The sequence below is a fragment of the Lygodium microphyllum genome, chromosome 7 (genome assembly GCF_053477565.2).
Source record: "Lygodium microphyllum isolate KBCC chromosome 7, Lygodium_microphyllum_v1.1.10, whole genome shotgun sequence".
In the NCBI taxonomy this organism is placed as follows: Eukaryota; Viridiplantae; Streptophyta; class Polypodiopsida; order Schizaeales; family Lygodiaceae; genus Lygodium; species Lygodium microphyllum.
In genome coordinates this window covers 147848211-147920299 of record NC_141141.1, presented here as the reverse complement: position 1 = coordinate 147920299, position 72089 = coordinate 147848211, and the positions used below count along the sequence as shown (strand labels likewise).

Genomic DNA, 72089 nt, shown 5'->3' with positions numbered 1-72089 from the left:
TTGATGCGACTCTTGTGCAATAAGTTGCAACGTTGCATAGACTTGTTGCTTGTTCACAAGAGAGTTTTGCCATTTCTTGAAATAAGGTTGGTAAGTTCTTGCGCAAGTTTAACTTGCAAGAGAATGAGTAGTCATCCTGTTACATCACCTATCTTGGGGAAAAATTGCCAAGTAAAGTGAAGTTAGGTAATTGCTTGAAAGCAAATGATCAATCAATAAATTAAAGCGACATGGTCGCCAGGATTTACTGTTAATAAAACCTAAGGCATTGGTTAAGTTGGGTTAACAGGGTATGGCCCTAACCCAAGGACAAAAGGGTGAAAAAATAAACCCTTGGGAATCTTGCCAAGTCGCAATTAATCCCGATCGAACGCTGGATGCATTCAGAAAGAAGGATTCACTCCTTGACAGTTGGCCAAATAAACGACCACTGGAATTGATTGTGCTTGTAACAGTTTAGAAAGCACTGTTTGCATTGTTTGCTCAAAGAACTAAAGGATGAAATGATATCTAATACTTCAGATTGAAGGCCTGAAGGGTGTGGCAGCTTTAGTTACCCCCGACTGCCTACCTAACCCTAACCAAGGGGGTTGTTGACCGCGCCGGGAACATGGACCAAACCCGCCGCGAGAGGTCTTTTCGTTGAGCTCTACTTGGAGTAGGAGGACGCTTGGGTGCCAGGGGGGGCTCTGGCTGTAAATCCCTCGCCTTTCGGGTCCTGCACAAGAGGCTAACGTGACTCGGGATTGGATCTCAAGGCCCGCATACTAGTCTACGGACAGAAGCTTGGAATAGTGATCCCTAGTGGGTTACTGGATAGCCTTCAGGCAGATTATGGACCAGCCTACGGGCGGAACTCCTTGTATTTCAAAGATAAAATGATGAAATGATAATAAAGAATTTGGCTGATATTGTTTTTCTATGTCAAGTGATAAGATTACGTGAAGGAACCAGTGCTTAACATGAGTAATTAAAGAAGCTGATTGCTATATGTAAAATTAATGTGTTAGATAATTACATAACTAAAACAAACTGAGGAAAGTGCGGAGAATGGGCCATGGGTCCGTCCTACGGTTGGGTGGTCGCGGTTAGCCGGGAACTTTTCTCAAAAGTCACAAAGAACAGCAGGATGATCATCATTATCAAAGCAAATAATGAGAGCGATAACCTAGAGTTACCCGATTTACGTTGTTTTAGGGGAACGGAATGGGACTATGCCTTATGGCAGAGAGGTTGAACCTTGCATCCCTCTCGTTTTCCATTCTCCTTGAACTAAGTGCAACGTGAATCCGCTTCGGACCGGGCGTTTCTACGTAAAGTAGTTCACTTGGGTCTGACGCTAGTTGCTGTTAGCTAATGACCAAACAGGAAAACCCAAATGCCAGTGGATTCTAAGTGGGAAACGGCCAGGATACTTCCGCTACGTGGCAGACACGGGAAGACCTAGATTGCAAAACCCGTAACATTCCATGGGAGTGCCGGGCGGAGTTTTCTAGACATCCTTTCCGATGGACTGCTAAGACGTGTCCTGGATGATTCTAGTGGACATGTTACACACACCAGCATGGCAACATATAGATAATTTGTGGTCCGTTTTGAAAGAAGAGCCAAGAAATTTGAGATTTGGTTTAGGTATGGATGGAATCAATCCATTTGGCATCAAAAGTACATCATACAGTGTATGGCCAGTGGTATTGGTGAACTATAATATTCCTCCATCCATGGCAATTAAAAAGGGACATGTAATGTTGTCCCTTCTGATTCCTGGAAAGCACAAGGTAAAAAATATGGACATTTACTTAGAGCCTTTTATTGAAGAGTTAGAAATGTTATGGGAAGGTATTGAGGTGCAAGATACAAGCGCATCTGCATCCTCTAGAGATTTCATGTTGAAGGCCATGTTGTTGTGGACCATGCATGACTTTCCAAGATACGGAGAGTGTTCATGTACATGTATATAACTCTATATTTGAAATTCAAGACTTGAATCAATTGCATTTTATTAATTCACTTGTTTGTTTAGGTTTAACCACATCAGGATATCATGCATGTCCTACTTGCGGTCCCTCTCTAGTTTCCTCTAGGCCAGCACGTTTAAAGAAGGTTATCTACGACAATCATCATCGATTTCTTCCTATTGACCATCCCAAATATGTTCTCCCTACTAATGGAATGACTGCACAATCTCTAACCATTCGAGATTGGAAGGAGAGATGGATTAATGCCGACATCCACCCTCCACTCGGCATGAGTCGGTAAGAAGTGCATTTTTCTCAATTGACTTTAAAGTATTTAGCATGATGAATTGTTTACATAATATATTGTTTGTTTGTAAGGTTCTCTATATTTTTTCGTCTTTTGTACTGGACTGAACTCAAGATCAATCACCTATTGGACCTCATGCACATATTCAAAAATGTTATATCTACATTATGGGATCACTTGATAGGGGCTCATGATTTAGTCAATGTAAGGTAGGATTTACGTAACATTGGTCGCATGAGACAAGCTTGGCCACGCATTGGACCCAGAGGAAAGATTGACTTACCCAATGCACCTTGGAAGTTGTCAAAGAATGAGGAAAAAATAGTGAAGGAACAAATATGTAGCTTTTGAACACCCACAGGATGTATGAGATGTCTCAAGGGAGCCTTCATAAAGAAAAAGAAAAGAGGTGTGGAGCAACTATCTGGTTTGAAGTCCAACGATTGACACAAAATGATTCAAGTAAGGGTTTCTCTAACCATGAATATAGTAATTAGTGGAGTAACTATGTGTAAACTTTGGGGTATGATGACTTTTTCCTCAACTAATCATTTGATCTATGAATATTGTTTACATTCATTTCGTTCTTCCTACTACTAGCATATCCCATTATGTATCCAAAGATGTACGTGATATCATTTACAAGATGGGAGAGCTTGTGAGGTGTGTATACATTGTATTTTTTCATTATATATCTTTGAATTTCTACACAAAAATAAACAATTCTCAAATACATCCTGACAGATACCTGAGCTCGAAGGAAATTGATCCAAACACATTCCAAGATACTCAAGTATTATCTGTTGAGGTGGTTTGTTTGGTGGAGAAAATTTTTCCTCGATCCATTTTGACTAGATCAATTACATTTACTCGTACATTTGATTGATGAGATCGCACTTTGTGGGGCAGTTCATGCAAGGTGGATGTTTTTTCTTGAGCGCTTCATGAAAACCTTAAAAGATTTTGTGAGGCAAAAAGCACAGCCTGAGGGAAGCATGGCTGAGGGTTGGTTAGTGCAATCATCCCTTGTTTATATCTCTGAATATCTTGCTGAAGTGGACCCCTCTCAACCACGACTATGGAAAGATGATGAAGACTTGAGGATGACCTCTATAATACCTCAAGGAAAAAGAATGAGTAAAGTACTAATAAAAGAAGAACTTCGTAAGTTAAATAGTTTTTGTGTGCTCAATAGTGATGTAATGAGCAAATGGGTGACATTATATAATGAAGCAAGGGCAAGAAGAAAAAGCAAAAGACAAGCATTTCGCACTAGATATGGACGTAATGTCTCATTTCCAGATCATCTAAATGCGCTCCCACGTCATATTGATATAGATTGGTTACATGAGGAAATGGAGAGAATGGAAAAAGAGGAGAAAATTAATATATCTCAAGAAGAGTGGGAATATGCACGAGGTTGCTTATCAAAGGTGAGATATACTATCAATTAATTTGTTTCTATAAGTTATATTTTATATAAATAATTGACATGTTTGATCTTAATCTTTTACTACTAGTGCATATTATTCAATGCTATTTGGTCTAAGGGTAAACATCTTCGAAATCAACGTATAGATGAAAAGAGAAATACCCAAGATTGTGGTGTCCTTGCTCACTTCGAGGATGCCAATGGTACCATGGAAGGTTATTGTGGCTTGATCCAAGATATTCTGAAGCTTGACTTCAGATGATTCATTATATATGTACTAGATGTAAAGTGGTTTAAAGAAGTGGTAACAAATGGTGAGCATTGCACAATCAGACGTCATCCAAGTGGTCTTGTAATCATTGACTCTACAAAATTTCACCAAAACAAGAATGACACATTAGTACTACCTCAACAATGCGAGCAAGTATATATGCAAAAGCTAATTTTTTTATATGTATACATGTGATACATATACACAATATAATAAGTATTTGAGTTTCTTACTTTTGTTTTTCAAATATAGGTTGTGTATCATCCAATGGTAAACAATAACCGATGGTGGTATGTCATCCCTATATCTAATCATTCAAAACCAATATATGGTAATATTACCAACATAGAGATAGCAGATGACAATCCAACAATTAATGATGATGTACATGATGACACCATAATGGATAATATGCGTGATATAGTACAAGATGAACCTCGCGAGGATGTTCAAGGAAACGCAGAAGAAGACAATAATGTGATTGTCGATGATATTGATGAAGTTATTGAGCAATATAGCAACACATCTGATAGTGGAATAGACTTATTTGTTTCGTTACCTCTTGGTAACATAGACCTAGAAGTAGATAGTTTAGCAAGGGCTGATCTCATTGAAGATGAGATGGATCATTCACTGTAACATACTTAATTTGCTTAATGATTCAATGTGTATTCTTAATTCTATGGTTTTTATCATGCGCACATGTGCATACTCAAGAATCAATAGTCAAGTTTAAAGTTAAATTGAATTTTCCATAATAAAAAGGAAGTATTTTTTATCATCTTCAAGTAGAGAAATTACGAGATACATATTGCAATGCTTGCTACTAATTGTATAATAAGGTTTCTGTCGCTTGCCGCTAATTACTTATATCAGGCTTGTCAACTGGAGGAACTGCCATTCATTAGAGAGCAATGCAAAAATAATTATTAACTCTGGTTTTTTTATTATATTATGTCCAATTTGAGGTGGTTAAATAATTACGCGTCTGAAGGCGTGTCTATATTAGCATCTATTTACACGGATATATAGACGCAAAATTCGCGTCTATTTACACGCTCTTTTATACGCACGTATAGACGCAATGATAGACGCGCCCAACTTTGCGCGTCTATGTCTTGTTTCTGTTGTAGTGACACTTTATCTTAAGTTTTTTAATTCTTAAATTTGTGATTGGTTTTATTGTTACTAATGGTTTTTTTAATTTACAATTTAAAATTGTGGATCAAAATCCCACTTGATATGAGATAGCCTATACAAAATATCACAATAGGATTGACACATGGATGAACTTATAAACATAGAGCATTATCACAAAATAGCAATGAGAGAAATTATAGCTAGTAGAATGTGTTAAGTTATTTCTTTTGACTTTTGAAATTGAGTGTTTTAATCATTTCTAAGTTTATATAATCAACATGTATAGAGGCAAAAGTATGATGAAGCAAAAAGAGAGAAAGGGAGCCAAGTAGGAAGTGCTGCAAAGCACGATAAGGACGATGAGTAAGAGAGCGATGCTGATGATACCTTCTTCCATGAGATATAAAGGTTGCTCCATAGTAATAGTCATGAAAGGTGGCTTTACACTTATATAGATGGTTTATTGTACTACATTGTATACTTATAGGAATATAAGCTAGACTTTGTCATTCTTGTTCCTTTTTTATATTGTTATTCAACATTTTATTGTGTCAAAGTCTATTATTGTGTGCTTTTTAAAAATAAAAAGTGACATCCATTTGTATATCAGATGCCAAATGAGTATGCAAGAAAGTACAAATGAAAAAGTCCATGGAGCCACAAGGTTACACCACCACCTCCATGACTTCTTTTCTGCACTAGATGTACTTGTTTTTTCTTGTCAAAATACACATGAAAACTGCATACATATTGTGGTTAGAAAAATATTCAAATTTTTGTGAAAATTGGAGACATAGTGCATTTACATATGTGTTACAAGACATGCTTATTTTTTGGCAAATGTACGTGAATTTGAAGGGTCTTTTGAAGCATATTAGTAGGATATTAAATGTGTATGCAAGTTTTTTTCCTGGTTCAAAAAATGCATGACTATAGTCGTCTATGTGCCTTCCCTTGTAGTCAAAAGTAAACATAATAGTTTGATTTTCATGTGCAAAGTTTATATTTCTTGAAATATATGCAAATTGACAACCCCTTATAGTTGGTAATAAGTTACGTAACAAACTTAAGCCCCTTGTATGCAATAATACATTTTCTCTTGGCATATCTTTGTGAACACACATCGATAGCCTTGATCCAAGCATCGCTAAAGTGCTTGCTTATTGTTGGGTTCTAGGTTTTATCATTTGAAAACTTAAAGCTTTCAATCAAACGTGAAGAAGAGGCTTTGTTAGATAGCCTCAATCCAAGCATCGCTAAAGTGCTTGCTTCTTGTTGGTTCTAGGCTTTATCATTCTACATCTTAAGCTCTCAATCAAATGCTTGTGAATATACAAAGAAATGTATTTTGAGTCATTGTTTAAAGTGCTATACCTATTTTTTAGATGTTGCAAATGTATGCTGGGACCACTTATTTTTGTCTTTGACTTTTGGGACTGTTGGAGAATCAAACTAGAAAGGGCCTTATATATGAACAATTTGATGCTATGTTTTTTAATTAATTAATAAGAAAAAAAAGTAAAAAAGTATAAAATAGAAGGTGGAAGAATAGTGAGAAAGGCTCATGATGTGGCAAAGCTGGTTTTATTAATGCAAGATTTGATAAACTTACAAAGGAAGAGAGAATGGCTGTTGAGTACAATTTATGAATTGTGGAAGTCTAATGTACAAAGGAAATACTAGCTTAGCTGCAGTAGAGCTGGGGTGGGTGGTGATGGTGGGATACTGGCTTAGCTGCAGTAGAGCTGGAGTAAGCGATTGGAATAATAGCTTAGTTGTGGACGAGGGAGAGAGAGAGTGTGTGTGTGTGTGTGTGTGCGTTGTTTTGTGTGTGTGTTTTGGGGGGGAAGTAGGTTGACTAGGGTGTGGCCGCCTGTGTGTACGTGGGAGGGGACAATAATACAGTTTAGTTATTATTTAGTAGTACAGATGGAGATCGAAGGAGAGGGTCCATCTGGCGGGAGCGGGGTTGGGCACCAGCTCCACCAGGCGGTTGGTGGCCACCCCGCGCGCCAGCAGGAAGTCGCCGGTGCCGCCCACCACCGCCAGGACGCGCTCGGCGTCCGACTCCACCATCTGCCCCATCACACACAGCGTGCCCTTGTGCATGCCGTCGTCGATGGTGGCCGTAAACAAGTGGAACAGCACCAGGCCCTTGAGGCTGTCGAATACGTAGATGCCCTGGGCCGTCCCCGCGCGCGCGGAGGCGTTGGAGGGCGCCAGGGTGAGGGGGGCCTCGAAGGTGGTGACCACGCCGAAGTTGGTGGGGTTGGAGACGGACGCCGGGAGTGGCGAAGGCCCATACACCCCCGTGAAGTAGGCGCTGTTCATCACGGCCGGGTTGAAGATGGTCATGTTCAGGTAGAACTGGTAGCTCGGCGGCTGGACATTCCGACTAGTATTGTGGCTGCTGCCGGTCAAGTTAGACAATAGTGCCCTCGCAGTCCTGTGCTTGTGAATATCCTGTCTCACCTCATGATCATCAGCTGCACGCAGAGGCTTAGTATATTCATCTGCACTTATCGGAGGCTTAGTATATTCGATCGGTTGTGATCGGATGCGCAGCTGACAGTTTGGGGCTGTCCTCGACCTTTCGGGTTACGCAAGTCGAACTGCCACATCAGCCCCGTCGTCACGTGGGCGATGGGGTTTGACATTTCAACACGCCTGCCAACAAGTCAACTTGCTGTGGTGACACAGGCAGGAAATATCACCTCCTACTGCGCAGCGCCAATAAGTCTTCCAATACGACTCTACTAGCTTTGCGCAGCGCCGCTCACTCAAATGCCACCATAAACCTTTCAACAGCTGACTCGTCCCTGCTGCTAACCTTTCAACAGCACTAGTCCAATTAAGCTTACCGGGTTGTTGCTAAACATTAACGGCGTATCTGTAATTTAATGAGCACGGCGGCTGCTTCGAAAATTTAAGAATCAACATAATTTCGCATCATCAAATGTCATCTTAGGATGATGATGGTGACAGTTCATTAATGAGCTTGTAAACTCCACTATATCAAGTCAATCGACAATGTCAAATGCATGTTTCGTGCAAATTGCCATTGCATGGGAAAGGTCTTATGGCATCTTCCATAATTGCATTCACTGTTCGAGAAAGTCTCGCTGGCTAGTGGAAGTGCTTTCACATTGCCACCTTTTTGACCGTATTGACTTATAGCCACGTACATAATCATACGACGCCAATCAGCCCTCGAATTTGAAAGGCACTATGCCTTTTCTTTTCGAAGGGCAAAAACAAGCTCGCCCTTCTAGAAAGATGGGCAAACGTATATAACAACCTTAATTAGATACGTATCTCTTTAAAGCACGTTTCCTAGACGAAGAATGTTTTCTTTGAGTATACTTCACCTTATGTATTAGAAATATATAAGTTTGATCTAGTTCAACACCACTTAAATAAAAGATTATGCTTACATTATGCCAACTCAACCAATCTAAATGGTAGAATATTAAATTAGAGAAAACTAGATTAGCCTTAACTAAAACAAAACTGTTACATGTGCACTCAAAAGTTCAAGCATGTAAAAAGAAAAAACAACTATCAAGTTCTTATCTTGACAATTGCATATAGCATGAATAACAAAGATCAAAATTTGTGATTACATTTGATATCACATAACAACTATGGTAAATGTTGAAGTCTAAATACAAAAAGTTGTTGCTTTTGTAATATACATGTTAAAAGTATGGTAACAAAATGTTCTTCATGCTACTTATAAGTTATCCAAAATGAGAGGACATGACAATTAGATATCATATATTTATAAGCAACTAACAATAAAAATGTTGATCTCTAAATACAAAAAGTTATTGTAGCTACTATGCACATTTCAAAAGTATGATGATAAAAAGCTATTCATGTTGCTTTGTGATGCTAATATACATGTCAAAAGTATGATCATAAAGAGTTGTTGATGCTTATAAGCAGTCCAAAGAGAGGGAGAGAGAGAGAAGATGTATGATGAATCTGATATCATACAACTGTGATAAGCAATTGCCAAAAAAAAGGATTAAAGTGTAAATACAAAATTTGTTTACTGATATACACTTATCAGAAGTATAAATGTAGAACGTTATTGTTGTTGGTGTGCTAATGATGGCTCTAAAACTCGAGAGCATCTTATTTTCATATTTTTCGAAACCTCAAAAATCAAATCCCAATCTACTTCTTCCATATTCTTTGGTGCTGAAAGGGACATAAACTTGAGCATATCTAAAGTGATGAGAGATAAACATGATCTCCCATCACTTTTAACCTGGTTTTGCTTAGAAAAACCTATTTCACAAGCAGTTGAACTTGTTTATAACACCGTTGCAATCTACCATAATTTTAATAGAGGTGGAAACATCTGTACCCACTCTAATTCAGCACTACATTGCTTCCACGCTTCAAGAAACCCCTTTGATGCATAAGACCCAAAGAGATATAAGACAAATCTTTGCAATTTACCTTCATATTGTTTAGAGTGAACCAAAGGTCTCTCTCATTTACCAAATTTGTCACAAAGCTATGTGAGATAATGTCGAACTAACAATAAAGAGCTAACAATAAAACCATCCTTAATATTATTAAAGACACAAAAAAGTACATTTTCACGAGACAACCATGTCACTCTATGAATTCTCATTATCTCATAATTCCTAGGTAAGAAAGCAAAAACGAGTTTGTTTGCTTCGGCTCTTCAAAGACATGAATCCCCTATCCATTCTCTAACTTTATTAACAACGCTATCAACATGACTAGTCTCTGCAAAGCATTTACATGTGTTTTTGACCACAAAAGCTTGCTTATATAGGCAATGCAATGCACCCCAAGAAAATGTGGTGCATCGTTTAGAAAGCTTAGCAAACAATCCTAATCTTCTTGCAACCATAGATGTGGCAACATCTGAGCCCATAGCAACCAATCTAGACACTAGAAGATCAAGCTATTGTAGCGCTTTTAAAATACCCTTGTACATAGATTGATCCTTGCTAGCTTGAACCCCAATTATTTTTACAAAGGAAGTTTCATGAGGGCTCCCCATCTTTCAAGTATGTAAGATAAAGAATTAGATGCTTCTCAAACCTCGGATCCGTGCTTTCATAAATCAAAATAGAAAAGAAAGGACTACGTCCAATCTCTTTCTTTAGTTTTTCCCAATACAACATACACATGGTTGAGAGAAATTATTTTCCTAAAGTTGGATTTATTTATGTTGAAAACTCACAAGTAAGAGACATGCTTGGAGTTTTCATATACATATGAAGCTTACATTCATCTTCAAATGCTTTTAAAGATATATCTTTCATGGCCACTCTATACATGTTTTGTTTAATACTAATAATTCTACACTTCTCATTTTCTACCATAAGTTCCACATGTTTTTTAATATGCTTCACATTTTTACCAACCATAAACTCTTTACGCTGAACCACTAGCTTGTGCGACTCAGATGCATAGATAAGGATTGCTTTTGTGTAGTGGTGCTACTTTTCCACTAAAAAGATTAGCCATGCTCAATGCAATGCATATTGAGCACTTAATCCTTTCCTTAATCTCCTCATCAATAATAGATTATGACCATGGATACAATAACTTCCATCAAGAGACATAGATTCAGACATATATTCTCTTTCTTTCATTGAGAACACAATGATCTCCACTTTCATTTTTAGCATGATGCGTATCAAATATAGTAACTCTCAATTGCTCCAATAATCATTAGTGTTTGTCTCTTCTTGGTCTCCCCATGCTAAAAGTATACATTGACAAAACTAATGTACATGCAACCAAAAACTTAAAAAAGACATTTAAAAAAATGCAATACTTCCAGTCATATGAATCCACTCATTTCATTATATGTACACCAAATTAATAACATAAAAATGTACATATCATATAAAGCAATTACATCATATTTCAAGATGGTTATTTCACAAGTTAGAGTTCTAGAGCATTGACGAAGCTTACCTATTGGCTAGAACACCCTTAAGTTTACATCGACTTCTTCTCAATATTTCACTTTGTGCTCCTTGTATATATCCAAACAATGTGCCTCATCTACATATATTTCCCTATCATACAATCAAGTGCAACACTATTAAAAGATTTTATGGTGCATATGTTGTAGATATAAATTTAACAAGCAATCCTTGGAAAGCTTTTGAAGATTTGAAGCTTTCACTAAAGTACAAGCATCAAGCATAGTAAACTTTTATGCTACCATTGCTTGAGTTTTTCAACATACTGCAAGTCAACTAGAACACTCATTGAACCTCAATCAAGTGAAGCCATTTTGAAGCTATTTCCATCAAGCATTTCCCATCAAATTAGCAAGGAGGGGAGAAATCCAAGCATCAAGGCATCAAACTCAAGTGCCTCAAAGCATAGTATCTATTGATACTTATCAAGTGTTATTTGATACAACATTCCTTGTGTCTCTTGACAGAATCAAATATTTTGGTGCTCAAAATTGAGTGTTTTGGTTGCTGATTTGTTGTTCCAACATGGGCAAAAACTCTCCAACTGTTCAATTCAAAGGGGTCGGGTTTCACACCTGGCAAATCCGCATCAAGCTCATTCTGATAATGAAGAAGGGTCTTTCGGCCATTACAAATGGCAAGAAGAAGAATCCTCGGGATGGGGACCTTGCACTTACTTGGAAAAAGAATGATGACAAAGTAGAGGCCATCATTAAGCTCGAATTGGATGACAGCTACATCCACTATGTGGATACTTGTGAAACCTCTAATGATACATGGAAGAGATTAGATACTTTGTTTTGTGCACAATGAAAGTCATCTAATTATAGATTGCTGATTGAATTTTTCAAGCTAGATATAAAATCAAACACATCTCGTGCAAATTACTTAAACTACTTGGAAAGTGTGTTAACTCGGCTTGCAGGAATTAATCTCAAGATGGATGAAGATATTTGTATTGGTGTGTTGTTAAAAAACTTACCTCCTAACAATAATAATGTGTCAACTACATTGATCAATATGCCTAGTCCTAAACTGGTTGACATTAAGGCCTCCCTACTAGAAGAAGAAAAGAAGGTAAAATCCAAAGAAGAACCAAGCACCTCTAAAGATGAACAAATGTTATATGTAGGTACTAGGTACAAGGGCAATAAAGATCAACTGGTATGTAACCTTTGCAAACGGATCGGGCACATTGAAAAATTTTGTCATGCCGCTAGGATGAGGTGCCAAAAGGCCTATCTAGTCGCTATTAAAGAAGAAAAAGGCCATTGAACAAAAGAAGAAGAAGAAGAAGAAGAAGACCACCAGGAGAAGGAAATACATCATTAGTCCTTCTATTTTGATAGACTTTTTTAGCCTTGTATTGCCTAGCCCTAATGCTTTTGACATAGGCTTGTAAAATCGTCATGTAACCTTGTACTACAACCTCTATCACTTTGTGAGGCCCCTGTTACAGCCTCTAGATGTCCAACACATCTTTGATACCCACACTTAGCCTTTTCTATGACAATCTCTAGTGTTTACTATGTTTGTGGTGTGCCCATACTTTTCAAGTGGTTGCTCACTTAAGCCTCTACACACTTTTTACTTCTCTTGTTATGATTGAGGAGGGGTATTGAGATATTGGCAATCACACTCAGGTTAGCTTCTTTGTATGGAGCAATGTGGGCTCAGGATGCAAAATCCCATATGCACAATGGTGAAAAGTGCTACCTAGTCTAGTCCTATAAAGCATTGTACTTGCTCTCTTTTTGAATACAATGTCATAGTACTTTTGTACTTCAAGCAAAGTGTCTGTATCATTATCAGTCCACTACACAAGATTGTATTTATGAATCCAAGCTTCCATCTTGGAATGTAATTCACTTGTGTCACATTTGGTCTTGATGTCTGTTACCTCATGAGCTCACTCTTCCTCTTTCAACCTCCATAGCCTTGCTCTAGATCCAACATTTTGTACGAGAGGTGAGCGATTAGTTCTGATGCCTTTTTTTCTACTTCTGTATTTCCAAAATATAGAGGATATTTCTTGAGGAGTTCATGACAAAAACATTGAGTATGGGTCTGAAAGGGGAAATTAGAGCCTCTAAATAAAAATCAATTTGAAGCAAAGCAATCATATGATCCGCAAACTCTAACTAGGTATGGATACTATAAGAACCAATTGATGGAAGGAGCCTATCTACCAAAGTTGAAATTTATGAATTGATTTATATTCTAAAATGACTACAACTTAATTTCCTTTTAACTAGGATGAGGCCTTACTTATAAAAGCTATTAATTGTGATTTTATGAAGTCTTTTCTCTATTTTATTCTATCTATCTAGGAGAAATTATGGAGAGCTTTGCGCTAACTCTTTTTAAGAAGGAGAAGATGAGTAAGAGGCTAATTTTGTATTTAATTAGTAAGCTTTAGAATAAAATTGTTAGGGTTAATTATGTGTAGGAGCAACTTTGCCTCTTGCAATTGCCTACACTACAAGGGATTGGGGGAATGCGGATGCGAATTTCCAATGTTTTTTCAAAAAAATGCAGAGCCTCGGTATATGCTACAATATAATTGTCAAAATAACCATCAATAATAGTTCAAGAAATTAGTGATGCATAATTCAACCAATATCTCAAGTCCAATTTTCATTAGTAGATATCTGCATGCATAATGACATGCATACCAATGCATATGCCCCCACACATTATTTGTAGGTGAAGATGAATCACAAAAATGTCACCCTATTCTACTAAGTTTTTAGCAATAAATCTTTGTATACCTTACTCCGTCAATAGCCTAGGCCTTCCCTCTTCCATGTATGTTCCATATATATAAGTTCTCTCCCTTTTTGTCCAACACAAGAGCCTTCTTTTTATGCCTTCTTAACTTCTTCAAAACTCTTGTTCTTTTTTCCCTCTTTCAATGATCCAAGTAGCCCTATGTCAAGCTACTAGCACCTCACTTTTTCTTGATCTATCTTCTTGGATTGCACGATAGTAAGAAGTATAAGAAGCACACCTATATCTCTTATAAAGTTACCCCTTTAAACCTTAAATTAAGTCACTCCCACATCATTTGATATCTCTTAAGGTTTAATATATATAGTTGTGCCTTTTTGGCATGCACAATATTTGTAAGAGACTCCATGTAGTGTGTTAATATTGGCTTCTCATCTCATGAGGTCAAAAATATAGTGTCCCGAATACATGTAGGTCAAATAATTGTGTAGATAGTCTTTCGCATGGTCTTCATTTGCATGACCTATAGCCACATGATACCACTTGCTAAGTAAGATTTACCTAGTTCAGATAATTCAATCAATAAACAATCTTGAGTATATGCATTTATTTGCCTTAGATAATTGAAGACATAAGAAACCTCAAACCATTTGGTATGAGCCATTTTATGTTGCATCACAAAGCTATGAAATTTGGGAAAATAACCTAAGTAATTGCCATCAAAGTAGGAGGAAGCTGAGACATTTTCTTAAAGGGCAAAGTAAGGAGAAGCAGTACAAAATCTAGGGATAAAAATGTGCAACAAGGGAGGCTAGTCGGTGTCAATGATGCAATTCCAAATTCCAAAGATTTGAAAATCATGTTAAATAATTTTTCATAAATATATTATAAATAAAAGCTAGTCATTGAGGGGTCAAATTACTTGATTTTTTGGGCGATTTTGGATGGATTTTGTATGTTGATTGATTGGTTTGGAAGTTTTTTGGATGAGGTTGATTAGGTTTTGAAAGCTCATGATGTTTTATAATGGAGATATGATGTTCTGACATGTTCTGTTGATGTCATGATAGTGTCTATTTGGATATGTTGGGCTTATGTTTTGCTCTATTCTTCTTCTCTATGAGAGATTGGAATAGTAATTGATGGAGTTTGAGAGCATTTCAAAGCTTATTGATTGATTTTTTATTATTTTGAATAATTAAAGTTGAGCTAAATACTTTATGATGACTATTTGTTAACCCTCTATTGATCGTTTGTAGAGCCTTTGTTTTTGTTATGTTTTGTTCTCTTCTATATGCCTTTGTAAGTGTTATGTGGGATGAATGTATAGCTTGGAGATTTCCAAGCTTGGTAAGAGATAAATATAAGTTCAAAATAGCTCAAAGAAGTTGAAGAACTAGATGTTGATGACTCAAGCAAAGACTAAAGTGATAGTGACACTATTAAGCTACAAAGGGACACTGTAGTGGTCCTGGTAACCTTTCATACTAGACATACCTCGTGGGAGGGGTATTCAAGACCAAAGAGGGGTGACGGATGATTATTCTTGATTATTTAAATGTATTATGGAGAGAGAGTATGTATAAGAGAGAAAGTGAGTGAAAGATAGCCAAATCTATACAAAACAATATATCTATGAGAAAGAGATTTTGGGAGAAAGATATTGAACCTTTTGAAGAAGAATGTTATGTGATGATTTCCATTCAAAGTGGTGTATTATCTTGTGTCTTTGTGGTATCTTGATGAATTCTATGAAGAATATAAAGAGCATAATCAGTTTTTTTCAAGTTAAAGCCATGGGAGAATTGTTTCTATAAAGCTGTGTGAAGATTTCTTGTTCCTAGTGTTCTTTTTCTTGTTATGGTTACATAAAATATAAACAACATGCTTGTTGATGATAGAAGATATATTTTCTTGCAGTACATTTTCCATTTTCTTAGTGTTCCTCTTGGGGCTTCATGTTTTTAGTGCGTAATTGAGGAAAACTACCATCAACAAGCATCATAAGGGACTGAAAATGAAGAAAATGGCATTGTTGAGAGGAGGAGAATTCAATGGATGCTTGAAAAGATTCCTCAACCATTGTAGAATTGAAAATTATCATTTTCAAAACAATTTCTACAAGAAGTTCATCCCACAATTTATCATCATGATGTAGGCTTTAGGTGGTGGACTATTTCCTCTCCCTTGAAGCAATAGACATGTGTATCTTGGTGGAAAATTGTATGGGAGCAAATTGAAGTGTAGAAATAGAGAGATGAGCATCCATGAAAGATTTAGCATTTATTGAGGATTCTCCAAACATCATCAAGTGGAAATTTGTGAAGAAGTTTTAGGAAAGTGGTGGAAAGTGCAGCCTAGTCTATTCCTATAAAGCATTGTACTTGCTCTCTTTTTGAATGCAATGTCATAATACTTTTGTACTTCTAGAAAAGTGTATGTGTCATTGTCAATCCACTACACAAGATTGTGTTTATGATTCCAAGCTTCCATCTTGGAACCTAATTCACGTGTGTGACATTTGGTATTGATGTATGTTACCTCATGAGCTCACTCTTCCTCTTTAATCCTCCATAGCCATGCTCTAGATCCAACCTTTTCTACATGGTATCAGAGCCCAGTTGGGCATGGCTCAGCTCTACAAATTACTCCTTCAGCTCCTCTCAATCTTTGGTTAGCTTAGCTTGACATAAACCCTTCATCTTCCACCTCCATCTTCACTCTATCTCTCTTTGCTACCATAGACAAAACCTATCTATCTATGTTGGAGCAGCCATATCTCTTCAAGCAATCCATATCTCTTCGAGATTTCTTCTCGAGAGTTGTTTCTTAGATCAAGGCACATCTTTTCAGTCCAAATTTTCCTAACATTGTGCAAGCTATAGCCGAACATCGTTGCAAAAAACAAATCTACCTGGCGCAAATTATTTCCCTACTGTCAATTGGACCTGTTGTCTTTCCCTACTCTGACCATTATTCCACCAGTTATCATAGGGAATTTTTCGGACATATAGATGACTTACTAAGAATTGAAGTTTCCAGCAAAATTCCAATATCCAACAAGCAAGACTTGGAAAGCTTTTGAAGATTTGAAGCTTTCACTAAAGTACAAGCATCAAGCATAGTGAAATTTTATGCTACCATTGCTTGAGTTTTTCAACACACTGCAAGTCAACTTGAACACTAATTGAACCTCAATCAAGTGAAGCCATTTTGAAGCTCTTTCCAGCAAGAATTTTCCATCAAATTAGCAAGGAGGGGAGAAAACCAAGCATCAAAGCATCAAACTCAGGTGTCTCAAAGCATAATATCTATTGATACTTATCAAGTGTTATTTGACACTACATTCCTTGTGTCTCTTGACACAATAAAATATTTTGGTGCTCAAATTTGAGTGTATGGGAAAAGACTCTCTAACTATTTGGTTTAAAGAGATCGAGTTTCACACTTGGCAAACCCGCATCAAGCTCGTTCTGATGATGAAGAAGGGTATTTGGGCCATTGCTAATGGCAAGGAGAAGAAGCTTGGAATGGGGACCTTGCATTTACTTGGAAAAAGAATGATAACAAAGCACAAGCCATCATTAAGCTAGAATTAGACGACAGCTACATCCACTATGTGGATACCTGTGAAACCTCTAATGATACATGGAAGAGATTAGATACTTTATTTGGTGCACAATCAAAGTCATCTAAGTATGGATTACTGATTCAATTTTTCAAGCTAGATATAAAATCAAACACATCTCTTGCAACTTACTTAAACTACTTGGAAATTCTGTTAACTCGGCTTGCACGAATTGATCTCAAGATAGATGAAGATATTTGTATTGGTGTGTTGTTAAAAGCCTACCTCTTGACTATAATAATGTGTCAACTTCATTGATCAACATGCCTAGTCTTAAACTGGTTGACATTAAGGCCTCCCTTCTTGAAGAAGAAAAGAAGGTAAAATCCAAAGAAGAACCAAGCACCTCTAAAGATGAACAAATGTTATATGTAGGTACCAGGTACAAGGCCAATAAAGATCAACTGGTTTGTAACTTTTGCAAAAGGATTGGGCACATTGAGAAATTCTGTCATGTTGCCAAGATGAGGTGCCAAAAGGCCTATCTAGTCACTATTAAAGAAGAAAAATGCCGTGGAGCAAAAGAAGAAGAAGATGAAGATGACTACCAAGAGAAGGAAAAACATCATTAGTCCTTTTATTATGATAGACTTTTTTAGCCTTGTATTGCCTAGCCCTAATGCTTTTGACTTAAGCTTGTAAACTCCTCATGTAACCTTGTACTACAACCTCTATCACTTTGTGAGGCCCCTGTTACAACCTCTAGATATCCAACACATCTTTGATACCCACACTTAGCCTTTTCTATGACAGCCTCTGGTGTTTACCATGTTTGTGGTGTGCCCATACTTTTCAAGTGGTTGCTCACTAAAGCCTCTACACACTTTTTACTTCTCTAGTTATGATTGAGGAGGGGTATTGAGATATTGGCAATCACACTCAGCTTAGCTTCTTTGTATCGAGCAGTGTGGGCTCACGATGCAAAATCCCATATGCACAGTGGTGGAAAGTGCTACCTCGTCTATTCCTATAAAGCATTGTACTTGATCTCTTTTTGAATATAATGTCATAGTACTGTTGTACTTCAAGCAAAGTGTCTGTATCATTATCAGTCCACTACACAAGATTGTGTTTATAAGTCATAGATTCCATCTTGGAACGTAATTCACTTGTGTCACATTTGGTCTTGATGTCTATTACCTCATGAGCTCACTCTTCCTCTTTCAACCTCCATAGCCTTGCTCTAGATCCAACAATTTGTACGAGAGGTGAGCGATTAGTTCTGATGCCTTTTTTTCTACTTCTATATTTCCAAAATATAGAGGGTATTTCTTGAGGAGTTCATGATGGAAACATTGAGTATGGGTCTAGAAGGGGAAAGTAGAGCCTGTAAATAAAAATAAATTTGAAGAAAAGCAATCATATGAGCCGCAAACTCTAACTAGGTATGGGTACTATAAGAACCAATTGATGGAAGGAGCCTATCTACCAAAGTTGAAATTTATCAATTGATTTATATTCTAAAATGACTACAACTTAATTTCCTTGTAACTAGGATGAGGCCTTACTTATAAAAGCTATTGATTGTGATTTTATGAAGTCTATTCTCTATTTTATTCTATCTATCTAGGGGAAATTATGGAGAACTTTGGTGCTAACTCTTTTGAAGTAGGAGAAGATGAGTAAGAGGCTAATTTTGTATTTAATTAGTAAGCTTTAGAATAAAATTTTTAGGGTTAATTATGTGTAGGAGAAACTTTGCCTCTTTCAATTGCCTACACTACAAGGGATTGGGGGAATGCGGATGCGAATTTCCAATGTTTTTTCAAAAAAATACAAAGCCTCGGTATATGCTACAATATAATTGTTGAAATAACCATCAATAATAGTTCAAGAAATTAGTGATGCATAATTCAACCAATATTTCAAGTCCAATTTTCATTAGTAGATATCTGCATGCATATTGACGTGCATACCAATGCATATACCCCCACACATTATTTGTAGGTGAAGATGAATCACAAAAATGTCACCCTATTCTACTAAGTTTTTAGCAATAAATCTTTGTATACCTTAGTCCATCAATAGCCTAGGCCTTCCCTCTTCCATGTATGTTCCATATATATAAGTTCTCTCCCTTTTTGTCCAACACAAGAGCCTTCTTTTTATGCCTTCTTAACTTCTTCAAAACTATTGTTCTTTTTTCCCTCTTTCAATGATTCAAGTAGCCCTATGTTAGGCTACTAGCACCTCACTTTTTCTTGATCTATATTCTTGGATTGCATGATAGTAAGAAGTATAAGAAGCACACCTATATCTCCTAATAAAGTTATCCCTTTAAACCTTAAATTAAGTCACTCCCACATCATTTGATATCTCTTAAGGTTTAATATATATAGTTGTGTCTTTTTGGCATGCACAATATTTGTAAGAGACTCCATGTAGTGTGTCAATATTGGCTTCTATCTCATGAGGTCAAAAATATAGTGTCCGGAATACATATAGGCCAAATACTTGTGTAGATAGTATTTCCCATGATCTTCATTTGCATGACCTATAGCCACATGATACCACTTGCTAAGTAAGATCTACCTAGCTTAGATAATTCAATCAATAAGCTATCTTGAGCATATGCATTTATTTGCCTTGGATAATTGAAGACATAAGAAACCTCAAACCATTAGGTATGAGCATTTGTATGTTGCATCACAAAGCTATGAAATTTGGGAAAATAACCCAAGTAATTGCCATCAGAGTAGGAGGAAGCGGAGACACTTTCTTAAAGGGCAAAGTAGGAAGAAACACTACCACACCTAGGGATGAAAATGTGCAACAAGGGAGACTTGTTGGTGTCGATGATGCAATTCAAAATTCCAAAGATTTAGAAATCATGCAAAATAATTTTTCATAAATATAGTATAAATATAAGTGAGTTGTTGAGGGTTGAAATGATTTGATTTTTTGGGGGATTGGGGATGGATTTTGTATGTTGATTGATTGGTTTGGAAGTGTTTTGGGTGAGGTTGATTAGATTTTGGAACCTCATTATGTTTTATAGTGGATATATGATGTTCTGAAATGTTTTGTTGATGTCCTGATAGTGTCTATTTGGATATACTCAGCTTTTGTTTTGCTATGTTTTTCTTCTGTAGTATGAGAGATTCGAATAGTAATTGATGAAGTTTGAGAGTGTTTGAAATCTTATTGATCAATTATTGATGATTTTGAATAATTTAAGTTGAGTTAAATACTTTCTGATGACTTTTTGTTAACCCTCTATTGATCATCTGTAGAGCCTCTGTTTTTGTTATGTTCTCTTCTCTTCTATATGTGTCTGTAAGTGTTATGTGGGATGAATGTATAGCTTGGAGAAGTATTCCAACCATGGGAATAGATGAATATAAGTTCAAAATAGCTCAAAGAAGTTGAAGAAGTAGCTTTTTAAGACTCAAGTAAAGACCAAAGTGATAGTGACACTATTAAGCTACAAAGGGACATTGTAGTGGTCATGGTAACCTTTCATACCAGATATACCTCTTGGGAGGGGTATCCAAGACCAAAGAGGGTGATGGATGATTATTCTTGATTATTTCAATGTATTATGGAGAGAGAGTATGTATAAGAGAGAAAGTGAGTGAAAGATAGCAAAATCTATACAAAACAATCTATTTATGAAAGAGAGATTTTGAGAGAAAGCTATTGAACCTTTTGAAGAAGAATGTTATGTGATGATTTCCATTCAAAGTGGTATATTCTCTTGTATCTTTGTGGTCTCTTGATGAATTTTATGAAGAATATAAAGAGCATAATCAATTTTGTTCAACTTAAAGCCATGGGAGAATTGTTTCTATAAAGCTGCGTGAAGATTTCTTATTCCTAGTGTTCTTTTCCTTGTTATGGTTACATAAAATATGAAGAACATGCTTACTGATGATAGAAGATAGATTTTCTTACAATCAATTTCCCATTTTCTTGGTGTTCCTCTTGGGCTCCATGTTTTTGGTGCACAATCGAGGAAAGCTACCATCAACAAGCATCATAAGGGACTGAAAATGAAGAAAATGGCATTGTTGAGAGGAGGAGAATTCAATGGATGCTTGCAAAGTTTCCTCGACCACTAAAGAATTGAAAAGTATCATTGTCAAAGACACTTTCTACAAGAAGTTCATCGCACAATGGCAAAAGCATATTACCATCATGATGTAGGCTCTAGGTAGTGGACTATTTCCTCTCCTTTGAAGCAATAGAGATGTGCATCTTGGTAGAAAATTGTATGGGAGAAAATTAAAGTGTAGAAATAGAGAAAATAACCATTCGTGAAAGATTTAGTATTTATCAAGCAGTTTCTAGACATTATCAAGTGAAAATTTGTGAAGAAGTTTTAGGAGTCTTTGATGCTAGGAGGCATATTCCACAGTAGATTCCATGAGACCACAGTGGATTCCGTGAGTTTTTATTCCACGGAGGATTCTGTAAGGTTTTTGTGGTGGATTTTGTAAAAACATATTTATTTGTCGGGGCGGCTCGTACACAAGGGGAATTGCTTGTGCAAGAAGTTTATGGGGACGCATGTCCTTTTCGGGCGTCATGCTAATTTAATGTGCATGTGGGTGACTCCATAATGGGTGATTCCGCAAAATACATATTTAAATTAATGGACGCTTATGAGTTTAGAGTGCACTCGTATTAAATTAAGGTTAGGACGGATTTTCAACCTATTTATTTATTTTGTAGTTGAAGACCGCTAGGTATTCACTTTTTCCACTTTAATTTTATTATTCTCTAATAATTGTGAATGCTTCAGTTGTTATGTAGAGCAGGTGGTGGTGGCATTGGGAAGCACTGGGCAATAGCGTGTATTCAAATTACCTAGAAAAAAGGATCATTTTTTATGGAGACACGTCTTATCATTAAAGGTGTGGCGCTAATATTTATTTAGATGTGCTTATTTTTTGAAGCACTTGACAAATATTTATTATTTTGTATGCACATGGGCGCATGGTTAAAATATTTTATTATGAGACATTGTATTTGGGAACATTCGACTTTTGGGCCGTCCAAATGCTTTATTCTTTATTTGGACAAAAGTAAACACAAAATCTAAAGCATGCTTATTATAAAATTGTGCTCTTTTTGAGCTTTGAGATGAATAAATTTATAAATGCATACCTTGTGAAGTGCTCACACAAGAGCTTGATGGTATGGCCTTACTGCAGATATCGATTGCAGGAAAGAGCATCAAACTGTTCAAGAGGAGAGATGATGCAGCCTATGCAGTTGAGGAGTTGGATGATGAGTTTTATGATGGACTTAAGGTAGAAGATGATGTAAATGAGGATGTGGATATTCCATATGCTTTTGCAGAAGATGAGGAGATCGTATTGATCGTCCAGCTTAGGCAGTGATGAGGATGGGTAGCTGTGGTCCACTTGGGAGGATGAGCATGTTGGGGGGGGGCACAGATTTCGTGATGCTGCACGTCCACCAGTGTGAATGTGAGGGCGAAGTTTTTGCCAAGAATTTGAACTCATTAGTTAACATCATTAGGAATTTATTTTTTGTTGTCTGTGTCTTTTTGTTTGTCATTCAATTTGAACTATCGGTTTGAAATTTTGATTGCTTGGTTCCATCCTAATTTTTTTTGTATTCGTTGAATAGTACTCAAGCGTATGGGTATATCTGTGTGTGTGGTAGCTCATATGAATGCTTGCTTGTGTGTCTACGTTGTTTGTATATCTAGAAACTTCTAAAATGATGACAAGGGTTTTTAGTATATGCAGTTTAATGTCAAGAGAAGTGGGAATGCTGAATTTGTACGGGATTCTTACGACCATAAAAACTATTTGCTCGTCATTAAGCACATGATCGGGGTTTGGTACATAAGGTTTCAATAGGCTTACATGAAATACATTGTCAATCTTGAGATGGGGTGGCAATTTAAGCTTGTAGGCTTGCCTTCCCATTACTATGATTAATTCATATGGTCCACAGTACCTTGGACTAAGCTTCTTGTATTTCCCTAAGGATAATGAGCTCTTGGCGGGCCTTACCCTTAGAAACACCATGTCACCTTTGTTAGAAGGCAGGCATAGGAACCCACTATAAGTAAGGGAGTATAAGGGCAGATGAGTGTGAATAGACCTAGGGGTAGGGGAAACCCTAACCCTAGCTTGGCAAAGGCTATATAAACAACCTATGGGTCACTATCAAGTGTGGGAGAGTGTATCCAAGTTGTACTCTAAGCAACTTAGTAAGCAAGATTTCATTCTTGTACTTTGAGCTCTCTTCTCCCTCTTGTGCACACATTCCAATGCTACAACTCTGGTTTTCAACATGGTATCAGAGCCATCTGTGATCTCCTCAGCTTCCCTCAGCCTCAGCTATCACTAAGTGCACATGAGCCTTTACCTCCTTCATCTTATTCTTCTTTCCTCCATAGCTGCCTGCAACCTACCTCCATTGGAGAACTTGGGGAGGACAAAGGAGGCCATATCAGCCCATGCTTTCTTCTAGAGATCTCTTCCCCACATCAGGGTGCAGCTACTCGTCAGGTCTACCCCCGATGTTGTCCACATGTGAGGCTGGCATTGCGTGATTCCCAGAAACAGGCGTAGTTTCTGACAGTGCAAAATTCGTGCTGTTGTACATGCAGCAAGCGACGTGATCCTAGCAGCTATCTTAGGGCTTTGATAGCCCCCCTAGTGGGCTATCCTCATCTACAAGGGTTCCTGGAAATTCCTCTCACAAAGAGAGATCTCTGCCAAACCCTAAATGTGTTTTTTGAGGCAACCATAGCCAATAAGCTCCAATATTGACATTTTGTCATTTTTTCACTCTGAGCTTCATTAACAGTGATTCTAATCACTGAAGCAGAGTCTCTGAAGCCTATTCTAGGTTCTAAAGCTCTTGGGTATGCTTAATGGACATCACTAAGCATTGGGAAACTGACTTCCAATCGGGTTCCATTCAAGCACTTCATTAAGCTTGACAATAGTGTTTTCTAAACACTAATAATGAATCATCAGGTTATTTGCTTGCTGGGCATTCACTAAAATCCAGTGAGTTTTTTATTCCTCTTCATATATTGTTGTAAGGTTATGTGTACAATTAACACATAGACCATCATACACTAAGAAGTGTATTGCATACCGTGAGTGACTTTGTTTCAAGTACACTGGTCAAAGAAATCAAAAGCATGAGTGTCATTGTACTCTCCTCGGAATCATCAGCAACAAGCATTGAGATCATAGACCAACCTTGTCCAACACAAGCTTCATCCACTAAGCCATACCACAAGGAGGAGCCTGAAGTCCAGTCTAGGTTTACTTCATTAAAACCTAAAAAGACTATTAAACCTCGGAAGAAGTTTGCACATAAGAAAGGACCACCACAGTCATACTTTGAAATATTACATTTATTTGATTTTCAGCCTTTCTCTTCATTGCAACTTTGATTTCAAATTGTATGATTTGCTTCCGCATTCAGTGAAAAGTTTGTAAGGGACTAGACATTGCCCTTGTCCTAACAAGTGGTAAGACCTTCCCAATGACCACAACATATGCTGATGTCTATCCTCAAATTTGAAAGTTTGATGGGGCAAAGATTTCCACCCATGGCAAGTACTCATAAAATACAAAATGATGGAGAGAGCGTATTGGCCTCTCATTCAAGGTAGTAGAGCTGTAAACTCTGCAAATTTAGTTGATATAGAGGATGACCAACGTGTTCAAGCAATCATAATGTTGCACTTAGATGAATCCCTAATTCATCATGTTGATCAACTAAACACTGCTAAAGAAAAATGTGATGAGCTTGAAAAGCTCTATGGAGCCACTGGCAAAAATACTAAAATCTTTCTTAAAATTGAATTCTTTAGCTTGGAATATCGTTCAGGAGAAGATTTGGGAAAATCCATCTCTCATATGAAGGGACTTATGGCACAGCTTGCCTCTGTACAAGCTCCAATACATGAAGAAGATGCTATTGCTATTCTCCTAAAAGCTGTAAAACAGGTGTTTCCAACTCTTGTAACCACTCTCACCAACATTCCAGATCCTACTTTGGCAAGTACCATTCAATCATGTTTGGATGAAGAAAAGAGGAACCACAAAGAAAGCAGCAATAGTCAGGCAACTTCAAATTCCCGTGATCAAGTATTGGTTCATACAGCTCTCACTAGATGTTCTTTCTGTAAGAAAAAAGGACATCTTGTAAACAACTGCTGGAAGAAGTATCCCGAGAAGATGAAATGTAACAAGTGCAAGAAGACAGGGCATATCACTAGTAAATGCCCCAACACTCCTGATATACTCAAAGAATTGGTGGCCAACTATGCCTCCAATCCATCTGAAGATCGACTATTTTGACTATTTAAATCATCTACCTAAAACAACCTTGTAAGCTTGATTTTTAAAGGCATCCCAAAAAGGGGGGAACCTCTTACATGCTTTGTAATCCAATGCCACCCTGGCATTGAGGGGGGGTGTTAGAAGGTAGGCATAGGAACCCACTATAAGCAAGGAAGTATAAGGGCATATGAGTGTGAATAGCCCTAGGGGCAGGGGAAACCCTAACCCTAGCTTGGGAAAGGCTATATAAACAGCCAATGGGTCACTATCAAGTGTGGGAGAGTGTACCCAAGTTGTACTCAAAGCAACTTAGTAAGCAAGATTTCATTCTTGTACTTTGAGCTCTCTTCTCCCTGTTGTGCACACATTCCAATGCTGCAACTTTGGTTTTCAATAACTTTCCTTGAATGTTCTTATGGATCTTTCAAGATCTGCATAGGACTTTTGCCAATGTTGAGCAACTTGGATATCATGTCGGATCAATTTGGATTTGTTGGTCCATCTCTTCAAGCATAGCCTTAGAAGCCTCTACCTTGAGAGTGGGATCTGAGAAGTTTAGAGGTGTATGAAATTCTTGCCCATACAAGCCTTGATCCTACCATGATGGATTCATATCCACTAGCAGTAGTAGGTAATCCAACAACAAAGTCCATACTTATTGACTCCCATTTCATTTGTGGAATGTCCAAGGGTTGTAACTCTCTAGGCATCTTGATCCTTTCCACCTTCACTCTTTGAAAAGTCAAGCATTGAGTTACATACTTTAATACATCCCTTTTTAATCATGAACCAATGACAGCTCTTACGAACTACATTGAGTGTCTTGGCATACCCCGAATGTCCTGCAATGGGGCTGTCATGTGCTTCCCATAAGATCTTGGTCTTCATTTCTAGTCCTTTTGGGACACAAAGGCAATCATTGTAATATAGACAACCATTGCTAGCACGATAATCCTTAATCTTAGACCTTTCTTTGTTGAAGATTTCTCCTTGAAGTACCTTAGCCATGAGTCCTTCATATTCCTTATCTTGAGAAATAGCTTGGCAAGTACATGATTATCAGGTATGGATACAATTCTTAAGCTTCAAACTTCTACAATGCTATTAAGAAAGGATTTTTGGCTTTAGGCATCTGCAAAAACATTGTCCTTCCCTGGATAATATTTGATTTTAAAACCAAATTCTTGCAATATCTCTATCCATCTTCTTTACCTCATGTTTAGGTCAGCTTCTTGGGTGAGGATCCACTTAAGACTTTTATGATCTGTCACTAAAGTGAATTTCTTTCCCAATAGATAGTCTCCATAGTTTCAAGGCATGTATTAAGATGATTAACTCAAGGTCATGAGTGGTATAGTTGGACTCATAGGGTTTCAATTTTCTAGAAGTATAGGCCACTAGTCTTCCTTCTTGTACTAGCATCCCACCGATTGCAAGTCCACTTGCATCAATGATCACCTCAAATGGTTGACCAAAGTCAGGGAGTTTTAATACAGGTGTAGTGGTTACAACTTCTTTAACCTTATCAAAGCTTTCTTGATGCTCATTGGTCCGAAAACACAATCTTAGTGAGTTTGGGAATCTCCCAATTCCCATTTTTTGAATACTAAAAATATGGCACCCGGATAACATGCCCATAAGTTTCTCAAAACCATATGATGTAACCTATTACTGGAAAGCACTTGAAAAATGAAATCTATTGAGCTATAGAGCACTCGATTTGAAGTCATAGTGCTCAAGCTATGATAAATCTAAAGATTTGACCATGCATCCCAAACTTATGGAAAATTCACATATTCCCCAATATGTTGTTCAAATGATTACTATATTTTTCTTCAAAAGATTTGTCAAGGGCTAGCAATGAGGGAATAATCCTTGATGAAGATTTGGTACCATCCTATTAGTCCCAAAAATCCTCGAATTTTTTTTACTATCTTAGGTATTGGCCATTCTAGGATATCTTTCACTTTGGTAGGGTCTACAAAGATTCCATTAGTAGAAACAGTGTATCCAAGATATTCAATCCTGTCAGTAATGAGACATACACATTTACTCATCTTGGCATAGAGCTAATTTTCACGGAGTGTCACTATGGCGATATTTAAGTGACCTTCATGTTTCTCTACTGATTCGGAGTATAGTATATTGTTAAAGAATACTAGCACAAAATCATCTAGATATGGTCAAAAGATGTCTTGCATCAGATGATTGAATGTAGCTGGGGCATTAGTCAATCTGAATGGCATGACTAAAATTCACAATGACCATAACTAGTGCAGAAGGTAGTCTTTGGGATATCTTGTTCCTTGATTTGAATTTGATAGTATCTGGACCTTAGATTAATCTTGGAAAAACCTTGGCTCCATGTAGGTGATCTAAATGTTCATCTATCCTTGGTATGGGATACTTGTTTTTTACTGTAACCTGATTTAGTTCTCTAAAGTCAATGCAAAGCAGCCTAAGTGTTCCGTCCTTCTTTTTCTAGAAGACGACAGGTGTTCCCCAAGTTGAATTACTTGGGTGGATAAATCCTTGCTCTATCAGCTCCCTCAATTGTTCCTTAAGCTCAATAGCTTCATGACTAGACATTTTGTATGGTCATTTTTTGACACTGGTGCGGCTCTAGGAATCAATTCTATTTCATGATCAAGCTCAGGATTTGGAGGTAGTTGAGTTAGTTCTTCTGGAAAGACATCCTCAAAGTTGTTGATCCAAGAAGGTAGAGTGTCTTCATTAGTCTTTTTGACCTTATTCAATCGGATCATGCAGATTGGTTGACCTTTCTTCAATCCTTTCCTGAGTCAACTTGTCTTCGTTAGTTGAACTCTACTTCTTCCAGCTTTCCCATATGCCTTTATGGTTTCTCTTTCCAAGTCTTGAAAGATTATTTCCTCTTCAACACATAGAATCTTGGCTTTTTTCTTCTTGAGCCAATCCATTCCCAGAATGCAATCGTAGCATCTTAGTGGTAGGATTTGAAATTCTGCTCCTGTTATATGGATATCTAACTCAAATTAAAGAGAGTGAGAGATGGGAGAGAGTGTAACTTGATTCTTCTACCCATAAAGTAAAATCTCAACTGCAACTTCCTAAAATGATGTTAAACCCGGTAACTAATCATACCAATATTGGGAGGATCACGATTTAATCATCTCTATCTAGTGTTGGAAAGTTACCCAACTTATCTGGTTCACCTAGCCATAGATGTCCAATCATCAGGATCGAAGCCTCCCACTTTCCTTGATGGGTTTTTTTAGTTTTCTAATTAGAAAAGCATACTATCACACTATTTGGATATATAAAACCATAGTCCTTTTATTACTCTGTTAAACTGGGTTTGTTAAACTTAATCTTTAGCACATAACAAACAATTCAAAAATCAGATACTTTATTTCACCATCACTCTACAGAGTGAAACAAAATCTGTCTTTTTGCAAAAAGACACCATCTAGTCTAGGATAGGACCTTTCAATCCCTCGGGATTGGGTTGTATGTGATCGCACTCCATCCATGGTCAACAGGGAATTTATCAGCTCAGAGCCCCTCTAAGCTTCCTTGAGCCTCTGAAGCCATCCTACATAACAGGGGCACTTATCACTCGGTCCTTTGCCCTCTCAGGTGCTTGAGTGATCAAATATCAAAAACACCTATCTCTCTCAAGAGCATAGGACCCCACCTGCAAGTGAGTTTTTCCACACTTTACAGAGTATAAGGGAGCATTGGGTTGGGGACCCCAATGTCCCGAACCACCACAATTTGCAACTCATCCGATTTTGCAAGCCCGGAATCCATAAGAATCATAATTCATCATTCACAAATCCAAAAGTAGTCATAACCATAAAATATTTTAACTGAGTTGTCAATGCCATATATCGAATCTATCCCTTCCATGAATTTTTGTGTTCCTTTCTAAAAAGCAATTGATATTACTAACATGTTTTTGTGATTTTAAGTACGTTTTAATTGATTGTAATCTATATAATGGACTAGGTTATCCCTCATTAGGAAATTGTAGATTTAATAGCTTCAAAATTAATTCTTCTTTTATGTACTAAACTTGATTATCTCCATTCTGTGATCCATCGTGATTACGATTTATTGTCGTATCCTCGATTTTTTGTGGGACGGCTGGTTCTTTGGTTTGAATGGGTTCGGGATTAACCTCCACTTGGGCTTCAATATCATATTGAGTTCCCTCAACAGCGGCCACTTCTTTGTATTGGGGAGCTCTCTAAGCATGACCTCAATCAGTATCTGGACGTCTCCTGGGAGCCATGGAAGAAGCTCATGGATTCGAGCAGTGCTCCCACGTAGGTGTGGAGAGAGAGAGAGAGAGAGAGAGAGAGAGAGAGAGAGGTTTGGCTAGTTGTAGCAAAGGTTCGTCATGTCAACCAGTAGAGAGACTTCTGCATGGGTCATTGTTGTGTCTTTGTGTGGTCCTGACGCAACGTTCTACCCCTGTTTATATAGTAACTGCAGGGGGTAAAAAGAGAACGTTTGCTTTTTAGCATTTTCTATGATGTCATCAATGATAAAGAGGGAACACTTTCTTTTAGTGTTTTTGACAACATCATTAATGACCTCAGGGAGGGGCTCCATTTTCGTAGCGCAAGGATACCAATTTAATGAATACATAGGCGAGCACCGTACATCTCGTCTTTGGGCGTTGTCACTCCAAGGCTCACGATTAAGGTGGCGACCGAGGCATAGACCTTGGTATACTTGGAAACAGGCTATGAAGGCCTCATTAGCGCCGTTGGCTGTGTGTGAGAAGCTCCCACTAGCTTGTAAGAAACTCTTTTCAGGAGGTTACCCATCCTAGTAGTCTCATCACCCAAGTGCACTTAACTACCAAGTGACTATCCACTAGGCTAGTTCTTTTTGTTGTTCTATACTACAAACATACTCTTAATAAGGTAGTCTTGGGAGGGTCTCCCAAGTCTTTCTTCCTGAACTAGCAGACAATACCTCATTAATGATAACAATTATCTTTATAATGAGAGTCAGTTTCATAATTAGAGTTACTTTTTGAAAATGTGCAACATAAATTAATTTTATTTGGAATGTATACACACATTAAAATATACTAAGGTAATGGGGACATTAGAGTTGTAGAGAGGAAAATTTTGGTGGCCTTGCCACCTCCTAGCACCATGTGGTGCTAAATAATGTTTCATAAAGAAATTACATATTGAATACACAATCATCACCAAGACATGTGTATCATGAGATACTAAAAAACAAGGCTCTTTGATTCAATATTCAAATAAGTACAAGACTAATGATGAAAACTCATAAAACTACATGAAACCATGCAAATGAGAGTCCAAAATAAACATGATATTATATCTATAAATATTGTAAAATGCAAGTTTATACAAAGAATGATAAATATATATAAGGAATGCTACATGGAAGAAGCATGAATGGATCACAAGGCCAAAAAAGGAAATGATGTATGCTCCACCAATCCAAGCACATGCTATAGTAGCTTCTCACCATCAGAAAGCTCGTCCCAATGTAATGGAGTGTCAAACGAACTTTAGAATATAAACAACTAGATATTAATCCATAATACATAATGCATCACAAGAAAACTAATGATTATGAAAAAAAAATCATTGAATTACTCAACTAGCACATGCATATGATCTATCGATGAGTGCAGTGAGACTGTGTCTCTTTGTATATCGAGTCTACAAACCTGTAGGATTGTAGCCTTGTGATGGAGTACTACTAAGAAAATAGAGTAGCGTTGTTAGAAATAAGGGTGTTAGTACAAGTGATATTACAAATAAGAAAGTAATAAAAACCAAAAGAAAACTTACAAAATCCTCCAAATAAGTCTTATGGTCACCACTTCCCAAATAATACACAAATCTTGCCTCCAATTGTGCCCTCATTGCCTCCTACTAGCTGCCACCATCCTCAAGAGTCTATGGCCTCCTCCCTAAGTCTCCACCAATCCTTTGCATCCAACCACTGGCAATTTGAGGCGCTACTCTTGCATTACAACAAAAAGGCCTCTTAGACGCACTTTTAGACGCGATTTTTGAATTGAGAGAAAATCTTACGGGTGCATCTACCAGCCCGTCTATTTGCGCGTCTACCATTTCGCGTCTATAGTCACATGTATGAGGAAATTTACACGCAAAAATAGACGCGTTGTCGAAGGGTTTCGAAAGCAATGTCGCAACTTCAGAAGTCCTTGATAAATTTCAGGATAGAAAATCAAGCAAAAGAACAAAGTCAAATCTGTTATGACAACAAATACTTCCTGTGATGTTGATCAGTTGGGAAGATCAAACATGTACATGATTATATAGCATTCTTTGTATTGAATGAAACATCTTCAAAAACATAGAAGAATTCTGATAATATATATCATGTGTGTCTCTCTTTTTCTGCAGAATAATCAATGTTCTTTGGTGATGAAGTAGATGGAATGAAAAAGTGGCATATGGAGAGTCCTTGTAGAGTTGCGATACTTGTACCAAAAATAGGAGATGTAAAGCTTCGTCCAGTAGAACTTAAGAATGATCAAAAACTATTTGTATTGGTACCAATGACAGGGCTCAAGCAACTAAATACCCTCAAAAATGATACTCAGCATACAACTGTTCCACCTACTAACAAAGATCTTATTTGTTGAAACAATCAGACCCATATGACTATGAAGCTTTCCATATAATGCTGAAGTACTCCTGATTCTTCAGATTCCAAAACTGTTCATATATTTATACGTCTGATTCCAAACTGTATTTTGAGGGCTTTAAGACACCAATGTAGGGCAGGGAACGATAGCTCTCAGAAAAATCCATTCCATAACTCACAACAAATCATCAGGACACTCAGTAGTGGAATCTTTTAGTAATGTCAATTTGGGTACTATCTAGAATTACAACAACTCCACTAGACTTTGTCTTTCTGCCATATGATTAAATTCGGATAAATTCTACTGTAACTGGCAAAGTAATTTTCCTTACAAGATCAGTCAGGAACTTATATGCACCAGTGGCAACCTCGATGACGACAAGAGACTTCGTGAAAGCAAACTCACGAGATATGGTGAAGCTGAGCTCTTTCACGTGTTCCTGAATGTGCGATCATCTATTGTGTCATACATCGATGTAGGATGAGTCGATGAACCAGTTTTTGCAGCATCTCCTCTACTCTAGTGATCGCTGTAGTCGATGAGAAGAATTTGAATTCTGGGTACATTTGGATTATTTGTAGCGTGAGATACTTCCATGTATGTTGAGCCTGTCTCATTCATTCTGTGAGATTTCTCCTTGCTGCTATGCCGAGAGATAGAGTTCAAGGTAATCATAATGTTTCTATCACTGGAGAAGGATGTCGAGTTTTAAGAAGTCGTGAAGTAGAGGAATAGGAGATCGATTCTAGACAGGAAGGCTGGTCTTATCATGCTTTGTCTTTATCACCTTTCTCCAATCACCTTCGATGAAGACGACGTTAAGTTTGCTGATAATGTCTGCTTCTATGTCTCTTGGTTTCGCGTCCATCTGAACCAACGCTGGAGTTACCATGCGGAGACAAGTTGCAGCTGATTCTCAGAAAAAAAACAAACACCAAGACTGCTACCCTTGCATCTTCAACGCCATTCCCTTCAGATCATTTCAGCCTCAAAACGTCTTTCATTCTTGCAGAGCTCCTTCGATATTTGTTTTCCAATCGCGATCCTGATTCCCCTCTTTTTTCCTTCGCCCCTAATGCCATCCTATTTTCATTGCAGACTTTTTCGATGATCACTCTTCATCTTCGGCTATTTTCCTCCTCGTCCAGCGCAGAGTACCATCTATTTTCCTCCCGATTCCTCTGTGTCCCTTTCTTCTTTCCCCAATTTGATCTCTCATCCTTTTCGAATCTGCTTTTTCCCTCCCAAAATTAGACTTTTGCTTTTCTTCCCTTTTTAGACCCTGTTCCTCCTCCGAAATATAGGTTGAAGGATTAAAAAAACAAGCACTGTCATATGAGCACGGTCCGAACCAAATCTTTTTGGATTGTCATTACATCACAAGATGGTGACCAAAGGGCCAGTCGTCAACCAAATCATTATCCTTTGCATCAAAGCAATTTCTTAGTCACAACAGCATATACCAATGAACTTTGACAAGAAGCAGCAGAACCACGATATGACCAATTGGGTCACAAGTGAGGTCTTCTTCTATATCTTCCTCAGACTACCAGCCAGCCCATTGGAAATGGTGGAGTCTGGCTCAAATACAGTCCATCCAAACAACACAAGCTTGCATAGTTCCCTCTCCATCCAATTAGGGGGCGCACCATGACATGTAGGGAGGAACAGATATAGGGATGATGTCCCAAGTTCATTAAGTTTACCTACATGTATGGCATTCAAAACCAAACTGGCTTCGTTCCCCTGTTCTGAAAGTCTGTCAAATACTTGATAAGCTTCTGCAGCCCAACCACAACTGTTATGTATGTCCACAAGTGTATTGCCAACATGAAACTCATTATCTAGCCCTTTTTTTTTATATCTCTACATGGAGTTCTTGGCTTGTATCTAAAGCTCCTATGATGCTACATGATTTCAGGCTGTAAACAAATGTACTAGCATCAGCAGAAATACCATCCAGTTGTAGATATAGGAAACATCCTCACAAAGCCCATAATCAGCATATCTTGAAATAAGTGTAGCCCATGAGATTGCATCTCGAGTTACCAGTCTACCAAAATTCCTTATTCTTCTCCGTCTTTGGCATAGAATGAAAGAGCAAACATAACAACTAAGTATGTACAAAGTATCAAATCACACACACAACTTTTGGGTGGTTTACACACCTCGAATGCGCAGCAATACGACATCCACCCCCTCTAATCCTGTGCATCCTCCGGATGGGCCAACTACCCATGATCATTATCATCAAGATCCATAAATAGATCAATCTCTTCATTATACATTTCCGGTGTCATATCATCTGTTTCTTCCATTGGAATTTCTTCTCGTTGCTCTTCTCTTGAAAATTCTTCTAATGCATATTCCTCATCATCTCTTTTCTTGAAAATCTTGATTCTTTTTCCAGCAATAGGCACTCTAAGCACTGTCCCATCCAATTCTGTCAACTCATATGTTGCATTATCAAAAATATGTCTGACTATGTATGGCCCAAACCATCTTTTCACCATCTTCCAAAGTGCAATATGCTGATTTTCAAGGCTGCTATCAAAGACCAATACCCAATCTCCCTCTTCTATTGCTCTTGGCCGCAAGCGATGCCCGCTGTCAAACCTGTCCTTATTTCTTAGTCTAGCAACCTTCAACCTATCAATAGCTAGCTGAATATCCTCAGGTCTCCTCTCCAACTGTCGAATCCGAAGAGCTAAGAGTTCTTCTCTCGTCAAATCCTCCTGCCAAGGTAAAACTAACCAAGTCAAAGCACAAGTCTCAATCGGCATAACAGGTTTCTGACCATACATCAACTCTGCAGGCATATATCCTGTGGTAACACTATGAGTCGTACGATCAGCCCATAAAGCAAATGGTAGAAGTCTTGGCCATTCTCCAATCCGTCCTCTGCATGCTTTGGCTAATGCTTTCACTATCGGCGGATGCCCTCTTTCACTCTTTCCATTTCCCTCTGGATTGTATGCTGTTGTTAGAGCCAACTTGATTCTTAGCTGAGAGAAAAACTCCCTAGCTTCATCTGCATCCAATTCACCGCGATCCGCAGTGATCTTACCCACACAACCATACCTGCAGAAAATTTCCTCCAATAAGAACTTACACACTGCACTAGTGGTCTTCGTTCTCAAAGATCTGCCCTCAACATGATTGGTAAGATCCTCTCTAGCCAAAACAATGTACCTCATCTACCATAGACCCATAGGCATGGTAACCAAATCAACTACCCACTTATAATGAATGCATAGCGGATAGGTCGGATGAAGCTCATCTCGATGACGCACTACTGAATACATCTGGCAGTCTCTGCAAGTCTCAACAAAGTGAGAAACATCTCTATACATGCCTTTCCACCAATATTTCTCCTTGATTTTCTCATAAGTAGCCCATACTCCTCTATGACCAGCCCAAGGATTCTCATGAAACTCCCTCATCACTTGTAACTGTGTCTCTCTATCACAGACAACCCGCAAAGGTAATCCGCCTCTTTTCTTCGGATGCTTCCAAAGAAATCCGTCCTTGAGAAAATAACCATAGGCTTTCCTTCTGATCTTCTTGAACTCTTCATCTGTCCATTCATCTCTTTTGCTTAGTGTACTAAGGTACCTGCCAATCTGCAACCAATCTCCAACATAGAGTTCTTCTGTGAAAGCCACAATATCATAGACATGACAAACATGATCAACCATAATGGCTGAAATTTTTGCATCATCCTCTTCTGCAAGTAGAGTCTCCTCATCATCATATCTGGCTCTAGACAATATATCTGCCACTGGATTATCCTTCCCTGCTATGTGTTTAAATTTCGGATTTAATGACTTGATGTATGCAATCCATCTCAACATGGCTATATCCGGAGTAGAGCAACTCGTAATCATACCAATCAATGGCAAGCAATCTGTCTCTACCACAACTGAAGCTCCAATAAAGTACTCCTTATCACATTTGAGAGCCGTGACAATTCCCAATAACTCCCTCTCGATTTGCGGATATCTCCTCTGTCTCTCGTTTAGGACTTTCGCCCCAAACCGAATAGCATACCTATTTCCATCTGCATCATCTTGACCCACAGCCCAACCTATGCCAATTGGACTAGTGTCAACTGTCAATACAATAGGCCTTTCACAATTATAATCCGCTTTCTTGAGAGTAGGAGCTCTAGTGTGACTCTCATCCCAATAAAATTTCTGCCCCTTTCGAAGCAGCTGATACAAACAATCTGCTATGTGTGCAAAATGAGGTATCCAAATCATATAAAACACACAAGCACCAATGAATCTCTGTACCTCTGAAGTAGTAGAACAATACTTTGCAATCTTGCCTATAGCATTCACCTTATCAGGTGAGGGTTTTCTGCCATAATATCCACACATATGTCCAACAATGACAACCTCATTCACTCCAAAAACAGATTTTTTCCCTGAAAGTGTCAAGTTCACTTCTTCTAACCTGGCCAAAATCTTCTCACATGCTGAAATATGATCAGCCACAAAGTATCTGCATGCCTGCTCATTTAGGCTCTCATTCTTCTCTTCTTCTGCACACCCCTTAATGGGCACATCATCCAAGAAAGGCATAGTAAGTTGTGGTATATAATCACGAAGAACCTTATGCATGGCATTCATCATATGCGCAACAGAATTAGTGGCACCTTGAGGCAAGGTACACATCCTGACAAGCCCAATAGGAGTTCTCATGGTGGTTATGTCCCTGCTTTCCAAAGCCAGCTGAAACTAATCATATCCTGAATACAAATCACCCAAAGAATAGATGGCACGTCCAGCAAATGCCTCTACAAACTCATCCACAACTGGACCTATACCAATATTCCTGATAGTAACTCTGTTCACTGGCTACATGTCCTGAATAAATCGGAGAGTACCATTCTTCTTTGGAACTGTAAACCACCTGTTTGAGTATGGTGCAGATGAAGGCTCAAGGATTCCCATCCTGATTTTCTCATTCAATAAATCAATCAGCTTTGGCAAGTGTGCTTTAGGCACTGGAATAGGTCGGAGATTCCATGGGATATGAGGAATAGTAAAAATGACCATAGGAGCAACAATATCAGGATTCACACATCCAATCTCATGTGGGAAAAAAGCAAATCCCCTTCCATGACGCTCAAGCATCTCCTGAAAGCATTGCTTCTCTATGGGTAGCAAGAAATCACCATTTCCAATTTTCAATTCAGCAAGAGTCTCTGCTGAAAATTTATGACCAATATGCTCTGGATTCCTCAAAATTTGCTATTTAGCAGCCCTCTCTATTTGCTGATCGCTGTCAAGTGGAAGCGGTACAACAACTGGCTTCACCTTCTTATCCACAGTTTTGTATTTCGTGTCAACCCTGGCTTCATTATGCTCTTCTGCATTACACAAATCTTGCTGTAAATCAGCAATTCTGCACACCAATGGCTGAATATTCTCAGCCCTCTGCTCTATGGACTACATAGGAATAGCCCCAAACTCTGAATGCTGAAATATTTCAGCAGTAAACTCTGTTGGCTGAAAATTTTCAGCCCTCTGTCTCTCTGAAAGCTGATCATAACCAGCTGGAAACTCTGTTTGCTGAATTTCTTCAGCACTCAGCACTCTTTGGTGAGTTACCTCAGCCTCTAACTCAATCTGTGACATAAAATCTGCAATTTCATGAAACATGTCCAGGGACTGCACTAATACATTACCGTGACAATTCTGCATATCAGTTTTCAGCATATCTCCTATCTCTGTCATTGTATCTGCACAAATCACACTGTCATACATCCCATCTATATGCTCATCATCCTCCAAAATTCTTGCATTTTTCAAAATTTTCTCCTTCCTGCATATATACTGCCTGGCAGCTCTAGGCAACCAAGAAGTCTTCTGATAACTCATTGAACTATTTGCTGAAATCCCAACAAAATCGGAGGAGAAAACACCGCTGCCAGGAGGCGAGAACTCCAATCTCCTCTCCTCTGTACCACCATCGTCTCGTGAAACGGCGGTACCTAATGAAAACTTGAATCCCTCACAGTGGGCAAGGATGCATCTCTGAGAGTATCCCTGTTTCTAACATGGTTCACACATACAGTCATAAACTGAACTGCTCTCATACCATCTTTACTGTGAATCCGTGCATAAGCAGATCCATCATCCATGACCTTTGTTTCCATGCGCATCTCTGTGATGAATGGCTGACCAAGAATTATGGGATAAGAGCATGAATCCTGCACAAAGAAATGAAAATCCTCCTCTACATTACCAATAGAAACCCTGACACTAGGACAAGCAGCATACAAATCACCTGCAGTGTTATTGGCGGCTCTCATACGCCACCCATGCTCTACATCCATAGGCCATCTGTTACTCTCATAAACTCCACAAACTATGAGATTAATCTCTGAACCATGATCAACCAATGCAACATAAGGCACCTGTTTCTCTCTAATCTTTACCATCATCTCTGTAGTTGCCCTAGCCCAATAGCTCCGTGAAAAATGACTACGCGGTATCATGACAGGCTCATCAATTTCAGCATAATGCATAGGCTGAACCCTCTTCTCTACCTGCGGAAAAATAGAAGCATTATCAACCATAACCTCATCCTCATCCTCATCCAACTCTCCAATCAAAACTCCTTGTGTATCAGTGGTAAACAATGCATGCCTTTTCCTCTTCAGGACCTCCTGAAACTGATCCTGAAACTCTCTTTTTGAGATGCCCAAAATCTCAGAAATAGTGAAAGTCACCTCACTGCCAAGTATCTTATCATTAAAGATTTTCTTCATGTCTGTAGATGTCTCAATATCGGACATCAATCTGAATCCTGGCTGCTTTCTCTCTCTAGGCTCTTGCCTCTTTTCTCTCTTTTGAGCATCCTCCATCTGTCGATCTGGCCCTGGTCTTGAAGACGGTCCTGCAGTAGGTGGAGTAACAAACTCACCCCCTCTAGTCTTCTTAGCTGCACTTGGATTTTCTTCATCCCTCTTACGCTTCTCCTCAACAAGTACATCTACACCATGAGATTTAGCCAAATAAGCATAAATAGAGTACTTGTCAACAGGCGAGTCCCAACCTGTCTCTGATCTGATGCTAGAGCCTACACTAGTCAAAACAGTTTGCTGAATTTTTCCCTTGTTTGCAGTCTCCATAGCATAAGTCCATAGCGCTAACTGAGTCTCTGATCCCTTCTCAATCTGGACTCCATATGCAGAAGCATCACCTCTAGCTGTCACATAAGAAGTACGCGCAGCCATGTCATCCACTAACTTCTTCATTCCACCTTTACCAAAGTTGGTAGCAAGTGAAGCTCCTGTCTCAGTCAACCAAATCTTACCATCTTGCCCCCAATATACCAAATTCTGCCTCCTTGCATCCTAGAAAGAGTCACAATCCCTGCAATGCTGATGGTCCGTACTATCACACCAAATACATCTTCGATCTCTCCTAGGTGCACTAGGAGCACTCCTAGGTGCAGTAGGAGCGCTAGAAGAAGCAGTAGGCACAGTCGAAGCAAACTGCTCCTTCAACTTTCCCACCAACTCCGCTTTGACTGACTCCAGTGTCAAATCTGTGATGCCTTTGATTATGTCATCAAGAGAGGTAGGCACCGATGGAGCGGATGGTTTTGGAGCAGAAGGTGTAGGCAACGGTCGTGGAACAGGAGAAATAGGTGGAGTGGAAATAGTAGGCACTGGCATAGGCCAAGAAATTGGCTGAGGAGGAGAAGAAATAACAGGGATAGAAGTAGGCATAGGAGCTGATGATGGTGTAGGTGTCATGGAACCATTCTGTAGGCGAGTCTTCCATATCCTCCTCTTGGTCAAAGTCGAGACTGCATCCTGAGCATCCTGCCAATCAGTTTTAAGACCCATAGACTTCGTGCGATCTTCAAGAAGCTCACCCAATTCTTCTTGAAGAGCAGGATCTGCAACTTGCAAGAAAAGCTCAACTTTTTCAACATCCAATGCTCTTTGTTCAATGGCATCAAGCTAACTATACCTCTCTTCGAATTCTCGAATCAACTCCGAAGCAGCGAGACCTTTGTTTGGCATGTAGACCCACTCTCAAAATGACCGCGGAGTAGCCATACCAAAGTCCTCAAGGAAGTATTCTTCTTTCAAGGCCTTCTTAAAATCTTGCCAATGTGTATTTTGAATAAAAATATCAGTCACTTTTGTCCTCAAAGCAGGTGTGACAAGACGAAGGAAGTACTTACTCATAAGTCCAACAGGAACTCCAAAAAACCCCATCTTGATCTCATATGTCTTCAAATATGCTGAAACATTACGTCCGTCAAATAGCTTCTTCTCATTCTCAACTGCTTCAATAGCCTTAGTCGCGCTGTTTGCATTCTCCTGCTCCGAATAGAGTTGCCTTTGCTGAGACAACTGCTGTTGATGCAATTGTTGCTGCTGCTGCATATACAAGTGTTTGCTGATTTTGGAGCTGCATATACATGGACATATTCTGCAAAATCTGCTTTAGATCCTCATTGATGGAGTTGAAGTAGAGGCAGCTGGAATTGTAGAAGAAGCTGAAATAGAGGCTGAAGTATCTCCCATCCTGAAATTTCTGCAATGCTTTCACATCGGGTTCACCAAAGATGTCGAAGGGTTTCGAAAGCAATGTCGCAACTTCAAAAGTCCTTGATAAATTTCAGGATAGAAAATCAAGCAAAAGAACGAAGTCAAATCTGTTATGACAACAAATACTTCCTGTGATGTTGATCAGTTGGGAAGATCAAACATGTACATGATTATATAGAATTCTTTGTATTGAATGAAACATCTTCAAAAACATAGAAGAATTCTGATAATATATATCATGTGTGTCTCTCTTTTTCTGCAGAATAATCAATGTTCTTTGGTGATGAAGTAGATGGAATGAAAAAGTGGCATATGGAGAGTCCTTGTAGAGTTGCGATACTTGTACCAAAAATAGGAGATGTAAAGCTTCGTCCAGTAGAACTTAAGAATGATCAAAAACTGTTTGTATTGGTACCAATGACAGGGCTCAAGCAACTAAATACCCTCAAAAATGATACTCAGCATACAACTGTTCCACCTACTAACAAAGATCTTATTTGTTGAAACAATCAGACCCATATGACTATGAAGCTTTCCATATAATGCTGAAGTACTCATGATTCTTCAGATTCCAAAACTGTTCATATATTTATACATCTGATTTCAAACTGTATTTTGAGGGCTTTAAGACACCAATGTAGGGCAGGGAACGATAGCTCTCACAAAAATCCATTCCATAACTCACAACAAATCATCAGGACACTCAGTAGTGGAATCTTTTAGTAATGTCAATTTGGGTATTATCAACAATTACAACAACTCCACTAGACTTTGTCTTTCTGCCATATGATTAAATTCGGATAAATTCTACTGTAACTGGCAAAGTAATTTTCCTTACAAGATCAGTCAGGAACTTATATGCACCAGTGGCAACCCCGATGACGACAAGAGACTTCGTGAAAGCAAACTCACGAGATATGGTGAAGCTGAGCTCTTTCACGCGTTCCTGAATGTGCGATCATCTGTTGTGTCATACATCGATGTAGGATGAGTCGATGAACCAGTTTTTGCGGCATCTCCTCTACTCTGCTGATCGCTGTAGTCGATGAGAAGAATTTGAATTCTGGGTACATTTGGATTATTTATAGCGTGAGATACTTCCATGTATGTTGAGCTTGTCTCATTCATTCTGCGAGATTTCTCCTTGCTGCTATGCCGAGAGATAGAGTTCAAGGTAATCATAATGTTTCTATCGCTGGAGAAGGATGTCGAGTTTTAAGAAGTCGTGAAGTAGAGGAATAGGAGATCGATTCTAGACAGGAAGCCTGGTCTTATCATGCTTTGTCTTTATCACCTTTCTCCAATCACCTTCGCTGAAGACGACATTAAGTTTGTTGATAATGTCTGCTTCTATGTCTCTTGATTTCGCGTCCATCTGAACCAGCGTTGGAGTTACCATGCGGAGACAAGTTGTAGCTGATTCTCAGAAAAAAAACAAACACCAAGACTGCTACCCTTGCATCTTCAACGCCATTCCCTTCAGATCATTTCAGCCTCAAAACGTCTTTCATTCTTGCAGAGCTCCTTCGATATTTGTTTTCCAATCGCGATCCTGATTCCCCTCTTTTTTCCTTCGCCCCTAATGCCATCCTATTTTCATTGCAGACTTTTCCGATGATCACTCTTCGTCTTCGGCTATTTTCCTCCTCGTCCAGCGCAGAGTACCATCTATTTTCCTCCCGATTCCTCTGTGTCCCTTTCTTCTTTCCCCAATTCGATCTCTCATCCTTTTCGAATCTGCTTTTTCCCTCCCAAAATTAGCCTTTTGCTTTTCTTCCCTTTTTAGACCCTGTTCCTCCTCCGAAATATAGGTTGAAGGATAAAAAAAACAAGCACTGTCATATGAGCACAGTCCGAACCAAATCTTTTTGGATTGTCATTACATCACAAGATGGTGACCAAAGGGCCAGTCGTCAACCAAATCATTATCCTTTGCATCAAAGCAATTTCTTAGTCACAACAGCATATACCAATGAACTTTGACAAGAAGCAGCAGAACCACGATATGACCAATTGGGTCACAAGTGAGGTCTTCTTCTATATCTTCCTCGGACTACCAGCCAGCCCATTGGAAATGGTGGAGTCTGGCTCAAATACAGTCCATCCAAACAGCACAAGCTTGCATAGTTCCCTCTCCATCCAATTAGGGGGCGCACCATGACAAGTAGGGAGGAACAGATACAGTGATGATGTCCCAACTTCATTAAGTTTACCTACATGTATGGCATTCAAAACCAAACTGGCTTCGTTCCCCTATTCTGAAAGTCTGTCAAATACTTGATAAGCTTCTGCAGCCCAACCACAACTGTTATGTATGTCCACAAGTGTATTGCCAACATGAAACTCATTATCTAGCCTTTTTTTTAAATATCTCTACATGGAGTTCTTGGCTTGTATCTAAAGCTCCTATGATGCTACATGATTTCAGGCTGTAAACAAATGTACTAGCATCAGCAGAAATACCATCCAGTTGTAGATATAGGAAACATCCTCACAAAGCCCATAATCGGCATATCTTGAAATAAGTGTAGCCCATGAGATTGCATCTCGAGTTACCAGTCTACCAAAATTCCTTATTCTTCTCCGTCTTCGGCATAGAATGAAAGAGCAAACATAACAACTAAGTATGCACAAAGTATCAAATCACACACACAACTTTTGGGTGGTTTACACACCTCGAATGCGCAACAATACGACAGCGCGGTAGACATGCATATACACGCATGAATACAAGCACATAGACAAACCAAAATTATTATTTATTTAATTTCTTTTGTGCGTCTACCAGCGCGTCTACATGGAAAATTAGACAGGCATATAGACACGTTCATAGACGCACTTTTACACACGCTAATAGACACAAACGCAAAACCAAAAATCTCCTTTTTTAAAAAAATATATTTAATTTCTTGTTTTAAATTTGAATTATATAGCGCATGTATGAGCGCGTGTACTCTGCATTTTAGACGCGAGTATAGACGCATGTTTTCTGCAATTTAGACCCTCAAATAGACGTGAAGAATAGAACTAGAAAAAAAAAACCAGAGAGCATGTGGTTGCTTTTTGTTGTCTGGTTTTTTTTCCCCCCTCCCATACATCAAATTGTGCATTTGGAAAAAACACAATGGATCTGAAGGCACGAGAATTGAAAACAAAAATCCATGTATTCATTATAGATAAAATGCATTTACATGGGGAGTTTAAGTGCTTGCGACCTAAAGCGTGGCCGCAAGCAGTAGGCTCAAAGATGAATAATAGATATACAATGAAATAGGGCCATAGAGGACGTATGGTGCTCCTCTACTAATCTGAAGAAGAAACATCTTCGCTAGCACCACCATGGCTACTAGCGTCGCTATCCCCCTCCTCGCTATGCTCCACATCGGGGTTCGCCTACACACACAAAAGATCAAGGTTGCTTACGTACAGTTGCAAAGAAAAAGTTATAATTAGCTATAATTTTAATAGGAAAGTAATAAAAACATACCTCCTCTGGCTGTTGAATCCTCATAGCCCGGTTGTATTGCTCCTCAGTGATGAGACCCTCCTCATAGAAGTGAAGCCATGTGGTTGCGCGGTTATGGCCTCGATGGTAACCTACCTCTCTAGGAGTAGGTATCCTACCAACAATAGTAATCTGCAAAACAATTATGATATATACAAACAATTATGAGACACAATGTATTAGAACAAATTATATAAAGAATTGAAAGAAATATAAATTTCAAAAAACTAGAAATCAAAATATACTTACAAACTCTGCCTTCCACGACTCAACCGCCCGATCCGTAATGCGACGATCCCATGGTTTCCATTTGGATGCGTCGTGCCTCTGCGTGCTGGCAACTCTTCACTTTCTCTGCTGCTTTCTTCTTGGCTTTCTTACACTTTATGCAGTGGCACATAGATGGTTGGCTATAGGCTCCACGCCCCTCCTCTTGTCTCCGCAGTGACTCCCTAGCACGTGTCATGAGGTGGAATCTTATGTTGTGAAGCAAATCCCTCACTTTTGTGCGTCCCCAATCATTCGAGAATCGCTGACCCTGAGGATTTGGGTATCTCCTATGGACTGCCCTCAACACCTCCTAACAGAAGCCGCTTTTCTGATTCTTGAAGTAAATGAAACAATCTTTATACGTTGCATGCACGACGCTCCTCATGTACGCCATTACATCCCTTCCTTCATCATCATGGAAGATGCCACCAATATCTGTAACTCTATAGTACTGGCGTACTGGCTCCTTTACGTGATCTTCTGGTGAGGGTGATCGCTCGCCACCTCCTAGGCAACCCCCACACAAGCCTCATCCTCCCCCTCGACTCTCCCTCCTCCCTCTCTGTTGACTACCCTCTGCCTCGCTGGATGCACGTGCTTCTGCAAATGCACATGCATCGGCTGATACTTGTGCTTCAGTCGATGCATATACAGGTGCTGCACATGGAGTACTTGCAATTGGAGTTTGGAAATTTGGTGTTTGGGAAGCAGTGTCAGGCAAAGATATCAGAGGCGTTCCAGACATGACGCTGAACACCTCGTCTGCTGTGGGAGAGCGGCCAAGGTGTCTAGTCATCTCTCCCATGAAGTCTTTCTTACTAGGAAAACCTCCAAAAAAAGCATTGATCCCTCTGCCAAACAAGCCCAATGTATCATTCATGCGATCCAAATCTGGGTCATTGCTAGATGAACCAGGATGTGACATCTGCAAACAAAACACATGAAAAAGATAAATTCGTACAATTCCAGAAATAAAAATTTATTTTTCATCAGAGCTGGTTGACGCGTGTATAATCGCGTCTGAGATGCAGGATAGATGCACTCTCAGACGCATCCATGAGGTCAAACCCTCTGGTCAGAGCGTGTGTATATCCGCGTCTGAGATGCAGCATAGACATGCTCTCAGATGCGATTCTGAAGTCAAAGCTTCTGGGTAGAGCGCGTGTATTCTCGTGTCTGGAATGCAGAATACACGAGCCTAGAGACGCGAGTCTGAAGTCAAAGCTTCTGGGCAGAGCATGTGTATTCTCGTATCTGAGATGCAGAATACATGCGCTAGGAGACACGACTGCAGACGCGATGACATCAAACATAGCTGTGCGTCTATGTCTGCATCTGTACTGAAATCTACACGCACTGTCAAATGCACTCAGTTGGCTGCTTTCAATCCGACAATCACCATCCATGATTTATTTGTGCTATAAGAAGTTCAATCATAGATCCTAATACACAGAGAGAGAGAGAGAGAGAGAGAGAGAGAGAGAGAGAGAGAGAGAGAGAGAGAGAGAGAGAGGACTCACCTTGGGTCTTTGGTGTGGATGGGTAGTGACGCTTCTTCCTTGTCATTCTTCCTCTCCTTGGTGAGTTACTCTCCCTTGATGCATGGTGCTTGTTGTCTCCTCTCTTTGCTTCTTCTCCCTCTTGTTCTCCTCTCTTTTGTTCTCTCTTTCTTCCTCTCCTTGGGTTTCTTCTTTCCCCTCTTGTCTCTTTGAAGTGAAAGAAGAGGTGAGGCATGAGGAGGTGAGGCATGAAGAGACTAGTGGAGATAGAGTGCATGTCAGCTAAACTCGAGCTTCAAAACGCGCAAAAAATGCAGAAAAGGAAAGGCGCAGTTTGAAAAGAGACGATTCAAGTATCTTTTGAATTTTGACTTTTACGTCTATTTTCGCGTGTATATATGCATCTACGTTTACGTAAATGCGCTTATAGATGCGAATTTAGACATGCAAATAGACATAGATTTAGACGGTAGGTAAATGCAGGTATAGATGCGTATTTAGCTTTTATCATGAGTTTTTGTTTTTAAGATAATTTTTTATAGTAAGTTCTTATCATAAGTTTTTATGTATTTATGATAAGTTTTGTGTATTTAAAATTGAGATCTTAGAATCAGTTTCTTCACCAACATATTGTCTTTTCTGTTTAATTATGTCAATTATTACATCATGAAATCCTCGTTTTGCAATTTCGAGAATTTCACTCAATGTAAATTCAATTTTGCTTCCAAGAATCCTCTCTTCTAGGATCCGCTTGAGATCCGTCGTTGTCTCTATGTCAGATTGCAGCTTGTCGCCGGGATGTTTGCCTTTTCTCTTTCCTCTTGCCTTCTTTGCTTGTAGGGCATCTTCCATATCATGCTCTGGCAGTGGTGGTGGATTTTCAGCAGCCTTCTGCTGATCCGATTTACTTCTTGTTACACGTTTGGTTGGCCCTGAAGAGGAGGGATCGGCAACATCTTCTTCTCTTTTCTTCTACCATAGCTTCTTGATTATTGATTTTAGCCAACCGAGCGAAAGCTAAAAATGAATCAACTGGCTCAGTCCATCCAGTTCTTCCTCAGATGCATTGACTGGCAGTAGTCAAATCATCTTTGAACACCTTGCCTCGCTCCATGCACTCTAAGGCCTGCATCCACACTTTAGATTTTACATCAGCTTTACATGCTTTAACAATCTCATTAATTGGCTCAATTTGTAGTCCATAGGTAGCTGCATCAATAGCTGCATAGGTTGTTCTTGTTGCCAAATCTTCGAGTCTTTTCTTCATGCCACCGTTACCGAAATTTGGCTCAAGAGGAAGCCCAATTTCGGTCACATGAATTTTACCATCCTTCCCAAAAACTAATTTTTTCACCTCAGCTTCACGAAATGCACTACACTCCATCTTATCATGATGTAGGCTGTCACAGCAGATATAGCGTCTTTTGAAGCCTTCTCGTATGGGTCTTTGGATAGCTGTCCGTCCCCTTTCTTCCACTTTCACATCAAGCCTTTCCACCTTGGAATTAATCTCCATTAGATTAAGATGGAGATCCCGCATGCTCTTGATCAGCTCGTCCATGACATCCTTCTTTGGAGGTGGAAGAGCAGGATTTCTTGGTTGCTAAGCCATAGAAACAGGAGGTCGAGAGACATGAACAGGCTCTTTTATGGACTCAGATGGTGTAGAGGTAGAACCCCACCTTAGGCGCATCCGCTCTCTCCGAGCAATCATATTAATTGCTTCAGTGACATCAACCCAAGCAGTCTCCAATCCCGTCTCAGAGTCAAGATCTTCAAGCCGATCAGTCATCTTCTCTTGAAGAAAAGGATCCGCAACCTTCAGAAACAATTCAATCTTCTGGCTCTCCATACTTTTCTGATCACCAAGATCTAGTTGAGCAAATTTGCTTTCAAATTTGTAGTGAAGAGCAGTGGCAGCTAGTCCCTTATTGGGCCTTTCAACCCATTCAGTGAAGATTTTCTTTGTCATGAGGCCAGAATCTTCAAGAAAGAATTCTTCTCGAAGAGCCTTCTTGAATGCAGACCATCCTGCATCTTTTTGGAAAAGACGATGAATCCAGTCCTGGAGGCCATGCACGGCCAAACAGGCAAAGTATCAGCTTCAAGCATGATGAGGGACCCCAAACAAGACCATCTTGTTAGTATAGAGGCGGATAAAAGAGGCCACATTTTTCCCATTAAATTGCTTGAGATCCTGTCCAACTGCTTCCAAAGCTTTAATGGCAATAGCAGCATTCCGCTCTTAAACTTGCCTCCATTGTTGCTGCAGTTGCATCTACTACTGAAATTGCAATTGCTGTTGTTGGTTCTCTTGCATCAGACGAACCAACTGCTGCAAGGCATCTCCTCCTGAACTTGATGGTTCTCCCATTGTACTTTCTCGTCTATAACCGACCTTTCACGTCAGGTTCACCACTGTCGTCGTGTGGGGGGTCAAAGGTCTACCACCGGGGTTGAGTAGACGAGGAGTGAGAGATTCAAGGAAGGGAGAGAGAGAGAAAAGGTTGTGTTTGATAAGTCTTGGGTTTTAGAGATGATTCAGTTGGAGAAGAAGACCTTAAGCTTTATCGTATACTTAGCATACATTAGTGGCATCAAAGACTTTGACTCAATTACATCAAATGCTTGTGAGGTTAATAGACCGTTACATGTAGAGATTTTATCTTAGATTCAATCCAAATACATATTTCAAATGCAAGAGAAAATGGATACAATTTCATGAATGCCAATGAACAACAACTTCAAGATACAAGTATTTGAGTGGTAGATTCCACTACTTCCAAGACATAAAACCAAAAGGTCTTGAAATGCACTGACAAAGCTTTTAATTCACTTCAACCCTGTTTTATAACAGTGATTTCCAGCCCATAAACAAGTCCCCCAAAACATACATAAAATCAAGAAAATGCCTCTCTATTCACTTTCAAATGAAGCCCTAATGTTTAGAATACCAACACTTGCAACCACATAGATCACTTGATTTCCCTTGAAGAAGACAAGAACAGTGGGCTGCCCTGTTTATGACAGGTTTTAGCAGTCCAAATTAGTCCCATACACCTCTAAGATCTCCCCTTTACTTGCCCCAAAGTCACTCAAGTACTTGGGTACAAGAAGGGCTTCAATGGTCCATGAATACAATAAGAGAATGGAAGAAGACATTCATAAGAGCAGGCTGAATACTTTATCTCTATTTTTTCCTTTTATGGACTATCATACCACTCATTTTTGTGATACCAAATGGATTGGCAAAAAGGACTCTCACCTTCTTTGTTATTATCTCCTCTCTGTCTTCAGTTTGCTCTGTGTTTGCATGCTTTGAAGCATGTACCATAGTCTTCAGCTCTCCCTCCATCTGCCACAAGTGTGCAGGCCCAAAAAATGCATCGATAAATGCGGGGTGCACTCCTCTCCTGCTTCCACACAAAAAGTGGACCATATAGGTCACTTCCAAGTCACACAAGTCTCTTACAATCATTACTTCATGTCCCATACAAACCCAATGGACTTTGGGCACTCTTCTTGATTTCCAAGCAAATACACCTCATGAACCAATGTGACATAACCTGTAAACTATCAATTTCCACCTGTTGATCAAGTTAAAGGTCCTCATAGACTTAATTTTTGTCAATTTACACGATACAAACTGAAAATTTCATGTCAAGTTACAAAGAAACTTATGAGATTAAAATGGCATCTAAGACAAATGTAGGGGAATAATGACTAGATTATGTATGAAAGTTTCTCATGTGAATCCTAATGAAGCTCTTCTGCAAACATAAGAACTCCATGTTTTATGCCATGAACAGAAAACCCTTTGACAACGCTGCCCAAACCCATCAAGCTTTTTCCATGGCTCCCACGAGACGTCGAGGTTCTAAGTGAGGTCACACTCAGAGAGCTCTCCAATGCGAGGAAATGCCTTTTGCTGCTACTGATGGAACTCAACACGATGCTGAAGCACAAGCGGAAGTTAATCCCAAACCCATTCAAACCGAAGAACCAGCTATCCCATAACAAATCGAGATTGTGGCTATAAACCATAATCACGATGGATGGCCAAATGAAGATCATCAGGTTAGTACCTAATATAAGGATCACGATTAGTTAGAACTTACTTAGACTTGTTCAAGCATGTTAGTGCTATCAAATGCTTTTTAGAAAGGAACATGAAAATTGATGAAGGGGATAGATTCTATATATCGCATTGACAATTGTGTTAAAATGTCTTATGGTTATGACTACTTTTGAATTTTTGAATGATGAATTATGATTCTTATAATTCTGGGCTTGTAGAGCCGAACGAATTGTGGATTGTGGTAGTTTGGGACATTGGGATCCCTAACCTAATGCTCCCTTACACTCTGCGGAGTGTGGAAAAACTCACCTACGTGTGGGGGTTCCACGCTCCCGAGGGAGGTAGGTGTTTTTGGTTTTTAATCACTTGAGCACCTAAGAGGGCAAAGGGCCGAGTGGTATGTGCCCGTATTATGTAAGACGGCTTTGGAGGCTCAGGGAATCTTAGAGGGGCTTTGAACCAATAAATTCCCTATTGACCATGGATGGAGTGTGATCACTTATAGGCCAATCCTGAGGGATTGGAAGGTCCTATCCTAGGTTGGACAGTGTCTTTCTGTGAAAAGACGATTTTGTATCACTCAGCGGAGTGATGATGAAATAAAGTATCTGATTTTTGAATTGTCTATTATGTGCTTAAGATCAAGTTTAACGAATCCAATTTAACGAGTTAATAAAAGGAAGATGATTTTATATGTCCAAACAGTGTGGTAGTATGCTTTACTAATTATAAAACTAAGCAAACACATTGAGGAAAGTGGGAGGCTTCGATCCTGACAATTGAACGCCTGCGGTTGGGTGGACTCGATAAGTCGGCAACACTAGATAGAGCTGATTAAATCGTGACCCTCCCAATATTAGTAGGATTAGTTACCAGGTTTAACACCGTTTTTGGGGGCCAGAGCTGAGATTTTGCCTTGTGGGTAGGGGGATCGAGTTATACTCTCCCCTATCTCTCACTCTCTTTGAACCAAGTGCGGTGATAACCTCACTCATGCCTATGATTGATTACAAAGTGGTCTTTCTTAGGTGGGCCCTAGATTCCTGTTAGGGGTGACTTGTCCATGCTTCCCCTGTGAAGTAGAACTGGCATTCCCATGCTCAACTAAGTCCATGGTTTCCCATGGGGAGATGGGACGGTGATGTGCATGGATATGAATTTCAATCAACTACTTGAGGACTCCTCCGGGTTTGTTGGAGGAGGCACCTCACACAATAATAAGCAAACACTTTACAAATTCTTGACTAGAGGCTATTAAACACTTTCTTTTTTTAGCTCTTTTTCGCATCGTATAATGTACTTATTAGTCGAATTGTCCAAGGCTCTCGAAAGTGAGAGATAGAAAGAAATACCTTGTTCTTGCATACATTTGCAACATTTACAAAATAGGTAGAACTTCAAATGACTACTCAAAATATCTTTCTTGGTAGAATCATAAGCATTTGATCAAAACCTTTAACAAAATACAGAACCAATAGGCAAGCACTTTACTAGTGCTTGGCTGGAGGCCATTAGCCACTTTTTGTTTTATCCCTTTTTTGCATTACACAACATACTTAATAGTCCCATTGTCTAGGGCTCCCAAAGGTGAGAGGAAAAATTGCAACATACGTGTCTTGCATAGATTTCCAACATTTTCAAAATGGGTAAGACTTAAAATGACCATGCAAAATAACTTTCTTTAGCACAATCACAATCGTTTGATCAAAAGCTTAAGATGTCAAATCATAAAACACAAAATCAATAATAGGTAAAAACTTTATAAGTGCTTGGGTGGAAGCTATTGGTCATATTACCTTTTTTCACATTGCATAGCATGCATAGATGTGCTTGTGAAGATATAATAGGGAAATGTATTTCTTGTGCATAAGGGACCTAGATTTCTTGTGTAAGGAGCTCTCAATTTGCACATATTGTAAAAAGTGCATGTTTTGTACATGGATACCAAAAACTATTATGAAATTGTGCACTTTTTCTATTCACCATATTCAAAGGCGCATGATAGGTTTTGACTTGATTAACCTTTCATATCTATCATGGAACCACAACAACCCACTACAAGCACAATACCATACCAAAAATCCTCAAGCCATTAGGGTCAAAGCTACCTTAAATGGGTTGAACTTTTTGATTTGGATAACAATGAGATAGCACCATGTGTGATTAAATGTAATATTTGACTTTCAGTTAATTTTGCTAATTTTGATCTACTTCTAAGAAAAAAAGGTACCAATGTGCCTCTAAACTTATCACTCTAATACATTAAAATACAAAATCTTTGTACTTTAGATGCTATTTCTCATGTACATTTTTGTGAAAATCAAGATTGACCCTCCCTATTTTGAAAGAGTAAATGAAAAAGAATTTAGCCAAACTAATCACTCAACTCTCTCTATGAAACTATGGATCTTCTCAATTAGAAAGAAGAAGAAGAAGATAGCAACCTACTTCTCATCAAGTTACCATGGAAGATGAAGAAGATGACAACTTGTTTGATCTTTAATGTTTTGTCCTCCCCATGGTCATCATATCCACTACAAGATACAGGCCTCATACCAACGTTCAAAGCAATGCAAATGTTCATTAAGAAATTTGCCCTCGTCGGTGTAAAAATCTCTACAAAATATTCGCAAAACCATCGTTATTTGCATCGCTATTTGTGATGAAAATAGTGAAGCATATACCAATGCAGATAGTGATGGTGTGTGACGTTGTCGTGCCGCTACGCGCACATAGTGTGAAAAACTCTATAGTGCGGCTTTCTTATTGATCTAGAGAGAGAATTCCATATTAGTCATTAATGTCTATGTTCGTAGTGTGGATGGTTCAAAAATACTAGATTTTTAGACAAATTTAGACAATTTTTGATATTTCAGATATTATCTCTTTTGTGAAAATCAAAAAACTGTAGATGACTTCTAGAATAGGATGACATGTAAAAATAAGGATTGGAGAATTCTCGCAATGCGCAATGCAATTTTTAGACAATGAATAGCACTCCAAAGTGGGAAATGAAGAATGAGTGATCTGGTAGAATTTTGGCTAGGTGTGCTAGTATTTTACCCCCCTTTCGGAGCGAATGGAAGCATTAGATTGATAATTTGAGCAGTATAGAGGAAGGTATTTGTAACATTCTGTTTTACTAAACGCGTGAACATGTCTCAAATGAATCTAAAAAAATGGGAGAAATGGAAAAAAAAAATTATTCCCCCCTATCCCTCCAGCCGACTGTCGAGCTGGAGGGGGAGGGGAATAGAAGGAGCTATTAAGCTCCTTGGTGGAGCCTTATGGAGGGAGGGGGACCATGCGTGATGACACGCAGGGAGGGAAGATCCCCCTCCCCTCCACTATTTAAACGGGGGGGGGCCGCTGGAGAAGAGGAGGCTGAGCCGTGAGAAATAGAGGCCGAAGGAGACAACCCTGCCGTGATTGCGAAGAGGAGAGTGCCGCCATAACACCGAGCTGAGGGAGGAGGACGGAAGGCTGCTATCGCCTACATCCTGAGGCCGTCGCTGCCATCACCAACTAGTCCACGAAGACTATAGTAATATATTTTAGTTAAATCCTAAGGTGTAGAAATTATATCTTGCACCATTAGTCTTATTCCTTTCGCAACAAATCATGGTAAATGGCTAAATTCATGAAAGGTTTCTTTCGATGCTCAAATTACTAGGGAGTTATCTTTGCTAGTTGCACATCTTAGCAAGGCAATTGTTGTTATTTGGCATGAGTTCATCTTTAAAGAAAACGGAAGTTAAATGTTAGGAATTAACAAGTATAAAAATTAGATATACGAACTCATTTGGAAAGAAAACGTAATGGGGGATTGCTGGATGACACTCTATTAATTCTTTTCCCTTGCTATTTGAGGACTTGGGGACTAATAAAGTGTGTATACACCAATTTCACAGCTAGGCCTTTTTGTCCCAAGGAGTATTGTCGCTCTTTGTATCACCTTGGCATTAGGCTATATGCCAAATTAAACTGTATTGATTGGGAAAGTAAATTGTCACAAGGATAGTAAAACCGTGACAAGACGATTAATATTACCTTCCAAAAGATAACTGAACCAATCTAAACATAGAAACATTCATACCCTAAACACTTGACTACTTTCCTTACCGTAGGGACAATAAATTTATAAAGATAAGAAGCTAGGGTTTGTCCCTAAGGTTCTTAAAAGAAGAAACCCTAGGCCTGACATACGTCAGCTTAAAGAATCTAAACAGATTATTCCATTGCAGGACTTGCACAACATGTATGAAATCATTTAGTCTTGTGATTGATTCACAAGGAGAAAGGGGAAAAACCCTCATCAAGGACGACAGATCCTTACGAAAGTTATCTTGCAAAAAGATGTATTTTTGGATATCCTTCTAAATAAGAAAAGTTGTAAACCAGAAACTAGCATATCTAAAGCACTGTAGGGTTAACCAAGTTGGGTATGCCTAACAATGGAATGTAAAAGGATCTTGCCAATTTACAAGACACCTTGGGAACGAGTGCTGATACACTCAAAAAGAAAAGAACACTTCCTTAGCAGTTTGCCAAACAACTCGGTTGATTAACGGAAATGTTTGTGCTTGCTAGAGATTTTAGAGCTCTGTTTGAATTATGAATTACAAATTAAATGAGTACCTATACTTCAGGTTAAAGGCGTGAAGGGAGAGGCAGCTTCAGTTACCCCCGACTACCTGCCTAACCCTAACCAAGGGGGTTGTTGACCGCGTCGGGAACGTGGACCGAACCCGCCGCGAGAGGTCTCTCCATTGAGTTCTACTTGGAGCATGAGAATGCTTGGGTGCCAGGGGGAGCTCTGGCCATAAATCCCTTGCCTTCCGGGTCCTGCACAAGAGGCTAATGTGACTCGGGATTGGATCTCGAGGCCCGCATACTAGTTGACGGGTAGAAGCTTGGAATAGTGATCCCTGGAGATTACTGGATAGCCTTCGGGCAGATTATGGACAAGCCTACGGGCGGAACTCCTTGTATTTCAAAGATAAAATGATGAAATGTAAAAAAAGAACTTGCTTGATATTGTTTTTCTATGTCACGTGATAAGATTACGTGAAGGAACCAGTGCTTACGGGGTTAATTAAAGAAGCTGATTGTTATATGTCAAATTAATGTGTTAGATAATTACATAACTAAAACAAACCGAGGAAAGTGCTGAGGATGGGCCATGGGTCCGTCCTACGGTTGGGTGGTCCCGGTTAGCTGGGAACTTTTCTCAAAAATCTCGAAGAACAGCGGAATGATCATCATCATGAAAACAAATAACGAGAACGATGACCTAAAGTTACGTCTTACCCGATTTACGCTGTTTTAGGGGAACGGAATGGGACTATGCCTTATGGCAGAGAGGTTGAGCTTTGCATCCCTCTCGTTTCCCATTCTCCTTGAACCAAATGCAGCGTGAATCCGCTTCGGATCTGGCGTTTCTGCGTAAAGTAGTTCGCTCGGGTCTGACGCCAGTTGCTGTTAGCTAATGACCAAACAAGAAAACCCTAATTCCGGTCGATCCTAAGTGGGAAACGATCAGGATACTTTCGCTACGTGGCAGACGCGGGAAGACCTAGATCGCAAAACCTGTAACATTCCTTGGGAGTGCCGGGTGGAGTTTTCTAGACATCCTTTCCGATGGACTGCTAAGACGTGTCCTAGATGATACAAATGGACACGTTACAGTATTATTTTAAGTACATTTTTGTCTACAAGAGATTTATCTTCTCATAATGCAGAAATAAATGGACAGGCTTCATCCCTATGAGTATTCTTCTACATCTTCTATTTCTTTCTGTGAATATTATTTTACGCCTCCTATTTCTTTGAACCCCTTCTCTTGCGTCTACTCCTCTCCCTAAATATCCCTTCACCTTGTTGTCTCTGACCCCCGTGGTAGACTTTCGATCCCAAACACTCCAACAATGTACATAGCGACAGAAATAGCAACATGTGTAGAGAAATCAGTGATACTAATAGTGATGGTTACAAAGGAAAAATAATAATTACATGTTGGGTATGCAATGGTCATCTAGACGAGGACAAAAACTACTTAAATCCACAAGAATGATAATTCGTTGAATAAGTGTGAGACTAGTGATGATAACTCGTGACATTACCTGGAATCATGGAGAGAGAGGAGAGCCAAAACAAACATGAAATTCTATCTATAATTGTTGCAAGATGCAATTTTATACAAAGGATGATAAGTTCATCTAAGGAATAGTACATTGAAGATGTCTACACAGATCAAAGGACTAAAAAAGAAGAGCATGTGCACTCCACGAATCCAAGGGCGTGCTACAGATTCTCACCATCAGAAAGCTTGTCCCAATGCGAAGGAGCATCAAATGGTGTCGTGCCACTATGTGCACACCGTGTAAAAAAAATCTAAAGTGTAGCTTTGTTATTGATTTAGAGAGATAATGCCATTTTAGACATTAGTGTTAGTGTCCATGGTTCAAAAATATTAGATTTTGGACAAGTTTTATCTAATTTTTGATATTTTAGATATTATCTCTTGTAAAAATCCATAAAACTATAGAAAACTTCTAGATTAGGATGACATGTAAAAGAAATCATGTAGTTTCCAGCCAATTTGAGAGGATTTTATGTGAAAAGAGAGATTGACAAAATCGTGAGATACGTGATCGTTGTTTTCAGGCAATGAACAACACTCCGAAGTGGGAGATGAAGAAGGAGTGATCTTGCAGAATTTTGGGTAGGTGTCCTAATATTTTACCCCTTTCAGAGCCAATGGAAACATTAGATTGGCGATCTAAGTAGCATAGAGGAAGGTATTATTTTATACACGTTTTTGTCTATTAGAGTTTTATCTTCTCATAATGCAGGAATAAACTGACAGGCTTCATCTCTGTTAGTACTCTTCTACATTTTCTAATTATTTTTTATAGTATTCTTCTACATCTTCAATTTCTTCAAACCCCTTCTCTTCCGTCTACTCCTCTCCTTGAATCTACCTTCACCCTGCTATCTCTTACCCCCGTGGTGGACTCTCCACACCAAACACTCCAAACCGTGTTAGGGAAAGTTTATGCTATCATAGGTGAATTCCAAAAGTTATTTGGGTTGATATCTTCAGCCATATTCAGAGAATTAGCTACAACATTGTTCTTTTAATTCATTTCTTACTCTATAGACGACATCTTGTCAAAATATACAAGTATTAAGTGCCCCTATGGCAGGGCAATGTTTGTCGATCATTCATAGATGCTTTGAGTTAAATTAAGAGGAGCTTTTTCTCTTATTTCTTGACTGTGGCACCTTATCCTTATTAGGAACTCAATTTGAATCTCTCTTGAAGCAAGTCTTTGCCCTACAAGCCTTGTAATTGACTCATAAGCTTTTTTCCCTAACAATCTGCATTCAATGTAATCATGCAAAGTTGATTCATGCTATGGCATCATATATAAACGATGGGATGCAAAGTTGTTTATGATACATGACGGCATATTGTACTTGATTTTAAAATTTGTGATTGCTCTTACAATCAAGAAAACAAGCTTGATTTGAGTAAGAACTTATGAGATATGATCTTCCTATATTAAGTGAAATCTTATGTTTAGAGGTAGTTGTAAGAGAGAATGGTTTACTAAAATAAGCTAAAGAATTTACATGATAGTGATATGAGAGAGTTACTTTTTCTCTAATAACTTAAAAACCATAAAACTCACAAAAAAATAGAGGTGTTGTTTAAGCTAGATAATAGTGTTTTACAACATTTTGCACCTACAAACTATATAAAAGTATAGTACATCAATTCAAATATATGAAAGGTAATCAAACATTCAAGATTCACCATTATTAATTGAAAATTCATGTTTAGAAAGATGTATAAGAGAGAAAATGGATGCTTTGTTGAAAGTTTAATTTCTATAAGAAAACAAAAGCATGAGTTAGAACAGATATTAGACTATACTAAATAAATAGTAGAGAAGAGAAAACAAAGAGAGATGGTTACTTATGCTTTTCCCAAAATGTACTCCTACAAGTAGAAGAAATTGAAGAGGCAAGTAAAGTGTTCAAAACCCTAGTTACACTTAGTACAAAGCTCCAATGTCGATGAAACTTTGCCCAAAAATAGAGAAAAGAGATAAATAAGTTTGTATGATTAATTTTTAGATCAAAATGAGTTTGTGGAAGGAAAAGAAGAAAAGTTGAAAAAAGGCCAAAAGGGGGAGAGGGGGATTATATGAGGATAAAGGTACTCCAAATTTTTAATAGACTCATTTCCCTTCTATTAATCCTCAACTACTCTTTTCATAACAAGAAACTCAAGACTTCGAGAGAGAAGATTCACCCTTCACATAAACATCAACATGGAGCTTTTTTCTTAAGCCATATCACAAAAACACAAGAAAAGCACATGAGAAGATAGGAAAAACAAACCTCTAAGGAACCTTAAGCTAACTAAACAAACAATAAGTAGTTGTTGTGGTGGATCTAGTCATCCGTTGTAGTGGTAATGATAGCCACATGGTAGCAACAAGCTAGATTCCCATCACATGGCAATACACCATGCACACACAGTTCCCACTCCCCACCATCATGCAATTATCACATCCTAAAAGTGAAAAGTTCCACCCAACGAATGTGCCTCCTATCAACTCTTTTCCTCTTCTCCCAATACCTCCTAGACCAAGGATGTTTCATCCAATCATTGTAGCTTAAGCTATTGCCTTCCTTTTCAAACTATTTCATTTAAGTTAGATCAACAAGCAATCACCCAAGGTTATGGGGATTTTAAGTATCTTGCTCCCTCTAGATGGCTAGTCATGTGCTTGGGGGTCCACTAGGGTTTACCATATGGTACCACGTGAGTGTAAGGGAGGGGGGTTATTTAAGGGAAGGAAGGTACATTTTATAAGGTAAGGTCCCATAAATAGGGGGTAGATAAGGGGTATTTTCATATATTTCTTGCACACAGGTGACGTCTCCTTATCACTACTAGTGAATCCCTCATGGTCATGTGGTCCTTCAACCTCTCATTTCTCCCCCTTGTTTCTCCATGATCAACTTTGCTAATCCTTCTTCTCTATACAAGAGAACCCACTTTTCACCATGGGTTCACATTCAATTAAGAGACTATGCCATGCTTCTTAGTGGGATCACATCTCATCTATGCTCCAATTTCAAGTCAAGATCTCTATATTCAAGCTCCCACCACTCCTAGCATAGGTGCATAGGGCAAGAATGAGAATTACCTCCAAGTGCCATGAAAATGGACTAGAGCAAGAGAAGGTGGATCAATCAATACATTGTAGTAAAGCAAAACTAATTTAGCTCAAGGGAAAAAAGACTCCTCCCAGTAACACCCAACATCGTGGAAGAGTTCCAATCCAAGTAAATATGATAAAAACAAATGCTTTATGTTTACTAACAAGAATCTAAGTCTGACACTAACGAAAGTATGGGCTCAAAAGGGCCCTTTAGTTTAGGATTTAATGAATTTCCTACTTACAAGAGTTTTGAGGTGGATCAATAGGAGAGGGGGTGGTGTGCACATTTTATCTAGCTCCATCTATATTATCTATGTACACAATACAAAGGTTAAATCTATTTTGAGGTTTTGTTTGGTTCTGATAACTTTTGTTTTACTTCTATTTTGTTCTATTTTTCTTGTGTATGGAAGCATAGAGTAATGACTCATGAATTTTGAGGTTTTTTGAAAGATTATTGAATGGTTTTTATGGTTTTGATTGGTTTTAGTTGAGCTAGATGCTTTCTATTGACTTTTTGTGAAATTTCTTGTGAGCTTCTATAGAGCCTCTGTTCCTATTTAGTTATGTTTTGTATGCTTCTGTAATTGTTCTATTGGATGAGGGTGTAGTTTGGGAAAGTTTTCTAGCCTTGGAAAGAGGTGAATATAAGTTCAAAAGAGCTCAAGGAAGTGGAAGAAGCAACTGCTAAAGACTCAAGAGAAGACTGGAGTAAAGTGACAGTAGTGAGCTATGAAGAGTCATTGTAGTGGCTCTAGTGACCTTTCATATTAGATACACCTCTTGGGAGAGGTATTCACAACCAAATAAGGGTTAATGTGAGTGAGTATTGAGTATTTTAGTGAGGAGAGGATGTAATATTGAGAGAGTGTGTGTGAGAGATAGTTAATTCTATGCCAAACAATGTATCTATCTATGAGAGACTGTGAGAGAAAGCTATGGAATCTTTTCATTCAAAGTGGATTATTCTTCTGTGTTCTCTATGTTTATTAAAGAAATCTATGAATAATATGAAGATAATGATGGATTTTGTTAAAGTTAAAGCTGTGGGAGAATTATTTCTATGAGTTTGTGTGAAGATTTCTTGTTCTTCCTAGTGTTGTTTTCTTTGTTTAGATCATATCAAATATGAAAAATATGATTTCTTTGTTGAGATCATATCAAATATGAAAAATATGGTTGTTGATAGTACAAGATATATTTTCGTGCAGTAGAAACCCCATTTCCTTGGTGTTCCTTTTGGGGCTTCATGTTTTTGGTGTGCAACTGGGGAACAATGTCATCAACAAGCATCAGAAGAGGTTACAAATGAAGAAAAGGGCATTGCCAAGGAGAGAAGAATTCAATCGATGCTTTCAAAGTTCCTTCTACTACTGAAGAATTGATGATTCTCATTGCCAAAGCCACTTTCTACTAGAACTTCATTCCACAATGGCAGAAACATATTACCATCATGATGTAGGCTCTATGTAGTGGACTATTTCCTCTCCTTGTTGAAGCAACAAAGTTGTGCATCTTGGTAGCAAACAGTTTGGGAACAAACTAAAGTGCAAAAATAGAGAGAATGAGCATCAATGGGAGATTCGGCATTCATTGAGAATTTTCCAGACATCATCAAGTGGGAGATCATAAAAAAGCTTCAAGAGCCATGGTCACTGGAGGTTCACAAAAACAAGAAAGAAAAGAGTTGGAATTTGTTCGTGGATGCTCAACAACAAGATATGTGGGATGCATGGTACACTTATAATCTTCTGTTTGTCTGATTGGCAACCCAGTGAAAGCCAGTAGACAAAGTGTTCTTCACAACATACACCATTGAAACCATCAGAGTTTGGCATTACTATGATGATGGCACCACAATGATTCCTCACAAGAATGAGTTTTGACACTTTTAGAATGGAATATCTTCCCCTTTGTACTAAAAGATGAATTCAAAGATAGAAAAGTAGGAAGTAGAAGAAATGTTGGCAAGAGAGTCCTCCAGAGACTGATGAAGCCCCCTTTGATTCTGTTCTGTTGAGTAGAGACCAACTAGGTGGAGCCAACTCCTTGATAAATGATGCCATCAAGAGGAAAGCACTAGAATGATTGTAGAGGTACATGAGAAGAGAGAAGGCAAAAATCAAAGCTGAAAACGAGCTTGCAGTAGAAGCCTCCTTTGACACCCTAGTGGCACTCTTTATAGAAGTCCCCATGGCAACTCAACATCCCCTTCCTAGTCGGATCCATCTTGAAAATATTGATGAGACAGGACATCGAATGTAGTCCCATTGCCCATCTTTAAAGGAGAATACAATGAAGACCCCGATCTTCATGGAGCATAGTTTTTGGTAGCATGTGTGGCTAACAATGCCAAAACCCCCGAGCATTGGTTAAAAATATTCCCCGCCACTTTGAAAGGCACGGTGTTTCAATGGTATGAGAAACAAGCAGCAGGAACTTTTGGCATATGGGATGACCTGAAGTTGGCCTTTCTCACTAAATTCAAGCATGAAGGTTTTGAAGAGCAGATGTGAGAGGAGTTCATTAACCTAAGTCAAATCCTCTAGTGAAGAAGTAGAAGCCTATGTCCAACGAATGGAATCCATACTAAGGAGATGGACCAACCATCATTTGGGTGAAGGCATCCAGAAGGGATTTTTCCTTAGAGACCTATAACCAAAAGTTGGTAAGTTTGTAGAATTGAGAAGATAAGGTTACTTGTAAGCTATAGTGGAAGGTGCAAGACTGTATGATGAAGTTGAAGCAAGGTAGTCACAATGACCTCAGGAAGAGGAGCCCTACCCTCTACCATGATAGGAATGGTAGGGCTCCTCAAGAGGAGCCCTACCCTCTACCATGATAGGAATGGTATATCCACCAAATGCAGTCCATGAGACATTTCCCTACCCCTATCCTCGGAGGCAAATAGTGCCATAGTACACTGCACCGAATCCACAGTGGCCACAGATGACAGTGTCTCAAATAATGGTTCAACCACAATAGTAGTGGCATCAGATAGTTCCCCCAATGGCAACTCAACAATAGTGGAATCTTACCAACTAGAATCAATAACCCCCAATTTCAAGAGGATCTTTGAATTAGAACCAGAATAGAGGACCCTATTGATCAACTCAACCAGTGTATCCAATGATCAGATAAGCTTCCCAAAACCCTACTACAAGTACCCCAGGAAGTGAAAATCTAAAGGACTACCTATCCAACTTAGTTGCAAGCATAAATAAGGAGTTTATGGATGTGATTATAGAATAGCTACAAACGTTGAAGGTGAATACCGCCGATATATCCACACCTGTAGAAGGTGAGAGAGATGTGATGCGTTATAATACATGGTGTGGAAAGTGCCATGAAGCAGGACATTTAGCTACTCAATGTGCTCAAAAACCAACCATTCTTGGAGCCTTCTATTCATATTGTTTGAGGAAGAACCACACACAAGATATCTACTCTCAGATCAGAGATGCATGACGGAAGAAAGAAAGATGAAGAAGCAAGGTTCACCTTACTGGAATCCAAAATGACAATGTAGGATATTGGACCAAAGCCTAGGGAGTTCGGTTCTAATTTTGGCCCAAGGAGGTTTCCCTTTCAAAGTTACAGAGGATGACAGTCTGGTGGTGGCCAGAGATCAGAGGTGGAGTGTTACAGATGTGGAGAAAAGGGACATATCTCACCAAACGGTTCAAATCCTAGAAGGTCTATGGTCTACAAGCTCGTATGCAGTCGATGCAAAGGAGAAGGCCACACTGTAAAAGATTGTCCGAATAAAGATCTTGTGAAAGATACTCTCGATACCTAGCAAAAGACCCAAGAATCTACTTTCAATTTGGTGGAATTGAAAGTTGTTGCAATAACGCGTACTAAGAAAGGAGAACCCACAGTTTCAAAAGAGAACGTTTCTGTTAATCCTCAAATGAACAAGAAGGTGGAAATTTCAGAAAATCTAAAGTAAAAGATAAGGCCAAGGAAAAAGTGAAACAGAAGACAAAGGTGTGCCAATAAAAATCTAGAAACACAAGAAGTGCAAAAAAGTCATAAATCAAGGAGAGAGACACACAAAAAAAGTGCAAGTCAATACTTTTGTAGAAGACCGCAAGGCGCACCATGATTTATTTTGTAAAAGAGCGATAGGCTCTCACCCGTGCAAATTGTAAATGGTTAGAGGCATGCGTTGAGGGCATGCCAATATAGACAAAGAGGAGAAAAAGGGTTGGAGGAATGGGCCAAGCCCAGACCAAAAAAGGGATGACCGCCCAAATGGAATTAGGGTTAGGATTTTGTGTATAAAGTTCAAAAGTGACTGAGGAGCTCATTCTTGTACGTGGCCAAAAGTACCTTTCCTCTTCTTCTTTTTCTTATTCTTCTTCTTGCTTTCTTGCTTGAGCTTATGCTTGAGAGAGGGAGTGTGAGAGTGAGAGGGAGTATGAGAGTGTGAGGGAGTGAGTGTGTAAGGGTGAGGGACTATGGTGGAGAAGCTCTCCATCTTCTCCTCTCTTCTTCTCTTTTATTGCTCGCGGTGGCAATGGACGTGGAGCATAGAGGTTGAGGATCGAGATGGCTTGAAGTTTGCATTTGGATCGTGGAGCTAATAGAATGCTCGGGATAGGAGGCAACTCGATCAAGCATGGAGGTAAGCTCACTATACTTGTAGAGAGAGATAGTGTGTCGAGTATGTGAGAGGTAGCCATTAGTGCTCAGCTTGAAATGCTTGAAAGAATAAGTCGTTCGTGGGTCTTGGTAGTTGATCACCTCTATAGTTCCCTCTACCAAGACAGTGAAGTTCAACCTATCTAGGGAGAAACAAAATAGTGCAACATAGAACAATGTAGTACAGAGCACTATAGAGCCAATGAGAGCCATAGAGGCAATTGCAGAGAGAGGAGCAGAGGTCCACAAGATAGAGGATACCAAAGTACCTCCTCAAGGATAAGAAGCGCATCTATTGCTCCTCCTAGAAGAAAGAGGGAAGACAATAGTGGGCATGGTCCCATTCCCTAGATTATTGGAGAAGCCAATGAATCCTATCAAAGAATATGATTTGTTCAAAGTCCTAGAAACTTTTAAACCTAACCTAAAATTTTGATAGTTTCTGATGTTGTCTCCTAGTTGTGGAAAGAAATTCAAAATCATATTGACAAGAAGAAGAGGCCTATGATTGCTCCCTCAATAAAAACCAAGTCCAAGAGAGCCTCAGAACCTATGAAGGAAGTGGATGTGGATAATGCCTTCCTGGTTCTTGGAACCCCAAAGCTTGGCATGTGGATTGAAGGATGCTTTATAGCAGATGCATTGATTGATGGAGGCTCATCATGATGGATGTGACAATGAAGGATCCAGGGTTTCAAGGAATGCAACCTACAAAGTGTCTTATCAAATTGACGGACCAAAGAAAAATCAAGCCTTTGGATATTCTCCCGTATGTGAAGACAACCCTTGCAGGAAGAGATTATTGGTTGATATATTTGGTGGTCAAACCAAACTCCTACGAGGCCTCATACCCTCTCATGCTGGGAAGACCTTGGCTCTTTGAAGCAAGAGCAAGGACGGATTGGTTCAAAGGAACCCTAACCCTAGGCAAAGGAGCCAACAAAGTGGTGTTGAAATTGTATGGATCACAAAAAGGCAATGGATCCATGTCCATTGAAGTCGTAACAACCTCTTCCAATGAAGGAATATATAATACATCAGGAGACGAAGAAGCCATCAAACAAATCTTTCCCAAGAAAACAAAGGCACTGTAAGCCAACTGCCAAAAGAAGCAAAGTCTTTGTCAATGGGTGAATGCCTCCTGCCTGAATTTGAATTGATTTATGAAATTACCTCTTACAACGAGATAGAAGCATGGATGTATTATTCCCCCTGTTACATGGCAGTAGCTGAGACAGAGCCAAAGCACAGACATAGACAAAAGTAGAGATAGAGAACATAATAGATAGTATGTTCTTCTCTTACAAAGTCCCCACAGAGATAGAAATAAAATCTGAAGAGTATGAAAATAACAATGCAAAAGAAGACTACGAAATCAAGCTAGACTAGTCTATCCTCCTCGCAAAAGGAAAAGATGAGGAAAAGTTTCTAGAAGTTCCTAAAGCCTTTGAAGCACAAGATCCCTTGTTGTTTGGCAGAATGACTATGATACCCTTTGGACTATTTAATGAGTCATGTCATAAGAAAAACATCTATAAGAAAAGGATTAAGAAAAATAAGTCTTCCTTCAGCAGTGGTTCTTGCCACCCAAGTACATCATTCTTAAGAGAGGACGATGATGATACACCTTGCCAACAACCACTAGTTTGGCAGCTTTAAAAAAACGCAAACGATTTCTGTTATGTGAAGTTCTTGGATGCATCCTTGGAAGAGGAATCCTCAAGCTAAGAAGTAACTTATCCTCAAACTAAATCTGAAACTATTTTGATACCCTTTCAGCTTCCCAAAGAGCAAGCTAAGTCTCCACTGAAGGAAGAAGTTGGTTCCAATAAATCATCAAAAGAGGAGACCACTCCCTTGAAGGAGTCGGATCTCTACCCAGAAGCAATCTGTGGGACATTCATCCATGAAGTGAAAGGTGAAAAGAAACTAACATCTATGGATGCTAAAGGTACTGAACATCACTTAAAAGTGGAAATAAATCTTCATGAAGAAGAGCTATTGGTCCTGCGAGACCTACTGAAGGAGAACTTAAATGTGTTTTCATGGTTGTACAAAGGTCTGAAGGGGATTGATCACAAAGTATGTCAACATCACATCAACCTGACACCAAACCTGTGAGGCAAAGGTAGATGCGTATGAATTCAAATTATTTTGCCTTAATGAAAGCAGAATTATTGAAGCTCCTTGAAGCTGAGTTTATCTATCTAGTGGCCGATAGTGAATGGGTTTTGCCCATTGTAGTACTACCCATTAAGAATGGAAAGCTGTAAACATGTGTGGACTTTTGAAAGTTGAATTTCAAGACAAAGAAGGATCATTTTGCTATTCCTTCACAGACCAACTGTTGGACACAGTGGTAGGCCATGAGCTCTATTCCCTCTTGGATGGATTCGGAGGATACAATCAAGTCAAAATTACATAAGAATATCAATCCAAAACAACCTTTACAACAAAATGAGGAACCTATGCTTACAGACTGTTGCCCTTTGGGCTCTATAACACCCCTGCTACATTTCAATGAGTCATGATGGATGCATTTCAAAACCAGGTGCATGACTCTTGGGAAAGTTACTATATGTATATCCTCTACATCATGTGTGTTCAAGGCCTATTTATAAATATCGTTATGTGTGAATTTCTCATGAATAAAACATAACCATTTTCTATTCAATCTATAAATAACCCCTTTATATTACACCCTTCGATATATCACTACAAGATATAGACCTTATAGCGACGTTTAAAGCGACGAAAATACAAACAACAAAATCTGCCCCCGTCATCGCAAAAAGCGTCGTTATTGACGACGCCACAGAATCGTCGCTATATGCGTCGCTATACGCGTCGCAAATGCGACGCATAGCGATGCATATAGCGACGGTTACAGAGAATTTGCGACGCTTATAGCGACGACAATAGCGACGCGTGCAGTAAATTTGCGACGCAAATAGCGACGTAACAGAGAAAAAAAAAATTTGTGGCAGGGCAGCTAGCACTGTGTGCTGTATGAGAGCCATACAAAATAGTTTCTGCACTGATGCATACAAAGCGTTTGCAAACAAAAAGAATATATATTGAAATCATAAAACTGATAGATGAAATAAATACATGATATCACATAAAATGCAATTGGTACAATCATAAAACAACATCACTAATACATAGAAAATGTCTACATAGATCGGGCGACTAAAAACTAAAGGTATGTGAGCTCTAAGGATCCAAGGGCGAGCTACAAATCCTCATCCCCCGAAAGCTCTTCCCACTGCAAAGGAGCATCAAACGGATTCTGCAGAAAAAGAAACAACATATCAATCCACCATTCAATAATGCATTCAAATATCTCATGGTAACTACGGACAAGAAAGATGAGTGACTTACTGGGCCGCCGCTTCTATACAATCAGTCAATCAATGATCTGAGACCGTTCCTCTCTGCATATCGAGTCTCAAGGCCTTGCGGATCGCGATTTGTAATGGAGTGCTGCAAAGAAAACAAAATGCTAACTGTTAGAAACATGATTGTCAGTACAAAGAATATCTCAAAAAAACAAATAAGCAAAACAAAAGAGAAACTTACAAAGTCCTCCAAATATGTCCTATGGCCGCTACTCTCAAGATGATGTACCGATCCGGCCTCGATTCGTGCCCTCGTCGCCTCCCGCTGCTGATTCCAACATCCTGGCAAATTTGTAGCCTCCTCCCTCAGTCGGCGCCAGTCGTCTGCATCTAACCACTCGGGCTTTGGAACCCTACTCTTGATTGCCTTGCGTGCGTCGGATCGTCTATGTGACATGTATGCACGCATGCAATCCATCATCGAGCCCGTAGAGAATCTATCCACTGCGGATGGCACCGGGAACTCCTCGTGCAAGGATGCTACTATGTACTCCTTGCTCCCCTCCGGTATGTTCCTCCAATGATCCACGACGTTGTGCCGAAAAACTTGTTGGCACAACTCCCTCATGCGAGCCATCACCCTCCTCCCCTCATCATTCATGATGATGGCTCCTGACCTGCCATCCACTAGGTATCCATAACCCCTAGGAGTATGCCTAAGATGGGCCCTCTCCCATCTCCATCCACGCTCCTGGGCATATCCAGGAGACCCCTGTACATCCGGTGTACCAACGGGGGTACCCTCTCCCGGAGTGCCACTCAAAGGGGTGCCACCAAAGGGGGTGCCACCAAAAGGAGTGCCACCAAAAGGGGTGCCATCTGCCGACGGCTGCGCAAAAGCCGAAGTAACTGGAGTGGACGTCCCCACAGGTGTGACAAATCCTGGAGGTGACGCAACTCCAGTTAAATGACGAGATGGAGACACCACATCCGTGTTTCCACAGCAGTACCCCCTTGATCCTCCTGCAGTCGCAGTCCCTCCCTCTGGCCCAAGTCGCGAGCGTCGAGATCGTCTGCTCGAAGCTGAAGTATCTGATCACGCTGAAGCTAATCTAGCAGAGCGCCCTAACGAAGAAGGAGACAGCTCCTGATCTGCCATCTCTCTGAATCTCGCGAGCTGATCTGGAGACATGCGTGCCATCATGTCCTGAAACTCCTCATCGCTCATCCCTTGACTCATCCTGAAAATGTCGATACCTGCACAGATAAAAAATGATGTTAGAATAATCAATTTAAACTATACAAAGCACATTAAGATAAACCATGTCGTATTACAATTAGCAAGCAAATGACTATTTGTACCTGTTCACAATGGGCCGGCAACACAAAGGTGTCGCGCAAATCCATCCATTTTTTTCGGAATCTATTTCGAGAAATCCAGATGGACCTCGTCGAACTGTTGCGCCAGCTCCTCCAAGTACCACTTTGAACCACTGCACATCGAATATTATCATGGAGAAGCTACGGTAATCCACCGTAATAATACTTTGCAAGTTCCCAAAATACTCCATCTCATCCACAACCGTGTTCGGATCCGTTGCTCATCGCCGGCTCTCTTGCTCAAACCTTGCCATGACACCACAGTCCATTGTGGAGCGCATTTGGTCAATACGCTCCACCTAAAAATGCCGTCCGCGCGACCACGCTGCACTATATATTTTGTACTGCACATTTAAACACTCAAATTAGATGTAGCAAGCAAATTTAGATATGACACATTCTAAACCCCTCATTACCTTTGGACTACATCCCCTCGAGAACTCCCACTCCTCCATTGAGACCTCTGTCCCTTCGCTGGATGCTGCGGTCAAGGCTCCATGCAACCATCGTGTTGACATAAACCGCGGCATCTCCTCCATGCCTTCGGGATATCGAATCGGTCGGTGAGGCGTACTGCGTCGAAATTCAGCTCGCGCTTCCTCTCGATCTTGCCTTGCAATCTGGTACTTGGCGAGCCACGTCTCCATGGAGGCATGATGCAACATACAAAAGCGATTCACCTTCTCTTCCATTGAGGCATCCATTCTTTTTTCTACCCCATTTCCAACCACCACATCTCCAGTCAGCCTGTCATCGTCCTTCAGCGTCCATAGCATTTCATTGTCTGGTTCCACCGTTGGTAGCCATTGTGAGATATGCACTAACGCCTCTGACACCAACGAACCTTCCGCCATGCTACCTTCCGGACGAGCTCGTTGTCGCACAAAGCCTTTCAGGGTTTTCATGAAGCGCTCCAAGAAGAACATCCATCGCGTATGGACAGGTCCAGCAATCTCCACTTCATCCATTAGATGCACAAGAAGGTGAACTTGTATCGTGAGCATGCTAGTGGGTAGGTATTTCTCAAAGAGACAGACCGTCTCAACTGCTCCCCGCCTTGCGGATTCAATAGAGGACGTCTTAATCTCTTTCTGTGAGATCCATTGCACCAAAGTCGACAACTTGTAAATGGCTCCGCGAATTTCTGGAGTTAGGCATCCCGCGATCGCGATCAGTAGGACAAACTGCCACAAATGAGAAAGCATTAAGAATAATGGTCACTTTTCAAATTTCAAAATGTCCACGCTAATTAAAATCCATTCTGTTCACAAACCTGACATATCTTATGCCAATCATGGGATTTTAGCCCAGACATTTGGTCATCTTTAGAAAATGCGGACCTGAGAGAACGCATCATACCCGTGGGAGTGCGGATAGACTTGATTACTTGCTTCACAATGTGCTCTTCTTTGGTAAACAAAACCTAGGGAGCGCGAGGAAGCTACACTCCCCCTTCAGCACTCGACTGCGGCCAAAGCGCCTCCATCTTACCTACCTCCTTTAAATCCATTCGTGACCCTATAGTGTCTCTCTTTCTTGTGATGTGGTCCCATAGCAAGCTGCCCACATTTTTGAAAATATGCATGGGATCCAACAAGTGGTTGACCTGTAAGTGGGTCCAATATGGCAACTCGTAGAAAACTGAGAACCGTCACATTCCATTTGGATGTGATTCCGGGTTTACCATTTTCAGCTCGTACCAGCTTGCAGCGTTCATACGTGCTGGAGGTCGTCCAAAAAAACCTTCCCTGAGTTCATGATCCTCCGGCAAGAAAGCGGCTGTCCTTGATATACCGTCTTCTTCATGGTTCGTGACCTTCGGGAGTCTAACTGTGGCCCACACAATGGACATGCATGATAACCTAAGGTAACGAGACCTGCAAGGCGATCCACGACCTAGTGAATACTTGATTGAATGAAATAAAATATAGATATTACCAGCGAGAAGAAAGGTCTGCTCACCTGAGCACTCTCCCAATCCCGGAAAGTCATGCATCGTCCACATGAGAATGGCTCGAATGTTGGCTGACCACCGACCATCGTGCCTACTCATATCTTGCACCGTGACCCCCTCCTCCCACAAAATCTTAAGCAAATCGACTAATGGACGAAGATACACGTCCATATTTTTTACTTTGTAGCAGCTCGGGACGAGCAAGCTAAGGATGAGATGTCCTTTCTTCGTAGAAAGCCATGGAGGAATGTTGTAGTTGACAAGCACTATAGGCCGCACATTGTAAGAAGTCGAGCGCAGACCGAATGGGTTCACACCATCCATGGCAAGACCGAGCCGAAGATTCCTTGGCTCTCGCGCAAAGCCTGGGAAGGTAGAGTCAATGTGGCTCCATGCACGCGAATCTGCTGATATTCGTTGCACTCCATCCGTGGACCTATTCTGCACATGCCACATTGTCAAGCTTGCCATGGCAGACGTGCGAAACATGTGGTTTATGCGGGGGATGAGCGGAAAGTGTCTGAGAACTTTTTGAGGGATGGTCTGCCCTTGCAAGTCCTGTCGATACCTGTGAGCACCACACTTTGGACATGTCTCCATAGTCTCGTATTCATCTCGAAACAATATGCAGTCGTTGATACATGCATGGATGTTATTGTAGTACATGCCAAGCTTCCGTAAAACATGTCGTGCATCATCACGAGACTCAGGCATGGTGTTTGCAGGTGGCAATATATGATATTTCAATAACCTGAAAAAATCATAAAACACCTTGAAAAATCCATCCATGTTTGCAATAATACTGTTTTAAAAAAAAACAATGAAGTCTGTGTGCAAGGTATCTGAATAACTCAGTCACACTCGTATCGCTCCAACCGTATTTTGCTTGCACACTTAAGAGTGCAAGCAATGTCTCCAACCGAGATACTCGGCACCCATTATATAATGGTATGGATGCTTCCTCTCTAAGCGGGTCAGATGTCTCAACATCCATGGAAATCAATGCATCGATCATTGCCTCCATCTCAGGCTCCAAGATTGTAGGCAAGTCGGGAAGGTTGTCTGTCTCCTCTGGCATTGACGGTATAGATGGGCCTTACGAGTGGTCGATTGGCTCCTGCAATCCATCCATCGCACGTCCACGAACTCTTCTAATTGGCCGCAAAGGGTGCACTCCCCCTTGGGTCGAGACATCACCT

General features: G+C 39.5%; 1 protein-coding gene and 1 pseudogene across 1 annotated transcript; both read right to left on the bottom strand.

Moving 5' to 3' along the window:
• Positions 1-6688: 6688 nt before the first annotated feature.
• LOC148034068 (disease resistance response protein 206-like) lies at positions 6689-7987 on the bottom strand. The gene is made up of 2 exons (XM_087681011.1): positions 7970-7987; positions 6689-7673 (listed from the first exon to the last, which is right to left on the bottom strand). Exons 1-2 carry the CDS (start codon positions 7985-7987, stop codon positions 7026-7028), a joined length of 666 nt encoding a protein of 221 aa, XP_087537137.1. The 3' UTR covers positions 6689-7025.
• A 24488-nt stretch (positions 7988-32475) lies between these two features.
• LOC148034067 (uncharacterized) lies at positions 32476-42373 on the bottom strand (annotated as a pseudogene).
• Positions 42374-72089: the final 29716 nt, after the last annotated feature.